This window comes from Jaculus jaculus, chromosome X (assembly GCF_020740685.1).
Source record: "Jaculus jaculus isolate mJacJac1 chromosome X, mJacJac1.mat.Y.cur, whole genome shotgun sequence".
Lineage (NCBI taxonomy): Eukaryota > Metazoa > Chordata > Mammalia > Rodentia > Dipodidae > Jaculus > Jaculus jaculus.
The window spans coordinates 50,285,573-50,353,523 of record NC_059125.1 but is presented as its reverse complement, the minus strand read 5'-3'; the positions used below and the strand labels follow the sequence as shown (position 1 = coordinate 50,353,523).

The window sequence follows — 67,951 nt, the reverse complement described above, 5'->3', positions numbered from 1 at the left end:
TTGTACACGCCGTTAATCCCAGCACCTTGGAAGCAAAAATAGGAGGATCACAGTGAGAGGCCACCATAAGACTCCATAGTGAATTCCAGGTCAGCCTGGGCTACAGCAAGACCCTCCCTTGGAAAACAAAAAAATAGATAGATAAATAAATATATATATATATAGAGAGAGAGAATCTTCCACTCCTTAAACCCCTCTTATATACTTCATTAAGTAATTTATCCAAAAAAGGAGACACATTATCATTACTGGAGGTCCTCTCTTTTTTTGTTTTTTTCTTTTTGAGGTGGGGGGGTCTCACATTTTTAGCGCAGGCTGACCTGAAACTTATTCCTTAACTCCAGTCTGGGCTTGAGCTCTCTTACCTGTAATTCTCCAGGTGTTGGGATTAAGGGCATGTGCCACATGCAGACTGCCCCCCCCCGCCTGTTTTTTAGTCCAAAAGTTTCTCTTTTATTATTATTATTGTTATTTTCAAGGTAGGGTCTCGACCTAGCCCAGGCTGACCTGGAATACACTATGTAGTCTCAGGGTGGCCTGGAACTCACAGCGATCCTCCTTCTTCTATCTCTTTATTTTTTATTTTTTTTATTAATTTTTTTGTTCATTTTTTATTTATTTGAGAGCGACAGACATAGAGAGAAAGACAGAGAGAGAGAGAGAGAGAGAGAATGGGCGCGCCAGGGCTTCCAGCCTCTGCAAATGAACTCCAGACGCGTGCGCCCCCTTGTGCATCTGGCTAACGTGGGACCTGGGGAACTGAGCCTCGAACCGGGGTCCTTAGGTTTCACAGGCAAGCGCTTAACCGCTAAGCCATCTCTCCAGCCCCTTCTTCTATCTCCTGAGTGCTGGATTAAAGGCGTGCACCACCATGTGGGGCTACAAAGCCAATAGGTATGCCAGGGCCTCTAGCTGCTTTAAAGGAACTCCAGATGCATGCACTACTTTGTGCATCTGGCATCACGTGGGTAATGGGGAATCCAACTCAGGTCTTTAGGCTTTCCAGGTAAGTGCCTTAACTGCTGAGCCATCTCTCTAGCCCTCTCTTTTATTCTTTTTTTTTCTTTTTTTGAGGTAGGGTCTCACTCTGGTACAGGCTGACCTGGAGTTCACTATGTAGTCTCAGGGTGGCCTCTAACTCAGGGCGATCCTCCTACCTCTGCCTCTCAAGTGCTGGGATTAAAGGCGTGCACCATCACACCCAGCTTCTCTCTTTTATTCTTGACTCAAGTTTTCATATAGTTGAGGCTGGCTTTGAACTGGATAAAAGTAGCTAAGGATGACCATGATTTCCTGATCCTCTTGCCTCACCTCCCAAATGCTGACATTACAGGCATGAACAACCATGCCCAGCATTGACTTTATTTTATTTAATCTTCACAACATGTTGAGGTTAACCCTGTGGTGTTTGTCAGGCTTGAGTTCAGCTCAGTGGTAGAACCTGTATAATACATTTAAGATCCATGGCACTTGAAAAACAACAAAAAACAATGTGTGCCCATTAAATATGGGTTGCATGGTTGAACACATCTTAGGCTCTTTTGAGAAAATGTATGTATGACAAAGGCTGAAAGGTATTCTCCCGTTTCACTGCACAAAATCCACACAATCAGGACAAAATATAGACTGATCTTACAAATGTTATTTCTGACAAAAGTCTAGTAAGATGCCTGGTCTTTAACTAGGACAGTATCATATGAATGCTACCTTTAAGGGTAATTATTTTTGGGGGGGGTTGAGGTAGGGTCTCACTTTAGCCCAGGCTGACCTGGAATTCACTATGTAATCTCAGGTTGCCTCAAACTCAAGGTGATTCTCCTACCACTGCCTCCTGAGTGCTGGGTTTAAAGGTGGGTGCCACCATGCCTGGCTAAGGCTAACTTAAAAAAATTATTTGACAGAGAGGAAGAGAGAGAATGGGCACACTAGGGCCTCCAGCCCCTGCAAATGAACTCCAGACACATGCGCCCCTTTGTGCATCTGGCTTACATGGGTCCTGGGGAATTGAACTGAGGTCCTTTGGCTTTGCAGGCAAAGGCCTTAACCGCTAAGTCATCTCTCCAGCCCCTAACTATTTTTTTGTTTTGTTTTTGGTTTTTTTTTTCGAGGTAGGGTCTCACTCTGGCTCAGGCTGACCTGGAATTAACTCCGTAGTCTCAGGGTGGCCTCGAACTCACAGCGATCCTCCTATCTCTACCTCCTGAGTGCTGGAACTAACGGTGTTTGCCATCACGCCTGGCCTAACTTTTTTTTAATTAAATACTGGGAAATGATCCCAGGGCCTCACATAGGCTGGGTAAATACCACTGAGGTATATTCTCAGCCCAAGGTCAACTTTTCTAGGTGGGCCTGCAATTCTATTTTGATATATTTAAAAATAATCTGGGCTAGGGAGATGGTTTAGTGGTTAAGGTACTTGTTTGCAAAGCTAAAAGACCCATATAAGCCAGATGCACAAGGGGGCACATGCATTTGGAGTTTGTTTGCAATGGCTGGAGGCCCTGGCACGCCCATTCTCTTCCCCCACTGCCTCTCTCTCTCTCAAATAAATAAAATAAATTAAAACAAATAGAGCTGGGTATAGTGGCACATGTCTTTAATCCCAGCACTCAGGAGGCTGAGGTAGGAGGATCACTGAGTTCGAAGCCTATAGATATATAATTAAGCCCTTTGCTTTTTTTTTTTTTTTTATTTTGAAGTAGGGTCACACTGTAGCCAAGGCTGACCTGGAATTCACTATGTAGTCTCAGGCTGGCCTTGAACTCATTGCAATTCACCTACCTCTGCCTTCTGAGTGCTGGGATTAAAGGTGTGCGCCACCATGCCCAGCTTCCTTTGTTTAAAAAAATCCATTGCTTTGATGTTAATATTGAGAATATAAATACTGGGGGCTGGAGAGATGGCTTAGCTGTTAAGGTATTGCCTGCAAAACCAAAAGACCCAGGTTTAATTCCCCATGACACATGTAAGCCAGATGCACGAGGTGGCACATACATCTGGAGTTTATTTACCCTGGCACACCCATTCTCTCTCTCACTGCCTCTTTTTTATATTATTTTCATTTTTTGGTTTTTTGAGGTAGGGTCCTGCTCTAGCCTAGGCTGACCTGGAATTTACTATGTAGTCTCAGGGTGGCCTCAAACTATCAGCTATCCTCCTACCTCTGCCTCCTGTCTCTGCCTCTTTCTATCTCTCTGTCAAATAAATAAAATCAAATAAAAATATAGACACTGGGCTGGAAAGATGGCTTAGCAGTTAAGGTGCTTGCCTGCAAAGCCTAAGGATCCAGGTTCTATTCCCCAGTATCCATGTAAGCAAGGTGAACAATGTGGCACATGCATCTGGAGTTCATTTGCAGTGGCTAGAGGCCCTGTCATGCCCATTCTCTCCCTCCCCTCCCCTCCTCAAATAAATAAACAAATATGTTTTAATATCTAGAAAAAAATAATATACACACTTAGCCAGGTATGGTAGTACACACCTTTAATACCTGCACTTGGGAGGCAGAGGTAGGAGGAGTGCTGTGAGTTCAAGGCCAGCCCAAGAGTACATAGTGAATTCCAGGTCAGCCTGGGCTAGAGCAAGAACCTTCCTTGAAAAAACAAAACAGAAAATAAAAGTACACACACACTTTAAGAAGGTATAAATAATGAGGCTTTTTTTTTTTTGAAAGTTGCAAATAGGTTACTGGTATGTCTCCTGTTCCACATAAATTGGACTTTCTGCTGGGAAAGCTTGGACAGTTTGTTTCTCATTTCAGTTGTCACAGATTGGACAAGCAAACCATTAGCCTTGGAGTTTATCCTGAGGGCAAAGATGCACAAATTAACAGGGATATGGTGTAGTTAGATGCTCCTGCCTTGACTGTGCCGAGGAATTTGGAGGGAGAGATACAAGAAGCAAGATCAAAATGGAGGCCCTTGCCATTATCCTGGGGAGAGCATTCCCTTTGTTTGTTTATTCATTCTTTTATTCAACAAGTACAAATTATATATTATATATATAATATTATATATGCTAGATAGTCTCTATGTATTAATTCATTTAATCTGCATTCAAAATCCTCTGAGGTAGATAGTATTATAGTAGTAGTAGTGGTCATAGTAGTGTTTTACAGATTTCACTCACCCTGGCGAGGTAAATAACAGTATTGAAGGCCAAGGAAAAACTAGTTCTCCTTGTCAAAGAATAGTAAGTGGCGCAGAGAGTGGGTTGTGCTGGGGACAGAATGTGTATGTGTATGTGAGGAAGAGCAAGGTCAACATGCCTTTAAATAGAGAAAACAATTGAGTGACAGCATATTAAATAAAAGAATTAAGTAGGATTATGCAGGGCTTTGGATAAGCCTTTGGATAATAAGGTACTCTTATTACTGCCCATCCTGTTGCCCCTTCCACTGTGCTCAGTAAACCTGCTTTCTTTCTTTCTTTTTTTTTTTTTTAAGAAAAAGAACATTTCTTCAAAGCTACAGTGTAAACCTGAGAACGACCAGGATTTGAACCGAAGTCCTGCTGTATATAGATCACCTAAAGCCAGTTTCAGATATCTTCTACCTTATCTGTTGCCACCTTTTTTCAAAATTCCTCAAGTACCACTTATATAATGATATAGACTACGGAGTAAGGGATGGTAAACTTTAAGGTGAGTAATGAGGATCCCTGTATGGTGGGTGGCATCTGGGGAGAGGTGAAAAAAAGTCTATAGGATAAGCAGGGAAAATAAGGGAATCTGTGGGGGGATGTGATAGGTGGTCTGTAGGGTGACTGATCGCATTTGTGGGTGATTTATCATGTGTATACCATGAATAGTGGAAGGGTGCAAAATTTGAGAGATGGAATGCTAAATAGGGTAAGTGAAGAGAGGTCTGTAGAGTGACAGATGGAATCTGTGGGTTGAATGATGGAAGGAGTCTGTGATGTGAGTTATAAGTTCTGTGAGTTATGGGGAGTCTGTAAGGTTAGTGGTAATGAAATCTGTGGTGTGATTGGTTCCTCTGTGGGACCAGTGATCAGGGCCAGTAGAGTGAATGGTGGGCTGTAGGACAAAATAGAGGGTTTGAGGGGTAAATTAAGGTAACTTGGGTAAGTGGCAGAGATTTGGTGTGTTATAGGAACCTGTGAGGTGACTGAAAGGGACTAGTGATGGGGGTGGTATATGATGTGAAGGATGGAGGTCAGTAGGGGATCAGTTGAGTACGTAGGGTGAGTGGTGGGGGATGGGCTGTGAAGTGCGTGGTATCTATTTGGTGACTTATCAGGAGCAAGAGGTTAAGTGATTGGTAGGGGTGTGTTGTGGTGAACTATTAGGTATCTTGTGAGGTTTAGGATCTGACATCTATTGGGTGAATGATGAGGTGTGGTGAGTGGTGAGGAATGTTATAGACTTAATTGTGCCCTCTCCCCAGTTTATGTTGAAGCTGCAACCTCCAAGGTGATTATATTTGACACCCAGTCTTTAAGGAGGCGATTAAGATTAAATGAGGTTGGCTGGACATGGTGGCAAACACCTTTAATCCCAGCACTTGAGAGGCAGAAGTAGGACAATCGCTGAGAGTTCGAGGCCACCCTGAGACTAGCCTGGGCTAGAGCGATGTCTTGCCTTACCTTGGAAAAAAAAAAAAAAGATTAAATGAGGTGACAATGGTGGGACATTAATTCAATTGGACTAGTGGTCTTTTTTTTTTTGTTTTTGGAGGTAGGGTCTCACTCTAGCCCAGGATGACCTGAAATTCACTATGTAGTCTCAGGATAGCCTCAAACTCACAGTGATCCTCCTACCTCTGTTGGGACTAAAGGTGTGCACAAGACTAGTGTTCTTTTTTTTTTTTTAAATTTTATTTATTTATTTATTTGAGAGCGACAGACACACAGAGAAAGACAGATAGAGGGAGAGAGAGAGAATGGGCGCGCCAGGGCTTCCAGCCTCTGCAAACGAACTCCAGACGCGTGCGCCCCCTTGTGCATCTGGCTAACGTGGGACCTGGGGAACCGAGCCTTGAACCGGGGTCCTTAGGCTTCACAGGCAAGCGCTTAACCGCTAAGCCATCTCTCCAGCCCAAGACTAGTGTTCTTATAAGAGTAGGAAGGGATACTAGGGGTGTGAGCACACAGAGGAAAGATCATGTGAGGACATAGCAAGAAGGGAGACATTTATAAGGGGTGGGGAGAGGCCTCAGGAGAAACTAAACCTGCTGACACCTTGATCTCAGACCTTTAAGCCTCCAGAACTGTGAGAAAAATAAATCTGTGTTAAGATACCTAGTCTCTGGTATTTTGTCTGGGAAACACAGAGATAGGGCATAATGAGAGTCTATATGTGTCTGATGGATGTGATCAGGAGACAGGCTGAGTGATGGGGATTTGTGGGGTAGAGGTGGGTTCCATGGGACTGATGAAGACCCATGTTAGGCAGTAGTGTCTGTGGGGTAAATCATAGAGTACTGAAAGGTGACGCTGAGAGTCTCTATGGTTAATGATAGGGCCAATGGGACAAGTAATGGGGTCTGTAGAGGAGTCAAGTTGGCCTTTGGAATAAGTGACTAGGGATCTGCGGGTGAATGATGAGGTGGTGTGGGCTGAGTGGCAGGTGGTATCAAGGCGACAGGGATCTATAGAGGATTGTTGTGCTGGCCTGTAAGGTGAATTATGGGATTTGTGGTGGGAGAGATGGGGCTGTGAGGTGAGTCATGAGGTACCTAAGGAAATTGTGATGGGGAGTCTGGGAGGTGCATGAAGCTCTGTGGGATGATAGAGATTTGCCACTGATAGGTGAGTCTGTGGAATGAATGTTAGGGGCCAATAAGTTCAGTGATGTAGGGGGTGTATTTTTGAGGTGAATAGTGTGTAGTCTGTGGGGTAATATGACTATGTAGGCTAAATGGTGAGGCCTGTGTGGTGATAGGGTCTGTAATATGAGTGAGAGACATATCTGCAGAGTTAGAGATAGGAGATCTTTAGAGTTTGTGATGAGGGGTTCCTACACTAAATATTGGGGGGGTGGTCTGTAGAGTGAATAATGTGGGTCTATGTGGTAGTGAAGGGGGAAATCTGTGGGGTGAGTAATCAGGGTATGGAATGTGGGTCTATGGGAAGTGACTAGTTATAGATTGAGGGATGACAGGTTTGTAAGCATTAGAGTGAGTACATAGGGGGTATGATGGATTAACTCTCAAAATATTCACACTGAAGTCTTAATTCCCAGTACTTCTATATGTGACTATATTTGAAGATAGGGCCTTTAAAAGAGATGGTAGTTTTGGCTCTGATATTATGACATCTTAGAAGGTGTCCTTATAAGAATTTAGGGACGCATACATGACAGTGTACAGAGGAAAGTGAAGACACAGTGATATGTGGTCATCTGCAAGCCAAGGAGAGGGGTTTTATGACAAATTGAACTTGAACTTTCAGCCTTTAGAATTGTGAGAAAATAAATTTTTCTTTTTCTTATTTATTTATTTAGTTAGTTTTTCTAGGAAGGGTCTCACTCTAGCCCAGGCTGGCCTGGGATTCACTGTGTAGTTTCAGGCTGGCCTCGAACTCACAGAAATCTTCCTACCTTGGCCTGAGTGCTCGGATCAAAGGGCTGTACCACCATGCCTGGCCCAGAAAATATTTTTCTGTATGTGTATACATGTTCATGTGTGTGTTTTGTGATACTAAGGACTGAACAGAGTCTTGCACATGCTAGGCATGTGCTCTACCATTAAGCAATATTTCCAACCCTCTTCTTACTTTATTTTTTATTTTTTATTTTTTTTAATGTATTTATTTATTTGAGAGCGACAGACACATAGAGAAAGACAGATAGAGGGAGAGAGAGAGAGAATGGCGCGCCAGGGCTTCCAGCCTCTGCAAATGAACTCCAGACGCGTGCGCCCCCTTGTGCATCTGGCTAACGTGGGACCTGGGGAACCGAGCCTCGAACCGGGGTCCTTAGGCTTCACAGGCAAGCGCTTAACCGCTAAGCCATCTCTCCAGCCCCTCTTCTTACTTTACTTTAACACAGGGTTTCACTAACTTTCTCAGGCTGGCCTTGAACTTACAATTCTCCTGTCTCAGCCTCCAAGGTAGCTGGAATTATAGGCCTATACCTCCAGGCCCAGCAAATTTCTATTGGTTAAGTCATATCGAAGCCAGGCATAGTGATGAAGGCTTGTAATCCCAGTACTTGGGAGGTGAAGGCCATATGAGACCCTGTCCCAAACTATACACATACACAGTCACCTGCTCTGTGGCATATTGTTATAGCAGCCCTAGCAAACTCATACTGATTTTGGTATTAGAAAGTAGATGCTGCTATAACAAATACCTAAAAATACAAAAGTAGTCTTGGAAATGGATAATAGATACAGGCAACAGTTTTGAGGTCCATGTTAGTAAAAGTCTACATTGTTATGGTCTCAACATTTGTGTTTCCTCAGACCTATGTTGAAATCTAGTCCTCAGTGTGATAGCAGCAGGAGGCGGAGCTATGTGAGTTAACTAGGTCATGAGAGTAGTTGACTGTATAAAGTGATGAAGAGATCAGAGTTCCATCCTTCAACTATGTGAGGATACAGTGAAAAGGTATGTCATCACCTGGCGCCTAAATGGCCAGTGCTAGAACTGTGCTAAATAAATGTCTAATGTTTATAATCCATCCAGTTTATGCTATTTTGTTATAGCAGCCCAAACAGACAAAACCAATTGCTTTGAAGAGACTGTTGGTAAAAATATGGATGTTAAGGAGCTGGAGAGATAGCTCAGTTGGTAAAGTGTTTGCTGAAGACCTGAGTTTAGATGCCGAGTAGCCATGAAAAAGCCAGATGTGGTGGACCTGTAATCCTAGTACTGGGGAAGAGGATCCCTGGGATCTGCTGCTGGCCAATTAGTCTAGCTGAATTGGTGAGCTCAAGGTTCAGTGAGAGACTGTTCCTCAAAAACAAGGTGGGGGTGGAGAGATGGCTCAGTGGGTATAGCTGTTGCTCAAGCTGGAAGTCCAGAGTTTGATACCCAGTCCCTACATAAAACCGTGGAAGCTATTATGAGCTTCTAAAATCCCACCACACTTACGGTGAGATGGAAGTAAGAAAGAGGAAAATTTCCCAGAAGCCTGTGGCAAGCCTCACAAACAATAGTAGAATGAGGATTCAGAGCGAGAAACCAGAAAGTATCCTCTGACTTCCACATGCATGCCATGTATGTGCATACTCACAACATGAACATATGCACACACAGAGATAAATAATGAAACAATTAAAAAATATAAGGTAGACAGCAATCAAGACACAAAGCATCAGTTGAGTGTGGTGGCACATGCCTTTAATCCCAGCACTCGGGAGGCAGAGGTAGGAGGTTCACCATTTGAGCCCACCCTGAGACTACAGAGTGAATTCCAGGTCAGCTTGGCCTACAGCAATATCCTACCTCGAAAAACCAAAAAAGCAAAGCAAAACAAACACCAGAAACCTAGCATTAACCTCTGGATTCCCCAAACGTGCATGCACAGACATACACATGCAAAAAATGTTAAGTTTGGATGTTGAGGTTTCATATGGAAATAAGAATTGTGTTATTGGAAACTGTCAGGAAGGCAAAGAACTTAATTAGATTTCTTTGATTGCTCTGTAGAAGGCAGAACTTGTGAGTGATATACTTGAAATTTTAGCTGAGATTTCTAGGAAAAGAGTTGAATATTTCTGGGTATAGTTGGTCATGTCTATAATCTTAGCATTCAAGAGCCTACCATGAGTTCAAGGCCAGCCTGGACTACTGAATGAGAACCCATCTTAAAAACAAAACAGGGCTGGAGAGATGGCTTAGCAGTTAAGGTGCTTGCCCATGGACCTAGGTTTGATTCCCCAGTACCTACATAAGCCAGATATACAAGGTGGCCCATGCACCTGGGGTTCATTGGCAGTGGCTAGAGTCCCTGACACATGCATTCTCTCTCTCTCTTTCAATTAAATAAATAAAATAAAATAAATGTGTTGAAGATGTATCCTGACTCAGAAAGAGTCACAACATGTTCTTTCTCATATGCGTATCCTAACTTTGAATTTTTTTAGATTTGCACGCAAGAGTCAGTAGTAAAGGGCAAGAAGCTAGAAAAAGAGGCCAGTAGGGAGGAAGGTTTAGGGGAGGGGAATATATATGAAAGTAGGACAGGGAGGAAGACTGAGAAGAGGATGAAATAAGGGTAGAGTGTCCCAAAATGATTGACATTATGAGTAAGCCATATGGAATCATACTTCTTCATTAGCTAATTAAAACTTTAACTTAAGGACTGAGGAGATTGCTCAGTGGTTACGGCACTTGCCTGTAAAGCCTAATGACATTTAATTTCTCACTTCCCACGTAAAGCCAGATGCACAAAGTGGCACATGCATCTGGAGTTCGTTTGCAGTGGTTAGAGGCTGTGGTGTGCCCACTCTTTCTCTCTGCTGGGTATGGTGGCACATATCTTTAATCCCAGCACTCAGGAGGCCACAGTAGGAGGATCACTGTGAGTTCAAGACCAGCTTGAGACTACATAGTAAATTCCAGGTCATCCTGGGCTAGAGGGAGACCCCACCTTGAAAAACATATATATTCTTTTTAAAATATTTTTTTTGTTTATTTTATTTATTTATTTGTGAGTGACACAGAGAGAAACAGGCAGATATGGTGAGAGACAGAGAGAGAATGGGCTTGCCAGGGCTTCCAGCCACTGCAAACGAACTCCAGACACATGCACACACCCCCCGTGCATCTGGCTAATGTGGGTCCTGGAGAATTGAGCCTTGAACCGGGGTCCTTAGGCTTCACAGGCAAGTGCTTAGCCACTAAGCCATCCCTCCAGCCCAAAATCTTTTTTTTTTTAATTCTAGGTAGAGAAAGAGAGAGAGAATTGGTGTGCCAGAGTCTCAGCCATTGCAATTGAACTCCAGACGCTTGTGCCACTTAGTGGGCATGTACGGCCTTGAGCTTGCCTCACCTTTGTGTGTCTGGCTTTTGTGGGATCTGGAGAGAGATGGAACATAGGTCCTTAGGCTTCGCAGGCAAGGACCTTAACCACTAAGCTATCTCTTCAGCCTTACATATATATTCTTAAAAAAGAGAGTTTGAGCAGAAGTTCCCTGTTTGGGTAGAGAATGCTATGCCCAGAAGCAATAGATTGTTACGGAAAACTCCAAGTGTCAAGGGTGGGAGGGTAAGGTATCCCCCAATGAGTTGCTGGCCATGAAATAAAAACCTACAGGCTATTACTAATACTTTTGGTTACTAACCAATATTAAAATGGTAAAGCCTTATTGCTGAAGACACCAAAATATCTAGCTGGAACTGGGGTAGAAGCCTCCTCCTTGCTGGCTAGCTGTCACAGTGCTGCAAAGTGCAATGTGGGCTGCTGGGGAGAACAGTCATCAACAGTCTGAACAGCAGTGGATCTTGCAAGTTACACAACCAACCAACCAACCAGGGAAGATGTGCCCATGGGTGCAATAGTGGCACCTAAGTTAAGTTCTAATTGATTTTGAGGCCCACTCCATGGGATAAAATTCATGCCTAGTACTGAAAACTCAGTCAAGAGCCTAAAGTTTGCAGTGACCTTGGGACGACACAGAAGGCATCATGGTGATGGAAAGAAATGACCGCAGTGCTCAGTACTGCAATATCTCTATCACACCTTCCAAGGCTCAGGGTCTAATGCAGAAGAGGTGGTGGAAAGAATGTGAGAGTCAAAGGAAGGGCAGGACTCCATACAACATGCTCCTTAGACACAAAATGGCCTGGATATCCATGACCTCACAGTGCCTGCTACTACCTGCATAAGACCATCATAATAGGAGGAAAAGATGATGACATCAAAATAAAAGAGAGACTGATTGAGATGGGGTGGGGGTATGATGGAGAATGGAGTTTCAAAGGTGAAAGTGGGGGGAGGGAGGGTATTACCATGGAGTATTTTTTAAAATCATGGAAGTTGTTAATAAAAAAAAGAAAAAGCCTAAGGTTTGGAAGATCATAAGCCTAGGAGGGAGCTACCACTATTCTTTGGATAAAGGGATACACCATGCCCATCAAATTGCCTTCTAAATGATTATGCCCTTATATCAGTGTTGTCTTGCTTTTGGTTAGAGAAGCACCCCCCCTTTTAATCTTATTTGCAAGGGGGGAGGGGAAGAGAGGATGGGAGGGAATGGGCACACGAGGGCCTCCAGCCCCTGCAAACAAACTCCAGACGCTTATGCCACCTTGTGCATCTGGCTTTATGTGGATACTAGGAAACTAAATCTGGGTCCTTAGGCTTTGCAGGCAAATGCCTTAACTGCTAAGCCATCTCTCCAGCCCTCCTTTTTTTTCAGATGGCAGTGACAACTTGAGAGACCCAAGACTGGTCAAGGGAATGAAAAGTGTCTTGAGAGCTCAGCACTGTATTAGATGTCTCTACCACACCTTCCAGGGCTTGCAGAGGAGGTGGCAGAATATTAGTGCTGCTCTCAGTGCTAGCCAAAGAAGCTGTTATTTGGAGATGAGTACAGATTCTGGGGAGACTGAAAACTCATCAATGTGCTATAAACAAGAGGCTCTTGAAAGCTCAGTGTGACATGAGACATCTCTATCACACCTTCAAAAGCTCTGGGAACATCAGAAGAGGGGATGGAAAGAATGTAAGAGCAAGGTGGTGGGAAGGAGTACTTTGGGATACTATCCTCTGGACATGAAGTGATTGCTGCATCCATGACCTCACAGTAGGTGTCTCTGCCTTCACAGACTTGCACAGTATTGACCCCATCAACATTTTGACACAGATATGGAGGAGGGGAAAAAAAGAATGAGACATCAAAATAAAAGAGGGACTCCTTGGAAAGAGGAGTGGGTTCAGTGGAATGATGATGTTGAACAGGGGACAACAAAGGGTAAATGAGGGGATTCTGATCAAATGGAAGTATGTTCATGTATTTAAAAAATCATGAAAAAGTTTTTTAAAAATTTCAATAATGGGGATGGCATGATGGCTCAGCAGTTAAAAGCATTTGCCTGCAAAGCATGCTGGCCCAGGTCCAATTCTCATGTAAAGCCAGGTGGGATGGGTGATTGCAGTAGCAATGGACGGGGACACACACAGAAACACACACCCACCCTCTAAGGGTTCCTCCTTACTGCTTAGAGAAAAATGTGAGAGGGGAACAGATCAATTGAAAAAAGCATTGGGTAGAAAGAACCAAGAAGATTAAGAAACTTTTCAGTCTGTCCCATATTGTTAAAACCAAGAGCATTCTGAACAAAATACCAAAGGCATGACTAGACAGTCAATAAAAATCAATGCTGGGTGTGCTGCATTATCTAATGGGCCATGTCAACAGAATCCAGGAATAAAGGAGAATCAGCACAAACACTGCCAGCTGGGCGTATAGAGGCAGGACAAAATGAAGGAAGTATCCAGCTTCTGTGATTCCATAGAACAGAACAGCAGAGCTCTCGGGCAGTGGACAGGTATTATCCTTTAAAAAAACACAGAATGGGCTGGAGAGATGGCTTAGCGGTTAAGCGCTTGCCTGTGAAGCCTAAGGACCCTGGTTCGAGGCTCGGTTCCCCAGGTCCCACGTTAGCCAGATGCACAAGGGGGGCGCACGCGTCTGGAGTTCGTTTGCAGAGGCTGGAAGCCCTGGCGCGCCCATTCTCTCTCTCTCCCTCTACCTGTCTTTCTCTCTGTGTCTGTCGCTCTCAAATAAATAAATTTAAAAAAAAACACAGAATGATTCTAATGGTGTGACTTCTTGGTTCTCAAGGGCAGGTCCATTCCTTTGATTTAGTGGATCAGGCTGTCACTTAGGGCTGAGAAAGCAACACTGCTACCCTAGTGGGCCCAGAATTAGAATCCTTCACCTGGTGTACTTGAAGGACAGAACATCTTGCCACGGAGATGAGCCTCAGCCTTAAAACTGAATGGAATGTCGGCTTGCTTGGTATCTGCAATCCCTTTCTTCTTTCAAAATTCTCCATTTTGAAATGAGAATCTTGTACCTGTCCTGTAACTGCATTTTGTAAGCAAAAAACTGATCTGGCTTCACATGTTCACAGCAAAATGGGAATGTTTGCCTCTGGATGAATTATGCCCCCAGCCTCATCTCATCCATGCTTGATTTATGTGACATTTAGATGAGACTAGGGATTTAAAATTCATGCAGAGAGCCAGGTGTGGTAGCCCATAGCTGCAATCCAACCAGGAGTGTCACGTGGATAGACAGTTTGAGTTCCGGGGTTGAGTATTTAGCTCAGTGGCAGAACACTTGCCTAGTAAGCATGAGTCCCTGGCACCAGAAGAAAAAAAAAATTGTTCAATCTGGACTACAAAGCCATCTTGGAATACATAGCTAGACCTTGTCTTAAAAAAGAAGATCTGAAAAGCTAAGCATGGTGCACATACCTATAATCCCAGCACTTGGGAGGCCAAGACAGAAAGATCATAAATTAAAGATCAGCCTGGGCTAAACAGCAAGTTCCAGGTCAGCCCGGGTTATATAATGAAACCCTGCTCAAGAAAACTATAAAAGGAGCCAGGCGTGGTGGCGCATGCCTTTAATCCCAGCACTTGGGAGGCAGAGGTAAGAGGATTGCCATGAGTTTGAGGCCACCCTGAGACTCCATAGTGAATTCCAGGTCAGCCTGGGCTAGAGTGAGACCCTACCTCGAAAAAAAAAAAAAAAGAAAACTGAAAAAGGGCTGGAGAGACAGCTTAGCAGTTAAGGTGCTTTCCTGTGAAGCCTAAGGACCAAGGTTTGATTTTCCCGGTCCCATGTAAGCCAGATGCACATGGTGACACATGCGTCTGGAGTTCCTTTGCAGTGGCTAGAGGCCTTGGTGCACTCTCTGTCTGTCTCTAATAAATAAAGAAAAAGAAATAAAAAAAAGAAACTAAGAAAGGGCTTAGTGGTTAAGGCACTTGCTTACAAAGCCAAAGGACCCAGGTATGATTACCCAGGATCCACATAAGACAGATGTACAAGGTGGTACATGCATCTGGAGTTCATTTGCAGTGGCTATTGGCCCTGGTGTGTTCATTCTCTCTCTCCCTTTCTCTCTCTCTCTCAAATAATTAAATTAATTTAAAAAAAAAAACAGGCTTGGTGGCATACATCTTTAATCCCAGCATTTGAAACTAAATACATAAAGCCAGACACACACCTTTAAACCCAACACTTGGGAGGCTGAGGTAGAAGGATCACTGTGAGTTTGAGTCTAGCCCAGGATTACAAAGTGAGTTCCAGGTCAGCCTTGGCTAGAGTGAGACTACCTTGAAAATACCAAAAATAAAATAAAATAAAAATAAAGGGGCTAGAGAGATGGCTCAGTGGTTAAAGGTGCTTGCTTGCAAAAGCCTGATGGCCTGGGATTTGATTCCCCAGTACCCACATAAAGCCACATACATAAAGTGGTACATACATCTGGAATTCATTTGCAGTGGCAAGAGGTCCTTGTGAATTCATTCCCTTCCCCCTTTCTCTGTTTGCATATAAATAAATAAAAGTATTAACAAAAACTACAATAAAATAAAGGCTGGGCATGGTGATATATGCCTTTGATCCCAGCACTGTGAGACAGAGGTAGGAGGATCACTGAATTCAAAGCCACCCTGGAGCTAGAGTTCCAGGTCAGTCTGGGTTAAAGTGAGACCCTATCTTAAAAAAAAAAAAAAAAGAAAAAAAAAGAAAAAGAAAAGAAAAGAAAGAAAGAAAGAAAACATAAAAAATAAAAAGTCAGGCATGGTGGTACATGCCTCTAATCCCAGCACTTGGGAGGCAGAGGTAGGAGGATCGCTGTGAATTTGAGGCCACCCTGAGACTGACTACTTAGTGAATTCCAGGTCATCCTGGGCTAGAGTGAGGCCCTACCTCGGAAAACTAAAATAAATAAATAAAATAAAATAAAGTTCATGAGGGGTTGTGAGTGTGGATCAATGGTAAAGTCCTTATGTAAGGTTCTAGGTTTGGTTTTCAATCTCCAGCACCCCCCCCAAAAAAAAAAAAACAATTCCAGAACAGGTGAAAAGTTTGGGGATGCTATGATGGGAATAAATATAATATGTATAATACAAGATAGATATGAATTTAAAGGGATCAGAGGACAGACTGTTATGGATTGAATTATGTCCCCCTTAAGTTCATATACTGAAATGTTAACTCCCCACACCTCAGAATGTGACTGCTGGGGAGACAGAGCCTGTAAAAAGGGGTGATTAAGTTAAAAGGAGGCTGGCAGGGTAGACCTAATCCAATCTGACTGGTATACCAGGAGGAAAGATGAACACATTCAAACAGCAGGAGCCTGAGTACACAGAGAAAAGGTCATGTGAGGACAGGAATGCAGCGACCTGCAAGCAAAGGAAGGAGGCCTCAGAAAAAAAATTGCTGACACCTGGACTAGGTCCAGGACTGAGACTTGTATGTCTGTTGTTTGAGCCATTCAGTCTGTACCATTTTGTTACAGCAACCCAAGCTAACACAAGGAGACTATGTGGGGGTGATCTTGAAGGGGGAGTCTGTATGCTAAGTTCTAGGGTCTATATAGGGTGAATTATGGAGGCATGTGGGGTCAGTGCTGAGGGTTTGTATAGTCAGACCTGAGTGGTATATGTGATGACAGTGAAAGTCTATGGATGAGTGAGTGATGAGGGAGTCTGTGGGGTTAGTTACAGGGCATTTTTGGATTTAGTAATTGAATTTCTCTCAGTGTTAAGAGTTAACATATTTTATTTCCTATTTTTTGAAAACTGCCACCATCACAGACCTCCTGCCTTCTCTTCTATCTTTCCCCCAATGGTTCCTGGCAATAGCTCCATATATCCCATACCTTTCCTGTCCCTGGATGTTTTATGTGCCCACTCATTAACCTGAGTGTGACAGATCAGTTAGCTTTGACCCTCCAACCTGTGGGAACAGGATTAGACTCTTCTGGCCGGCGGAGAGTGCCTAATCAGCAGCATTCCAACCCACTCCACTGCTCCTTAGTTATTCTTGCTCTTGGTCTTCATGACCTTGGTGTCCAACATGCTCTGGGCATGAGTGAGCTGCTTTATGGAATCAAACACGAGGACTCCGGGCAGCACCAGCCATAAGCCATTCATGAAGACAAAGTAAAACCAGAAATAGATGGGGTGACCCAGCTCCCCATGCTGGAACCCGTTGTGGTGCTCCGTCAGGAAGTACAGCACATCCCCGTATATCTGGCCTGTGGGAGGCAGGAGGGGAAGGAGAAGCCTTGGTGAGGAAGAGGAAGCCACCCAGACTCTTTATTCCAGGGCACTTCCCAAGTCACCAGTTGAAGTCTCAAAGCTCAGGATCCCAAACTCTGTCTCTCAAATTCTGAAGTCAGAGCTGAAAATCTGAGCTATCAAGAAAGTACAAAGTTTAGAAGTCAGCGTGTGGAGAATTTTTATTTTCTTTCTTTAAAATATTTTATTTATGGGCTGGAGAGATGGCTTAGCGGTTAAGCGCTTGCCTGTGAAGCCTAAGGACCCCGGTTCGAGGCTCGGTTCCCCAGGTCCCACGTTAGCCAGAGGCACAAGGGGGCGCACGCGTCTGGAGTTCGTTTGCAGAGGCTGGAAGCCCTGGCGCGCCCATTCTCTCTCTCTCTCTCTCTATCTGTCTTTCTCTCTGTGTCTGTCGCTCTCAAATAAATAAATAAATAATGAACAAAAAAAATTAAAAAAAATATATATTTTTTATTTATTTATTTGAGAGAGAAACAGAGATATTGGGAACACCAGGGCCTCGGGCCACTGTAAATGAACTCTAGATGCTTGTGCTACCTTGTGCATCTGACTGATGTGGGTCCTGGGGAAATGAACCTGGTCCTTAGGCTTTTCAGGCAAGTGCCTTAACCACTGAGCCATCTTTCCAGCCCTCTTTCTTTTTGTTTGTTTGTTTTTGAGGCAGGGTTTCAATCTAGACAAGACTTACCTGGAACTCAACTTTGCAGGCCAGCCTGGCCTTGAACTCATGGCCACCACACCCAGCTTTCTTTAAAAAATATCTATGGGGGGACGTGAGGGGAAGGGGCGCACACCTTTAATCCCACCACTCTGGAGGCAAACATAGAAGGATCAGGATCACTATGAGTTCAAGGTCAGCCTGAAACTACACAGTGTCAATTCCAGGTCAGCCTGGGCTAGTGTGAGACCCTACCTTGAAAAACCAAAAAAAAAAAATATATATATATATGTATATATATATATATATTTTTTCATATGCATGAATGCATGTGTGTTAGAGTATGAACATGCCAAGGTCTCTTGCCATTGCAAGTGAATACCAGATGTTTGAACCACTTTTTTTTTTTTTTTTTTGGTTTTTCGAGGTAGGGTCTCACTCTGGTCCAGGCTGACCTGGAATTAACTCTGTAGTCTCAGGGTGGCCTTGAACTCACGGTGATCCTCCTACCTCTGCCTCCCAAGTGCTGGGATTAAAGGCATGCGCCACCACGCCCGGCTTGTTTTGTTTTTAAGGTAGTATCTTGCTGTAGCCCAGGCTGACCTGGAATTCACTGTCACCTCAGCATGGCCTCAAATTCATGGCAATCTTCCTACCTCAGCCTCCTGAGTGCTGGGATTAAAGATGTGTGCCACCACATCCAGCTTGAACCACTTATGGTATCTTGGCTTTAGGTGGGTGATGGGAAATTGAACCCAGGCTGTCAGGCTTAGTATGCAAACGCCTTTAACTGCTGAGACATCACCCCAGGGCCTTTCTTTTTATGAAATGAGGTCTTACTAAGTAGCCCAGACAGGTATACCACTCACAATCCTGCTGAAGCCTTGTGAGTGTTGGGATTATAAGTGTATGCCACTATGCCTGGAGAATCTTTCAGCTCAGGAGAACCCAGAGATCCAGAATTGAAGGAAGTTTAAAATCATACAATTGTGACAGCGTGGGATTGCAGAACTGAAGAGAACTCAGATATCTACAACCAAAGAAAACTACCCCTTTAAGAAAATATGAAGACTGGATCTCAAATAAGGGAGCTCACAATCTGGTCTTGGAGGATCATGTAACCTTCACAGGAGACTTTGTGATGGAGAAAGAGAAATGTACCCTTTCTGCTGGAGAGGCAAGCTCTGGGAGGGGGATCGTTTCTTCAGAACTTCAGGGACTTTCTATTCAATCTGGCTTGCCCCTGAATTGATGCAATTCAGTGATTCCACCCACAGAGATGCACCTGTCAGTGGACTGCCTCCCATTAACACCTTCAGTCCCCAGTATAAGCCTTCTCACCTGCAGAGACCACGAGCTGTAGGACAAAGCGGAGAGGTTGCTGGCGGAGAAAGGCAATCACCACCCACAGGCTGAGTGGTCCCCACAGGCAAGCTGTGATAGTCTCCATAAAGATGATGAAGGTGTCATTACTGCAAGAGAAAGGAGGGGGAGACACTGGCATTACTGTGGTCTGCTCACAGAGAATCCCATTATTGCCCGCTGACTGTCCCAAACCAACGTGTGGTCTCTGCTGAAAGAAGCAAATACTCACATGATGTATCGGCTGTCTCCCTTGGCATACTCTTTCCCTGAAGGAAACAGAGAAATACATGAAAAATAAAGTCAGGAAAAAGAACTCACATTTATGAGAGCCCCTGTAAAAAGACAGACTTCATAAGATCCTCATGGCTGGGCGTGGTGGCACACTCCTTTAATCCCAGCACTTGGGAGGCAGAGGTAGGAGGATCACTGTGAGTGTGAGACCAGCCTGAGACTACATAGTGAATTCCAGGTCAGCCTGGGCTAGAGTAAGACCCTACCTCAAAAAAACAAACGAGGCGGGCATGGTGGTACGTGCCTTTAATCCCAACACTTGGGAGGCAAAGGTAGGAGGATCACCATGAATTCAAAGCCACCCTGAGACTACCTAGTGAGTTCCAGATCAGCATGGACTACAGCAAGACCCTACCTTGAAAAACCAAAAAAAAAAAAAAAAATCATAGTAACATCCTCATGTCTCAGTTTCCTCATCTGCAATGGGGTATAGCAGTTTGGATAATTTTTCTTTTCTTTTTCTTTTTTTAAATTTTTTATTTATTTATTTGAGAGCGACAGACACAGAGAAAGACAGATAGAGGGAGAGAATGGGCGCGCCAGGGCTACCAGCCTCTGCAAACGAACTCCAGACGCGTGCGCCCCCTTGTGCATCTGGCTGACGTGGGACCTGGGGAACCGAGCCTCGAACCAGGGTTCTTAGGCTTCACAGGCAAGCGCTTAACTGCTAAGCCATCTCTCCAGCCCTCTTTCTTTCTTTCTTTCTTTCTTTTTTTTTTTTTTTTTTTTGAGGTAGGGTCTCACTCGAGGCCAGGCTGACCTGGAATTCACTCAGTAGTCTCAGGATGGCCTCAAACTCACAGTGATCTTCCTCCCTCTGCCTCCCACATACTAGGATTAAAGGCATGCACTACCATGCCCAGCTTCCTGCTATAATTTCTTGATACATAAGAAATACAGATAGCAAAAATGGTGGCAAGTATAGATAAAATATGGGAGAGTAGAAACCAGTTGTAGTGTCTCAAGCCTATAATCTCAACATTCCAGTGCTGAGGTAGGAGATTCACCATGAGTTTGAGGCCAGCCTAGGCTACACAGTGAGTTTCAATAAGCCTGGGCTAGAGTGAGACCCTGCCTCAAAACCAGGAGCAACAAAGTTGGATAGTGGGAGAGCCAGCATGATGGCATGTGCCTTTAATCGCAGCAGTCTTGGAGGTGGAAGTAGCAGGATCAAGAGTTTAAGTCATCCTTGGCTGTTACATAGAGTGGCGAGAGACTGAGGCTAGCCTCGGCTACATGAGACCCTGTCTCAAAACAAAACAAAATAGAAAATGGAGAATGATATAAACAATGGAGAGACTGAATGCAGATGAATATATAAGTGAATAAAAGAGTAAACAGAGAAAAATGTGTGGCCTTGGGTTCTATCCCCAACATTCTACTCCCCACAAACAAAACAAAATACCAAATACAAAACTAGGCAGGATTGGGCTGGAGAGATGGCTTAGCGGTTAAGCGCTTGCCTGTGAAGCCTAAGGACCCCGGTTCGAGGCTCGGTTCCCCAGGTCCCACGTTAGCCAGATGCACAAGGGGGCGCACGCGTCTGGAGTTTGTTTGCAGAGGCTGGAAGCCCTGGCGTGCCCATTCTCTCTCTCCCTCTATCTGTCTTTCTCTCTGTGTCTGTCACTCTCAAATAAATAAATAAAAATTAAAAAAAAATAGGCAGGATTCCCAAATGGCCAATAAATACATGGAAGGTGTTCAAATTTTCATTTGTCTTTGAGGAAAAGCAAATCAAAACCTCAATGAGCTAGGCTTGGTGGCACATGCTTTTAATCCCAACACTCAGGAGGCAGAGGTAGGAGGATCACTGAGAGATAAGGCTACCCTGAAACCTGAGACTACATAGTGAATTCCAGGTCAACCTGGGCCAGAGTGAGACCCAACCTCAAAAAAACAAAACAAAAACAAAATACCTCAATGAATTATGTATCAGAATGACTAAAATTTAGGAAACACATGAGCAGACTAAGTCTGGGTGAGGATGTAGAGGAACCAAAACCCTCCTATTCTGCTGGTGGGATGCAATATGGCACAATTATTAGTATCATCATTACTATTATTATTGTTTTTTGAAAGATTTTATTTATTTAGTAGAGACAGAGGGAGAGAGGATGGGTACGCCAGGGCCTCTAAGCCACTGCAAACAAACCCCAGATGCATGTGCCACCATGTGCATATGGCTTACATGGGACCTGGAGAATCAAACCTGGGTCCTTAGGCTTTGCAGGCAAGCTCCTTAACCACTAATCCATCTCTCCAGCCCTTTTATTGATTTTTTTTTGGGGGGGGTTTCGAGTTAGGGTCTCACTCCAGCTCAGGCTGACCTGGAATTCACTATGTAGTCTCAGGGTGACCTCAAACTCACCATAATCCTCCTACCTCTGCCTCCCCAGTGCTAGGATTAAAGGTGTGTGCCACCACACCCAGCTTGTTTTCTTTTCTTTTCTTTTTTTTTTTTTTTTTTTGAGATAGTGTCTCACTTTAGCCCAGGCTGACCTGGAATTCACTATGGAGTCTCAGGGTGGCCTTGAACTCACAGAGATCCTCCTACCTCTGCCTCCTGAGTGCTGGGATTAAAGGCGTACGCCACCATGCCCGGCTATTGTTTTCTTTTTAAAAATATATTTTGGGCTGGAGAGATGGCTTAGTGGTTAAGCGCTTGCCTGTGAAGCCTAAGGACCCCGGTTCGAGGCTCGACTCCCCAGGACCCACATTAGCCAGATGCACAAGGGGGCGCATGCATCTGGCGTTCATTTGCAGTGGCTGGAGGCCCTGGTGTGCCCATTCTCTCTCCCTCTCTCTATCTGCCTCTTTCTGTCCCTCTATGTCTCTCTCAAATAAATAAAAACAAAAATAACAAAAAAATTAAATATATATATATAAAATTTATTTCCAAGGAGAGAGAGAGAACATGGCCCCAGCAGGGCTTTCAGCTGCTATAAACAAACTCCGGGTGCATACACCACTTTGTGCATCTGGCTTTTATGTGGGTACTGCAAAATTGAACCTAGGCGATTAGGCTTTGCAGGCAAGCATCTTAACCACTAAGCCCTTTCTCCAGGCCCTTGTTTTCTTTTTGGTGTTTCAAGGTGGGGTTTTGCTCCTTTCAGGCTGACCTGGAATTCACTATGTAGTCTCAGAATGGCCTTGAACTCAGGAGCAATCCTACTACCTCTGCCTCCTGAATGCTGGGATTAAAGGCATATGCCACCACGCCTGGCCAGAGGTAAGAGGATCACGGCCAACCTGGACTACATAGTGAATTCCAGGTCAGCCTGAGCTAGAGTGAGACCCTACATAAAAAAAAAAAAAATACAGAAAATTTGGGGAAAATACTCTTCAGTTATATACAAGTCAACTAGTTTATAACATTTATATTTTGAAAGATCTTGTTTTTTTTGTTTTGTTTTTTAAAAACAGGCTGACCTGCAATTCACTATGTAGTCTCAAGGTGGCCTCAAATTTACAACGATCTTCCTACCTCTGCCTCCCAAGTGCTGGGTGGGGTTAAAGATGTGCCACCATGCTTGGTTCTTATTTTGAAGATCTTAATGAAATGAAATGATGAATGACCACACTTAAATCCAGGGCTGGAGAGATGGCTTAACAGTTAAAGCATTCACCTACAAAGCCAAAGGATCCCGGTTTGATTCTCCAGGACCCACTAAGCCAGATGCACAAGTGTCTGGAATTCATTTGCAGTGGCTGGAGGCCCCTGGTGTACCCGTTCTTTTTCCCTCTCTCTCTCTCTCATATAAATAAATAAAATATATTTTAAAAATCCAGCCAGGGCTGGAGAGATGGCTTAGCGGTTAAGCGCTTGCCTGTGAAGCCTAAGGACCCCGGTTCGAGGCTCGGTTCCCCAGGTCCCACGTTAGCCAGATGCACAAGGGGGCGCACGCGTCTGGAGTTCGTTTGCAGAGGCTGGAAGCCCTGGCGCGCCCATTCTCTCTCTCCCTCTATCTGTCTTTCTCTCTGTCTGTCACTCTCAAATAAATAAATAAAAAATGAACAAAAAATATTTAAAAAAAAAAAAAATCCAGCCAGGCGTGGTGGCACATGCCTTTAATTCCAGCACTCAGGAGGCAGAGGTATAAGACCAGCATGGAGCTATCAAGTTAGTTCCAGGTCAACCTGGCTAGAGTGACACCCTACCTCAAAAAAAAAAAAATCATTTTATTTATTTATTTATTTGAGAACGACACAGAGAGAAAGAGGCAGATAGAGAGAGAGAATGGGCGCGCCAGGGCCTCCAGCCACTGCAAACGAACTCCAGATGGGTGCGCCCCCTTGTGCATCTGGCTAACGTGGGTCCTGGGGAAGAGCCTCGAACCGGGGTCCTTAGGCTTCACAGGCAAGCACTTAACCGCTAAGCCAGCACCCCCCCAAAAAAATCATTTTTTTTTGTTTTTTTGAGGTAGGGTCTCACTCTAGCCCAGGCTGACCTGGAATTCACTATGGAGTCTCAGGGTGGCCTTGAACTCACGGCGATCCTCCTACCTCTGCCTCCCGAGTGCTGGGATTAAAGGCGTGCGCCAGGGCTGGAGAAATGGCTTAGCAGTTAGGCGCTTGCCTGTGAAGCCTAAGGACTCCGGTTCGAGGCTCGGTTCCCCAGGTCCCATGTTAGCCAGATGCACAAGGGAGCGCACGCGTCTGGAGTTCGTTTGCAGAGGCTGAAAGCCCTGGCGCGCCCATTCTCTCTCTCCCTCTATCTGTCTTTCTCTCTGTGTCTGTCGCTCTCAAATAAATAAATAAATAAATAATTTAAAGGCGTGCGCCACCACGCCCGGCTCAAAAAATCATTTTTTATAATCATGGAAAATGTTAATAAAAATTGAAAAAAATAAAATAAAATAAATTGAGGAGAAAAATCCAAGTTCAGAAGTGTATTATAGAATGGTGCCATTTATGTAGAAGGGAGAAATAAAAATAATGATAATAAAAACAAAAACCTGGGCTGGAGAGATGGCTTAGCAGTTAAGCGCTTGCCTGTGAAGCCTAAGGACCCCGGTTCGAGGCTCGGTTCCCCAGGTCCCACGTTAGCCAGATGCACAAGGGGGTGCACGCGTCTGGAGTTCGTTTACAGAGGCTGGAAGCCCTGGCACGCCCATTCTCTCTCTTTCCCTCTATCTGTCTTTCTCTCTGTGTCTGTCGCTCTCAAATAAATAAAAAAAAATAAATAAATTAAAAAAATAAATAAATAAAAAACAACAACAACAAAAAAAAACCCAAAAACCTACTGCTCACTACTGTTCTAAGTGTATTGCATATACTTGGGTATTATCCCCTTCTACAAATGAATAAATAATTTCTAGAACGAGTCTTTAATCCCAGTACTTGGGAGACAGAGGTAGGATGATGTGAGTTTGAGGCCATCCTGAAACTACATAGTGAATTCCAGGCCAGCCTGGACTAGAGTGAAAACCTACCTCAAAAAACAAAAAAACAAAAATAAAACAAAACAAAATTCTAGAAAGAAACAAACCATTTTTGGTGTCAAGGATGAAACTCAGGGCCTTGTGCATGCTAAGTACAAACTGTACCACTGAGCCCCAGAAATAGTCCCAGCCCCAGAAACAGTTAACAAAGTTTGGGGAAAGCTGGTGGATAGAAGGCTGATTTTCACTGTATATTTCCTTAAATGGTTTGCTTTTTTAAAATTTATTTTTATATTGTTATTTGAGAGGAGAGAGGGAGAGTGAGAATGGGTGCACCATGGCCTCCAGCCACTGCAAATGAACTCCAGATGTATGTGCCACCATGTGCAGCTAATGTGGGACCTGGAGAATCGAGCCTGGATCCTTAGCTCCTTAACTGCTAAGCCATCTCTCCAGTCCTTGTTTGCTTTTTGACCCATGTGAATGCATGTACACTCAAAAAGTTAACAAAAGCTGGGTGTGGCGGTGCATGCCTTTAATGTCAGCACTCTGGAGGCAGAGGTAGGAGGATCATTGTAAGTTTAAGGCCACCCTGAGACTACATAGTGAATTCCAGGTCAGCCTGAACTACAGCGAAACCCTATCTCAAAAAAACAAAAACAGAAAGTTAAAAGAATTTTTTTCAAAGTTTTTTTTCATATTTTATTTTTATTTATTTGAGATAGAGAGGATAGAGAAAGAGACAGAGAATAGACACACCAGGGCTTCTAGCCACTGCAAAGTCCAGACGTATGTGTCCCCTTGTGCATCTCACTTATGAGGGTCTTGGGGAGTTGAACCTAGGTCCTAAGGCTTTACAGGCAAATGCCTTAACTGCTAAACTATCTTTCCAGCCCAGTTAACAGAATTTTAAAAATCAATGAAGGGCTGGGGCTAGAGACCCTAGCATGCCTATTCTCTCTTTCCCTCTATCTGTCTTTCTCTCTTTCAAATAGGTATTTATCTATAAATATATGAAATATTAAAAAAGAAACACAATGTCAACAGAAGTTATAGAATCAACTATTACAAAATGAGCTGTGTAAACCGGGCGTGGTGGCGTATACCTTTAATCCCAGCACTTGGGAGGCAGAGGTAGGAGGATTGTTGTGAGTTCGAGGCCACCCTGAGACTCCATAGTGAATTCCAGGTCAGCCTGGGCTAGAGTGAGACCCTACCTCGAAAAACCAAAAATAAGGAAAAAAAACAAAAACAAACAAACAAAAAACAACAAAATGAGCTGTGTAAAAAATGGAAAAGGCAAATGTTTTTTACAGATGTATGCAAAACTAGTAAAATTATTTATTAGAAGAAAAAAAAATCAATGAAACAATTAGCAGGTGAGTAAATATCAAAACCAACCCCTAGCCAGACGTGGTGGTGCATGCCTTTAATCCCACACTCAGAAAGCAGAGGTAGGAGGATCTCTGTGAGTTCGAGGCTACCATGAGACTACATTTTGAATTCCAGGTCAGCCAGAGCTAGAGCAAGACCCTACCTTAAAAAAAAAAAAAAAAAGCCAGGCGTGGTGGCACACGCCTTTAATCCCAGCCCTTGGGAGGCAGAGGTAGGAGGATCGCCGTGAGTTCGAGTCTACCCTGAGACTCCATAGTGAATCCCAGGTCAGCCTGGGCTACAGTGAGACCCTACTTTGAAAAACAAAACAAAACAAAACAAAAATAATAATAAATAAATAAAAAAGCCAATCCCGGCCCAGAAAATTCCCTCCCACATACAAGAACTCAGAACTCACAGAGCTGGGATAGGAAGGCTTGGTCTCCAAGAAGTACCTCGTGGTAGAGACAGAACCAGCCCTCAATCACCATGTGAATGAACGCACACACTGCAAACCAGCACAGGGACAGTCGTCGCCAAGTACCCAGTGGGACAACAGAAGCTCGACTTGACAACAGCCATGTGATCGCAACTAAGACCCCAGAGATGGAGAAGAGTCCAACCAGGATATGCCAGGTGGGGCGGTCATTAGGCACAAAGTTGTCCAGCTTCAAGTGCCGGGGCCAGTATGGGTGCAAAGGGCCTGCGTTGGTGGTCATGTCTTGATGGGCTGGTGGCTGCATGTGAAAACAGAGAAGAAAAAAGAAACAGAAAAACCTGTGCAAATAGAAAGCACAGTGAGATCACTAAACTAAATTGTTTATTGCTACCAGAAATGTAAATTAACTGAGTTTACTACTCGACAGACTACCTGTATGGCTGGATTAAAGATAGTTTAAAAAGTAAAAATAAAAAAATCTAATTATATACTGTTTCAAGATTATGACTAAAATAAAAGGCTACAGAAAGACTGAAAAGTCTGTTCTAGCCCTCTAGGAGAAGTAACAGGAAATGGAGCTTGCTTCAGGCAGATAGCTCGCTAGTTAGGAAACAGAGTGGGCATGAGAAGTGAGTCTTACTCTTCTCATTGTGATTTCTGTCTGCCTCTGGCTGATATTCAGGAATTTTGACATAATAAATTGGGCTACAGGTAAAAGACTTGTACTTCCTTTCCTGGGAAACAGCACCAAACAGAACTGTTAATCTTGGCTAGTGAATGAACCTTAAGTCCAACCTCCTTGTGACAATGATCAAGTAGCACGCCCTTTACACCTACAAGTCTAAACAATATACCTAAAGCTCTCCTCTTTAATGATAGAATTCTGTGGATTGTACAACTAAATAAACCGTTGTCCCTAATATTTAAACTTAGTTCCAGCAAGGCATGGCGGCACATGTTTGCAATCAACCCTCTGGAGGTTGAAGCAAACCGATTATGGCAAGTTCCAGGCCAGCCTGGGGTACATAGTGAGCTCCATGCGAGCCAAGGCTATAAAGCAAGTAAACAATGTTACAGGTAATGTAACTTTAAAGCCCCAAACTCACAAAAATAGCTACTGCTGGGAGTTTGTCTCTTTCCTCTCCTAATGCCCACATTGAACTCTCTTCAAATGCGTCTTGCCTTTCTACTTAATAAATAAAATCATGAGCTTTGCTTCGATGTGGCGCACCCTGACATTCTTTTCTGTGGCAAGTTTCAAGGACTCCTGTGCACCTTAGCAGAGGCTCCAGGGTGGGAGAAAGACATCCCGATCTGCACTATGAGCAACTGAAATCTATTTCCTGCTGCTCTTTGTACGGGGACAGGGAGGGGGGAGGGGGTAGAGAGGGGGCGGTCTCCACACTTTAGAGAGGGACACACAGAAACAAGGCCCAGTTCTTCATTGATTAAGTCCGGTGCAGGTGACAAAAACAGTAGTCTGATCTCAGCCTTCAGGAGTCACAATCTGGTGAGGGACACACCAGTCCTGGTCCCAGCCCTTATAGGTCACAGTCTGATGGAAGAATCATTGTCACCAAGCCAGGTTTCACCATTTAGGGCTTGCAGTTTGGAGGAAAGAACATTGCCGGGGCCAATGTCTCGCACCGTTCACTTGAAAGCTATTCCCAACCCTGGAATCCTGGAAACCGCAGCCGGGGCACCGCGAGGAAAACTAATCAGGGCGACATATAGCCTGGGGCACCGCGTTCCAAAAGTCAGAGGTCGCGGGCAGTAGCATTCCACACCGCCAGCCTCAAGGAAAGAGTAGGAAACGCTAGCAGGTGGCGCGCTAATACGGAAGAAGGGAAGCCAAGCCCAGAGACTACCATTCTCAACTAGAACCTTCCCAGTCCAGCAGCCCAACGAGAGCGGGAGTCTTCGGTCGTCGGGACAACAGCTTAGGGGTCTGCGGGCTGGGGAGGGAAGCGGCGCAGGCGCACGGGGAGGGCTCCAGGAGGCCGGCCTACAGCGGGCCGGCAGGTCGGAGCGGGGCTCCGCGTGCCACTACCGAGCGGAGGGTACTCACCTAAAGCTGCGCGATTGCGGCGCCGTTTCCCAGGAGCTCCCTACTCTACAGGCACAGAAGCTGGCTCCCTAACATCCCTAACCCGGCCCATCCCTGCGGGTTCCCCGCCTAATGGAGCTGACCAATAAAGAGGTGGGGGAAGGCGCCCTCCACCAATAGGAGATCTCCGTGGGCCGCCAGCCCTGTCCTAGCGCGTGGTGCCATTTTCGCTGTTGGCTGAGACCAAGTCAGGAGTGGGGTGGAGACTGGGACCCGCCAAGGTTGGTGGGTGTTTTCTACCCGTACCAAATCTTGCAGCGATTTTTAGCTTCGATTTCCCGTCCCCTTAGCAATTACGGGAAAGGGTAATGATTTACTTGTCAATCCTCGTTTGTTGGTAAACCAGCGTTGCGCTATTCTCTCATCTGTCTGTCTTCCCAGACCCAACCTCAGTCCTAATGCCTAGGGAACTGTGACGGGCAGGTCATATGTTGCATATGCAAAACCCTCTCACCCGCTTGAAGCCCTCCAGAACTCAGAATTTCTCAGATCTAATAAGCTCCATGCATCCTCACCTCTCCTGACTGCAAATTCGAATTCATTACAGCCCAGGCCCTCAGTCCTAATGACCAGTTGGCATAGGAACCTTCAACCATACCAATTCTTAAGAGCCAGCCAGAATGGTATAACGCTAAACCAGTGGGCACCCAGATCCCTAATTCAAAATCCTTTGTCCTAAAGATAAATAAGCATCAATCTTTTATCTGTTCCCTCCTGTCTGACCCGGTCAGAGCGACCAATAAGAGTAAGAATTCCGGACTGTCTTGAGATGGCTTAGCGGTTAAGGCACTTGCCTGCAAAACCATAAGGCCTAGGTTTTATTCCTCAGGACCCATGTAAGCCACATGCATAAGATGGCACATACGTCTGGGGTTCGTTTGCAGTGGCTGGATGCCCTGGAGCGTCCATTATCTCGCCTTCTTTTTCCCTCTGTCTGACTCTGTCTCTCTCAAATAAATAAATATTTATTTTAAAAAGAGTAAGAATCTGGGCCGGGCGTGGTGGTGCATGCCTTTAATCCCAGCACTTGGGCGGCAGAGGTGGGAGGATTGCCGTGAGTTCGAGGCCACCCTGAGACTCCATAGTGAATTCCAGGTCAGCCTGGGCTAGAGTGAGACCCTATCTCAAAAGTCAAAAAAAAAAAAAAAAAAAAAAAAAACAAGAGTAAGAATCACTAAGCTTTCTGTCAGCTTACTATCCAGCCTTGCCTGGGAAATCTATTCCTGTTCCATTCAAACCAGGCAGGACCAGGACTCGGCCAGCCTTGGTCTCATTAAAACAATCACAAAAAGCCGGGGAGGCGTGATGACACTCAGGAGGCAAAGGTAGGAGGATGGTCATTATTTCGAGGCCACCCTAAGACTACATAGTGAATTCTAGGTCAGCGAGACCCTACTTTGAAAAGCCAAAAAAGGAAAAATCACAAATATAAATTAACCATGGATCAATCACAATCTGCTTCCTTATCATGATTTTCAGTTTCCAAACCCTTATTTGTGCTGCACCCCCTCCTTCACTCAATCCTAATGCCCTCTGATTAGTGAAGAGAGAGCTTATTGTATATTTCTACTTTTATTTGACAATAACAAACTCTATATAAAAAGGGAGAAGGCAGGTAGGGAGGCCTTGGATCTGCCCCTCTCTGCTTCCTCAAATATCCTCCACTCCTAGACCCCAGCAGGGACCACCCCTTTCCCGCCTGGTGGTGGGATGGAAATTGATGGGCATGGAAATGCTGTGTGTGTATGTGTGTATAGGGATGTTGGGGGTCAAGGATAGAGGGGGTCAAGGAATAGAGACGACCTTTCTCATCCCCCATCAGAGATGGAGGAGTCTTGAGAGGGCTATGAGGGTCATATGCCTCAGCCTATGAGTCGGTAGAAGATCCAGCATCCAAAAGTGACCCAGTGACTGGCCCAGCCGAGCTCTGACCACTTGTGGACAGTGTGTGCCATGCCGTAGCCCTGTGGGAGAAAAAGAAGTCATGGTTCTACTCAGCAAGAGGAGTCTTAGGAAAGCCCGTCTTTTGCCCAGGGATATTTGTTATTCCATGGTATCCCTAAGTGACAGAAATGTCCAGGTACATATGAAAAGTAAGCAGATACAGTTTGCTTTTTCTTCCTTAAAAAATGGTTTTAAGACCGGGCGCTGTGGCGCACGTCTTTAATCCCAGCACTTGGGAGGCAGAGGTAGGAGGATTGTCATGAGTTCAAGGCCACCCTGAAAATACAGATGAATTCCAGGTCAGCCTGGGCTACAGTGAAACCCTACCTCGAAAATAAAAAAAATAAATAAATAAAAATAAAAAGTTTTAAAGGGCCGAAGGTGGAGCTTAGGGGAAGGGTGTGTGTTTAGCATGCAAAAGTGCAAGATACCATGAATTTTTTTTTTTTACCTCCAGAAACGCTAAAAAAAAATAATTTTAAATACAAGAAAATGGGCCAGGTGTGGTGACACATGCCTTTAATCCCAATACTCAGGAGGCAGAGGTAGGAGGATCACTGTAAATTTGGGGCCAGCCTGGGACTACAGTGTGAGTTCCAGGCCAGTCTGGACTAGAGTGAGACCCTACCTTCTTGAAAAGCAAAACTAAACAAAAAGCAAGAAAATGTACTAGATGTGGTGGCTCATACTTGTAGTGTCAGCTGAGGCAGGAGTTTAAGGCCAGACTGGGCTAAAGAATGGGTTCCTGTCTCAAAAAGCCAAAAGGCGGAGTGGGGTGGCGGGGGAGAAAGAGAAAGAAAAAGAAAAACCAAAGCAATACACTCCTCAAATCCCAATACAGTGGAATCCAACTCTCTGATCTATAAATTCCTTAACCCTTTAAAGAGATGGTAGAAATAAATTTTTTAGACAAAAAAAAATGCCTTAGAAGTTGAGTAGTTAATTCTCAGCAAAGGAAAAAAAAAAAACAAGTATCTCTATGGTGTATGAAGAAATGCTGACTCTCACTCATAATCTTACAGCTATCTAATTGGCAAACATATCCAAGGAGTTCAGGAGGCACTTGGCACTGATGAGGCAACAGGTATACTCACACATTGCTGGTGGGCGGACAAAAAAGGTAACTTGCCCATTAGAGCTCTCATGAATAGGTCTGACAGATCTGTATGCCCCTGTGTAACTCTACATGGCCACAAGAACTTGTTTCCTATTGTGTCATTTATAATGGAAAGCCCTAGAAATCACCAGAGTGTCACCAATAAGGAGCAAATTACATTGTTTCATGTCTTCACAATTGAAAAAAGTAAATGGGGACACAGCATTGCAGGATAGTGTCATTTGTGTATTATCTTTATGGTGAAAAGTCGGAGAAGGAAAATATATTGTGTGTGTGGCTTTATATGCTTAAATTTTTGAAGAATATTTTAATAAAATGAAAAAGTGATTGTAAATTTGTAAGAGATAGAGCATGAGAATGAGACTTTTTGCTATGAATATTGACCATACTGAGATTTGGTTTTATTTTTTCAGTGCTAGAGAACACACTCCACTAATCGTGGTAGGCAAGGACTCTGTTTTAATAAAAATAAAACAAGCCAGGCATGGTGGCACATGCCTTTAATTCCAGAACTTGTGAGGCAGAGGTAGGGGGATCGCTCTGAGTTCAAAGCTACCCTGAGACTCAGGCTAGAGTGAAACCCTACCTCAAAAAACCACACACACACACACACACACACACACACACATTATATATATATATATATATATACCCATCCATCCATATATATATATATATATATATATATATATATATATATATATATATATATATATAAAACAAAGCCTGGCATGGTGGTACACTGTTGTAATTCCAACTACTTGGGAGGCTGGAGTAAGGAAGAAAATGAATTAGTGGTCAGCCTGGGTAATGCAGTGAAACAATGTCTCCAAAAGTAAAAAAAAAAAAAAGATAAAATGAAACAAAAGCTTTATCTAAAAAATAAAATAAAATAAAATAACAAATTGGGCAAGTGGCTCCCAGCTGTAATCCTAGCACTAAAGAAGCTGGGACTGGAGAATCATGGGTTTGAGGCTCACTTGGACTACATAGTGAGACATTTCCTGGAAAAAAAAAACTCAGATTTCATACACTTAATTTTTCAATTAAAATTTAAATTGTTTTAATAAGGCAAACACAATTATTTTCAATTAAAAATTTAAAACTATTGAATAAACTAACACAGGAAGATATGGAATTTGAGGCTAGCCTGGACAACACAGCAATACACTGTCTCAAAAAAAGGAAGGAAAGAAAGGAAGGAAGGAAGGAAGGAAGGAAGGAAGGAAGGAAGGAAGGAAGGAAGGGAAAGGAAAGGAAATCTTAAATAGAAACAAAATTAGTGACCATGGTGGCACATGCCTTTAATCCCAGCACACTTGAGATGCAGAGATAGGAGGACTGCTGTGAGTTTGAGGCCACCCTGAGAGTACATAGTGAATTCCAGATCAGCCTGGGCTAGAAGCGAGACCCAACTTCAAATAAAACAAAGAGAGAGAGAGAGCAAAATTAGGTCTGTAAGAGCCATGGGAATAAATGTTTCTCATATTCTTCTCAATTTACTTATTTATTTTGTTTTTTCAAGATAGGGTCTTGCTCTAGCCCAGGCTGACCTGGAATTCACTGTGTAGTCTCAGGGTGGCTTTGAACTCACAGCAACCCTCCTACTTCTTGGTAGGCAGAGGTAGGAGGCCCCATGGGTTCCAGGTCAGCCTGGGCTAGAGTGAGACTCTACCTTAAAAAAATAATAATAATAAGGGGAGTAAAATCTGGAATTTGGGCTGGAGAGATGGCTTAGCTGTTAAGTGCTTGCCTGTGAAGCCTAAGGACCCCGGTTCGAGGCTCGGTTCTCCAGGTCCCACGTTAGCCAGATGCGCAAGGGGGCGCACGCGTCTGGAGTTCATTTGCAGAGGCTGGAAGCCCTGGCGCGCCCATTCTGTCTCTCTCCCTCTATCTGTCTTTCTCTCGTCTCTGTTGCTCTCAAATAAATAAATTAATTAATTAAAAAATCTGGAATTTGCATATATGACATGAACTAAAATAGTATGCAAATTTTAAGGTAATTTTTTTTTTTTTTAGTTTTGCAAGGCAGGGTCTCACTCTAGCCCAGACTGACCTGGAACTCACTATGTAGTCTCAGAATGGCCTCAATACACAGCAATCCTCCTACCTCTGCTTCCCGAGTGCTGGGACTAAAGGCATGTGCCACCACAGCCAGCTAAGGTAATTAAATTTTTTTTTTTAAAAATATCTTATTTGAGCCGGGCGTGGTGGTGCATGCCTTTAATCCCAGCACTCAGGATGCAGAGGTAGGAGAACTGTCATGAGTTCAAAGCCAGCCTGAGACTGCATAGTAAATTCCAGGTAAATTCTAGGCTAGAGCGAGACCCTACCTCAAAAAAACAAAACCAAAAAAAAATTATTTGAGAGAGAGAAAGAGGCAAAGAAAGAAAGAGAAAATGGGTGCACCAGGGCCTCAACCATTGCAAAAAAACTAACTTCAAGCCAGGCGTGGTAGTGTACACCTTTAATCCCAGCACTCTGGAGGCAGAGGTAGGAGGATCGCTGTGAGTTCAAGACCACCCTGAGACTACATGTGAATTTCAGGTCTGCTGGGCTAGAGTGAGACTATACCTCAAAACAACAACAACAACAAGAAAAAGCTGGGCGTGGTGGCGCACGCCTTTGATCCCAGCACTTGGGAGGCTGAGCTAGGAGGATCACCGTGAGTTCAAGGCCACCCTGAGACTCCATAGTGAATTCCAGGCCAGCCTGGGCTAGAGTGAGACCCCACCTTGAAAAAAACAAAAATAAAGAGAACTAACTCCAGACACATGCACTACCTTGTGGCTACTGGGAAATCGAAGCTGGGTCCTTTCTCTTTGCCAGCAAGTACTTTAACCAGGTAGAATCTCAATTATGTTACTCAGGCCGGCTTTAAATTCCTAAACTATTGTCATGATCCTGCCTTAGCTGCCCAAGTAACTGTGACATGTAAGTATGTACCATTATTCCAAGAAACATACAGTTTTACAGAGACAGAATCCCGGGTCAGGAATGTAGCTAAATTGGTAAAGTGTTTGCTTAGCATGCACAAAGCCCTGGGTTGGATCACCAACACCAGATAAACCAGAGGTGATGGAGCATGCCCTGTAATCCCAGCACTCAGGAAGTGGAGACAGGAGGATTAAAATTCAAGTTTAAACCAGGCGTGGTGGCACATGTCTTTAATCCCAGCACTCTGGAGGCAGAGGTAGGAGGATCGCCATGAGTTCAAGGCTACCCTGAGACTTCATAGTGAATTCCAGGTCAGCCTGACCTAGAGTGAGACCCTACCTTGGCAAAAAAAAAGTTCAAGGTTATCCTTAGCTACATAGTGAGTTTGAGGCTAACCTGGGATACATGACTGTCTCAACAGCTGGACACAGTGGTGAACCCTTTTAATCCCAACACTCAGGAGTCTGAAGTAGGAGGATCACTGTGAGTTCGAGGCCAACTTGGGGCTACAGAGTAACAAATGAGTTTCAGATCAGCCTGAGTTAGAGTGAGATCTTGCCTCAAAAACAAAAACAAGAAAACAAAAAGACCTTGTCTTAAAAGAAAAAAAAAAAAGTTAAAACTTGGGGCTGGGGGCATATAGCTCAGTGGTACAGCAAGTATATAATGTGAGGGAGGACCTAGGTTTGGTCCTCAAGTGTGCAAAAACATCTCTATAGAGTGAATTTTGTCGAGAAAAGAAGTAAACAGATTGTGCACTTGGGTAAATCGAAAGATGAGTGTGACTCAGCTGGAGGAACAATGGAAAGGTAGAGTGAGGCACTTGTGCACATGAAGGGCCTCAGTTGGGCCTCACTGCCTTGGTCCTCAACATTCCCACAAACAGGAAGTACCATCCCTGGTTCACCCCCCAGCCCAGGGCCCCGCCTCACCTGCTCCTCTGTGGTGTCATCCACATCGACATCAAACAGGGAGCCCAGGTAGGCCAGGTGGAAGATGGCTAGGGCCCCAAAGAGCAAGTTTAAGGCTCGTACCCCCAGGCCCTGTGGGGGACAGATGGATATGCTTGGCAGCTGGACCTGTTCACTGTCCCCCACCTCCACCTGTGCAGGGAAGCCCAGGGGGACACAAGGCACTGTGGGTCCCGGAAATGAGGATACCCAGGGTACCCCGAGATAGGAAAGAGATGTTTCAGGGAGCCTCTTATGGGAGTTCAGAGGTATCCAAGGACGAGGGTGCTGGTAACCACGAGGGCGTCCAGGTTGGGGGAGATGCGAGCGTTCAGGCAGAGGAGCAAGAATGGTGAGGCTTTGAGCCGGGGGTTATGGTGATGAGCATCGTTGCCAGGTGGGAAACAAATGTGAGGTCTGGATTTCTTATGGCAAACAGAATGAAAACATCAACAAAATAAAAACGAATCCCGCCATGACCTAGAGAGAGGGCCCACCTCTCCCCGCTTTCCCCCTTGCTCCTTCTGCTCAAGCCACACTGGCCTCACTGTTGCTCAAAAATGTTCCTGTCAGAGTCTTCACACTGAATGTTCCCCTTGCCTTTGATGCTTCCCTCCCTCACCTCCTTCACCTAAAGAACTCAAAAATCCCAGTACCCATGGAGACTTCCCTGACCTTGCTATGGAAAACCATAACCGCCATGCTTCCCATCCCCTTTCCCTGACAAACTACCATCAGCCTTCACTGACTTCACTTTGCTGTCTCCCTTGTTAAAATGTTTGTCCCACAGAGCCAGGACTTTGGCCCCCTTTGTTCACCACTTTGTCTCCAGCACCTAGAATCAGCAGGTGCTCAATAAATGTTCATTGGGGGAACGAATGCCAGGTGTGTATACAGCAGGTGCTCAATAAATGCCTGTTAGAGAAACAGATGCTGGTGAATTGGAGCAAGGTTATGGAGATGGCTTAGGTACCAGAAGAGGAGGCTGGGCACCCTGAGACAGGTACAAGATGGAGACAGAAATGACATTTTGAGGGGCGGGTAGTGCTGGATACAACATTGTCTGGGGTAAATCCTCACCAAGCGATGTCTGTGTGAACAGTCTGGCAGACAGCGCTTTGACAAGACACAGGCGCTGAAGATCCGAGCCAGGCGCTTCCGGAGGACTGGGAAGTGTGGGGAGGTAAGAAAGGGGTCAGGTTAGCCTCAGGGGACAGTGGATCCAGCTTCCCATGAACCTTCCTCCAGTTTGCTGGGCTGGGCCCTTTACTCACCGTGCTCCACGTATGTGATAAATGCCAGGGACAGCAGTACAGCAGCCAGGTGGAAGCTGAAGCCCTGGGAGTGGGGGTGAGGACAAGGGATGAGTGAGGAGGAGGCCTAGCTACCCTACCCAGCTTCCCCTCTGATCCCTTTCTGCCTTGCTCACATGCAGGAGGGCACTGGCTGCATAGGTGACTAGCACAGCTGAGAAGGTTCCCAGACGGAGAGCATTCTTAAAAACATCTGGAGGAGAGAAATACAGGTCAAGATTCTCTGAAACGTCCACTGGCCTTTCTGAAGAGCCGCGGGCCGGATGAAGATGTGCACACTCTGTTGGGACCCCAGGATGAAGAAGTCCTTAGGATGGCCTCAAAACATCACAAGCTCGGAAGCCTAGCACCCAATCCACCCCCAACTTGTTCCTCTTGGACATCTCAAGGTTAGTCAATGCCAACTCCACCCTTCCAGGTTCTCAGGGCAAAATCCTCAGCAGGTAAGAACCTTTACTGCATGAGCATGAGATGCTGAGTTTGAACCCCAGCACCCATGTAAAATGAAAGACCATGCATGGCTATGCATGATGCCTGTAACCCCAGTGTTGAGGGTATGAGTGGAGACAGGAGGATTTCTGGGGCTTACTGGTCAGCCAGTCTAACCGAAAAATGGGGAGCTCCAAGTTCAGTGAGTGACTACTTCTCAGAGGAATAAGGTGGAAGACACTTGACACCTTCCTCTGTCTGGCCTCCACAAGCATGCACACATGACATGCCCATCTGCATGTACACACACACGTGTGCACACACCAAACTTTTCAGACTTATCCTTCATCTGTCCTCTCCCATTAGCAAATCCTGCCAGTTACTTAATCAGAATGTACCCAAATCCCACGTCTCCCCACCTGCTCTGCTGCTATCAGCCACCACTGTCACTAGCCTGGACTGTTACAGTAGCCTCTGCACTGGCTACCATCATTCCCTCCCTCGCCTTTTCAAAGGGATCCTATTATAACTCCAATGACCCACAGCCCTCCTCTACCCAGAACCCTTCCCCGAGTAATTCTGCCTCTCTCACAGAAAAAGCCAAAGTTCTCTTCATGGTTTACAAGGCCCTTCAGAACTTCTCTGACCGCATGTCCTACCTCTACCCATATGCTCACTCTAAGCTTGCTCCAATGACCCTTACTCCCCAGTGCTGGGATGGAACTCAGGTTTGCATGCGCTCTACCATGGAATCACATCTATAGCTCCCCAGTGACCTTCTTGCAGTCCCTCACAACCAGGCAAACTCCCACATCATGGCCTTTGCACCTGCTGTTCCCTCCATCTGTCACACTCCTCCCACACATCTATGCAGTTCTTCCTCCTTCACTTTCATTAGTCTTTGTCAAACGTCACATCTTCAATAAAACTTCCCCTGGATAACTTATTTAAAAATTTCACACCACCCTCTATTCCTGCCTGTACTGTTTGATCATCACCATCATTTACTGTCGTATTTATCACCACCTGAACTATTGCATATTTTTCCTCTTACTTATTATCCATCCTCCCAATTGCCAGTTTGACCAGGCCAGCAAATTGTGATATATATATTTTTTGGTCCCTGATGTATCTTCAGTGCTCAAAACACTGTAGAAGCCGGGCGTGGTGGCACACGCCTTTAATCCCAGCACTTGGAAGGCAGAGGTAGGAGAAGCACCAAGAGTTCAAGCCCGCCCTGAGACTACACAGTGAATTCCAGATTAGCCTGGGCTAGCCAACTATGAAAGACAAAAAAAGAAAAAAAAAAACAAAAACAAAAACCACACAGTAGTTGTTCAATAAATGTTTGCTGTATGAATGTGTGAAAGGTTCTGGGTTGCTAATTCCCCTGGAGTGGTGACATCATGAGACTCACAGTTATTTAACCAATAAGACATGGGCAGGTTCCAGCTTGTGACAACTTCAACCATTGACCGAGGCATCTCCACATTCAATGGCCTGGAGACAGTTAGGTCCCTGTGGGCAAAAGGCATGGAAATGTGGTTGGGATCTGAAGCCATCTGGCTGTTCCCTTTCCCTCATTTCTGCAGCACCCTGTAGGAGAGGAAACCCCAAGCCCTCCTCACCATTCCAGGTGGTCCTTTTCCTCAGTGAAGCCAGCCCCCGCCAATGTGGCTGTGGCCTCAGACAGAAAGCCCACAAAATAGTTACTGAAGTGGAAGGAGACAGCGCTCTCATAGGCTCGCAGCCACCTGGAGGAAAAGGGGCAGAAAGAGAGGCATCATGCCCAGGTCCTATCATGACACCCCCCATGTGTCAGCATCCCGGCTTTGCTCTGCAAACTCACCTTACCATGATGCCCCTAGGGCCCCCAGGGGTCAGGAAGGCAGCAGAGAAGAAATAAAAGAGAGTCAGAGAGGCCCTGGGTGCTGGCCCGAGTTCTTCATAGACAAGACAGAAACATAGTGGCAAAAGAGGTGGACTATGAAAGTCACACACAGACATACACTGTCACATAGTTAGTTTCATGTGGCTGAAACAAATGCATGTACTGGGCATATGACATGGCCTTGTACCCTCAAATGGTCACAAAACCAAACAAAAGTGTTCTCAGACTCCCAGCCTCAAAGCTCTCTTAACCAGACTCGGTGACCTTATAAAATAGTTGAAAAAACCCTTAGTGAGACTCAGAAACAGTCAAACTCCCATTCTGCAATACACTGTTAGTTTTACAATCAGACACTGTCAAAACTAACCAGCATCCTGCATTGCAAAATGCACAGGTGCTGCAATTAGGCCTGGGATTTGTGTCTGGTTGCTTCACACAGGGACACTGGTCAAGCCACTTGATTTTTGTTGTTGTTGTTGTTGCTTTTGGAGACTCATTCAGCATCAGACATAACCAGCAGCCAAGGAGTTGGGGTGGGATTCATATAATCAAACCACGAGATTCCATTCTAGTGTCCAACCAGAGGCAGACAGGCATAGGCTCATAGCTGGTCACAATCCCTTAGTCAGACAGCACCAAGTGGTCAAAGAAGGCAGATCTACTGGCAAGGTCAATCACACACAGGCACATGGCATGCTACAGGCAGACCAGAGTTACAGACAAGCTAATCACCAACCCCGATTTACCCTGGCCAATGGACAGCCACACACCCCACCACTGACAATGGCACAGCCAGCTAGCTGGGATTCTCATGTTTACATTCAAAAAGTCAGTTAAAAAAAAAAATCCTTCCTTGCTAGCTGGAATTATAGACAGGTTAGAGTCACAAACTAACATAAACTTGTTACTTTCTATTTGAGTCACATAACTTGTTTCTAATGGTAAAAACAGCTGAACAGATGGACAACCAGACACATAATAGTGTCAGAGCATCACTCATTCACGGAGACAGAGGGCCAATCTTGGTCAAACAGACAGCCACAAACAGACACCCAGTCCCTGTGTAGTAATGGGGTGGATGGTCAGATAGATTCAAACTTCTGGAACCAATTGGTCCAATGCTCAGGCCCAGCCCTGGTCAGCGCACTCGCCCTCAGCACCTGCCCTCATTTACCTGGCTTTGCGTTTCTTGCTGTAGTAACAGAAGACAGACAGAAGCATTAAGAGATAGGCTGAGTTGGGGAGACCCCAGACCCCTACCCAACCCCCTCACTTCTGGGAAGGGCCCTTGAAGGCTGTGCTCACTTTCGAAGGAGGCGGTCACCATCGAGGGGGATGAAGTAGGGGAAGAGGTAGGGCCCCACGCAAGTGGACAGTACAAGGCACAGCAGGGCCAGCACCAAGCTCCGGGTCACCTTCTTCAGCCATTGGGGGCTCTGTGGGGATCAAGGTTCCATGAACACTGCCCTGTGGCAGCTCCCATAGCCCCTGCCCATCTGGCTACCCAAGAGCTCACCAGTTGGCGACCTTGGACAGCCTGTAGGTAGCTGTGGAAGGATATCCAGGGCCCAAAGACGATGGTGCCCACAAAGTAGAGGTAGCCCATGAACTCCACAGGTGAGGGCACTGCACCCACCTCGCCCCGGTCCAAGTCGAAGCCCAGAGACACCGCCTTCATGGCCACGATCATCTGGGCCCCTATGTGTGGGGCCCATGGTCAAGTGGATGGATAGGAGAACAAGTCAGCATGAGGAATAGAGTGTATAGAATGAGAGGTAAGAGGAAAAGGGAGATATAAGAATGCATATGCAGAAAAAGACAGAGCTAGGGGAAAGGGAGGCCTACACTGTGGGGTGGTTTACAAGGGAGAAAAGTGGGGGAGGAGAGAGTCAGGGCGGAGGCAGTTAGGGGACGTGGAGGGGACAGGAGGGCTGGGGCAGGGCTACCTACCTCGCATCTTGTGCCATGTCACAGTGTCCACCATGTGCATTTCACTGAGGGGAAAAAGGTGCTTGTCTTGGCTCTATGGCCCCCAGTGCCTCAAAGATCACAGAAGGGGAGATCATCAAGGGGCTGATGGGATTCTGCCTTCCCTTGTTCTGCACAACTCAAGGAGAAAAATTCTCCCAGGCTCCCTTCCGCCAGGGAAAGCCCATACCCAACATGTCCCGTATAACCTTACGAAAGGACAAGTAACCCAGGTCCCCTTCTTCAGGAACACTCCACACCCTCCCTGTTTGGTGCCTCCTCCTCCTCCTCCTCATACAAAGATTCTCCCAGACTCCTTTCTTCTTAGAATCTCATGCAGTCCCTGTCTTGTACCACCGCATCAGGGGCCCGGGATCTGCCTGCCTTCTGCCAATAGGGTGAGGATGAGGATGCACACCCATACCCCATGAGTAGGTAGATGAGGATGGTGACTGAGAGGAAGACGCCTCGGTGGGAGGAGTGTCGGCAGAGGAACAGCACGAGGTAGCACAGGAGGCTGAGCAGCACAACCCAAACCATGTGCAGCTGGAAGAAGTGGTACAGGCTGAAGAAGCCGCCTGCCACGGTGCTTGCATGCTTCAGGTAGGACGGTAACCCTTCGGGTGAGAGGGAGAGAGAAGCAGAGAAAGGGAGAAAAGAAGGGAGGGAAGGAGGGAAGGAGGGAGGGAGGGAGGGAGGGAGGGGAGGGGAGGGAAGGGAGGGAGGGGACAAGAAAGAAGAGAGGGAGGGAAAGATAACGAGAAAGGGGAGGTTGGTGGGCTGCTAGGAAAGGGAGGAGGACCTAGGCAAGAGGGCACAGCCTAGGCAAAGGCCTAGAATGTGACAGGACTAAAAGGGGGGGGGGCTCAAAACTGGTACTGGGGAGCTGGCAAGGGTGGCATGGCCTGGATTCAAAGAAAAGTAACATCTATTAGGGACATTTTGTGAACCCTGAAAGAAGAAAATCTATCAATGTATGTGATATTGCATCCAGATGAAAATTTTCAGGGGGCTGTGGCTGGGGGTTGTTTTTGTTCTCACTGGCCATACACTAAAGGACCTGGGGTGAAGTGTCATATTGGTAGGCTATTCAAATGACTAAGGAAGATGGCAGGTGGATGGACAGATAGAAAGATAGCATAAGCTAGTGTGGAAAAATGTTAACCGTTAGAGAATCTGGTGACCCATATATGAGTGTTCATTGTACTGTTCCTTAAACTTTTCAGTAGCTTTGAAATATGTCCAAACAGTAAATATGAGGAAAAACAAAAGGAAAAAGAGAAGAAGTTTTGTCTGATTTCCAGAAATATCTGGGCTGGAGAGATGGCTCAGTAGTTAAAGCCTGATGACTCAAGTTCAATTCCCCAGTACCCATATAATGCCAGATGCACAAAGTGGTGCAAGCATCTGGAGTTCCTTTTCAGTGGCTGGAGGCCCTGGCATGCCCATTCTCTGTCTGTTTGTCTCTCTCCTCTCTGTTTCTCTCTGCTTGCAAACAAATACATAAATAAATAGATAAAAATCTCTGAATCCTATAGGAACCCTGGGGATTTTGAATCTTATAATTTTGATACAGACCTGCTATGATTTTAGAAACATTATAGAACTCTAGAATCCAGAAATTTCATCATGCCTTGATTATAGAAATCCAGCATGCCAACACTTTGGAGCCCAGAATGTGAGACTTTCAACTTATCAGACTCTTCATACCCTAGAAACTATACTTTGGGATTTCATAACCCTGTGACATCAGCTTTCCAAAATCTTACAACTGGCATATGAACATTTTAAGATCCCAGAACACAGGAATACTGAAGGCTATTACTTGGTTTAACAAGGTGTGTGACTTGGCACAGTGTGGCATGAGGTGGCTGGATGTAGTGTGGTGGAATGGGACTTGATGTGGTGATTTGTTGGGGCTGGGACTGTTGGGACCTGGCTTGGCATGACAAGATGTAGCAGGATAAGATATGGCTTGATATGGATGAACGTGACAGATAAGATAAAATCTGATGTAGTGGAACAGTGTGGCAGGCACTTACCAAACCTCCAAAGGAGGCGGCAGGCAAGACAGATGGCAAGTAGCATCCAGATCTGGTCAATGCCCTGTTGGACAGTAGGCAGGAGACAGCCCTGCAGGAGCTGCTGGAAAAATTCCTGACGGCTGAAGGTGGCCATTGTGGACCCCCCAGATGTACTGACAGAAGGATCTGCAAAAGAAGGGACACAGAGGGAGCCGAATGTCTATGGGGCCGCCCACGCTCACGGATTGGACTTGAGCATTCAACTTCAGCTGGGGGTTGCTCAACCCCCAGCTGGTACAGGGAGGATGTGAACATCAGGTACATCGGACTGAGCCATCAACTGTGGTATTGGCGGGTGTTGTGGATAGATGTATTGCGACCCACCCGCAGTGAACGAAGGACCTGTGCGCCCTGAATGCTGTGAACCAGTCCAACGATGACAGAAAGATGTGCATTCTAGGCCCATATGTCAAGTGGGGCAGGAGGAGGGGGCTCGTTGGTTACCAAGGTAGAGTCTGTAGGGGCCGTGTGCATCTCTCCTTGTATGGATTGAAGGATGTTCCTGTATCCTCTGTGTGCCCCATCTCACCCCCACTTGGTGAAAATCCGCCAACAAGGCCATGCCCTGGTCTAGGGATTGCAGGGAAGTGGAAGTGTTGGCAGGGAACATAGCAGAACAGGGGGTCAGAAAGGTGATGCGGTTGGGGGTCCCAGGACAAGAGCTACAGATCTATGTCAGGAGGCGAGCTGAAGGATGGGAATAAGGGAGCCGACCGGATACTGTTGGCGACGTACCTGGCGGGAAGGGAGCCTTGGTCCTGGTGGCCCGGGACGCGCCGCTGCTGCCACCGCCGCCGGCTCCTCGGGGCAGCCTCCCCCACAGGCCGCAAGGCCGGGACCAGCAGCGGCTCCCAGAGCGGCGCGGCTGAGCGGGCCCTTTAAATCCCGGGGCGGGCCAGCGGCCGGCCTCATCCAATGGGAGAGCGGGAACAGGGCGGGGACCCGGAGGAGCGAGCAAGAGCATCGGGAGGAGGAGCGGCTGGGTTGAGGGGCGCGGGGCGCGGGAGGACGTCGGCGGGCGCGCAGAATGTTCGCGCGCGCACTTTTCCGGCCTGTTGCCGTGCCAGCCCTGGCACGTTCGCGGCGGCGGGTTTTCTGGTCTCTCCAGAAGAAACTTCCTAAGGGTTATTTTGTAATCCTTAGGAGCTGAGACGGGACAGATGAGGACAAGCCCCGGTGTCCCAAATGCTCGGCCATGCACGTCCTCTAGACGCTGTTGTGACCCCGTGTCATAAATGAGAAAGTCAACCGAGGTCCCTCCTTTCCCATCTTTTGAGGAATCCGAAGGAATTTCCAGTCCTCCCCACCCCCAAGGACCGGCCAGAAGCATTTAGAGGTAAAGACTGTGTCCTCTAGGAGCTCACACTAGGCGCCTATCCGTCCCCTAAGGGCTAGCTGGGGGCGCTTAGTTTATCATTAACTGATTTGCCGGCTTAATTCCCCACCAGACTCGCCCGTACAAAGAAGGTTATCCCAGCGGCTGGTACGTGTTCCTGTGAACTAGAAGAAGGCCGGGACTGAGCTTTTATTAAGGGAGCATTCGTAAAGCACGCACAGTGACCCCGACAAAGATCAGTATTGACCCCAATGGGCTCTAACCCTAAGGATTTAAGCAGCACCTGCTTTCTGCTCTCTAGCAACCCTGAAGCTTCAGGGCATTCCACTCTATTCCAAGGCTGATAAAGCCTCCACCTCCCCAAAAGGTCTTATTTTCCCAAAGGAGCATTACTGATTGGACACTAAGGGGGCTTAGTTCCAAATGTGGAGGGAAAAGCATGCTCAGGTCAAGCTGGACCTCATCCTGACCCCAAGGAACTCAGGAAAACAGGTTCTAATAAGATTAAAGCCTGCCTGTATGGAATTAAGGAAGTCATGCCCATTCACCCTGGGCGGTGTCCCTTTCTATTAAACAAAAGGGTGGGATTAGCAGTTCTTGGCTCTCAAACACCAATGGCAATTGAAAAAAATCCCCCCTCCTGTTCTGGGGCTGGACTTCAAAGCCAGTGCAAACTAGAGAAATGCACTACCACTGAGTTCCCCCCACACCCCCCCAGCGTCTTGCTCTAGCCCTGGCTGACATGGAATTCACTTCTGTAGTCTCAGGCTGGTCTGAACTCACAGTGATTCTCTTACCTCTGACTCCAGAGTGCTGGGATTAAAGGCACGCACCACCATGCCCAGCCCCCAAAACAAATACTTGGAGATATTATTTCTATACCATAAGATTCACCCATGTTAGGGAGGCAATGCAATGGTGGTATATTTGTAGGCACGTGTAGAATTTATTACCACAATGTGGCCAGACCTGGTGGCACAAATTTGTTATCAAAGCTACTCTGGAGGCTGAAGAAGGAAGAGGACGCAGTCAAGGCCTGCTTGTGCTACAGAGCAAGTACAAAGCCAACCCCGGGGCAATTTAGTGAGACCCTGCCTGAAGAGAAAAGGTAGAAAAGAGCTGGAGAGATGGCTTAGCAGTTAAGGCGCTTGCTTGCAAAGCCAAAGCACCAAGGTTTGATTCCCCAAGGACCCACATAAGCACAAGGTGGCACGTGTGTCTGGAGCTCGTTTGCAGTGGCTGGAAGCCCTGGTGAGGCTATTCTCTCTCTATTTGCCTTTCTCTAGGCTTCTTTCTCTTCCTCTCAATTTAATAAATAAAAATACATTATTTTTTTTTAAAGAAAAGGGCTGGGTGTGGTGGCACATGCCTTTAATCCCAGTACTCTGGAGGCAGAGATTGGAGGATCTCCGTGAGTTCCAGGTTACCCTGAGACTACACAGTGAATTCCACATCATCCTGAACTAGAATGAGAATCGAACTCAGAAAAGAGTGGGGCGGGGAGGGAAAGAAAGAAAGAAAGGGCAGGAAAAAAAAAAAAAAAAGATGGGATGTAGCACAGTGGTAGGGCACTTGCCTAGTATGTGCGAGACCCTAGGTTTGATTGTATGGACAACAAAAAATCATCACAATCTAATTTTAGGTCATTCCGCTTATCCCCAAAGAAACTCTGTGCTTATTAAGGGTAGATTCTCACTTTCCCTTGCAACCCACTAATTGTCCACCATTTTGCCTCTTCTTGATATTTTATATAAAGGAGTCATGCAATATGTGATATTTTATGTATTTTTTTCTTTTACTAAGCACACTGCTTTTATCTTTGCAGTGCTGGAGATGGAACCCAGGGCTTTATTTTTGTTTATTTATTCATTTGTTGTTGAGGTAGGGTCTCGCTATAGCCCACACTGACTTGGAACTCACTCTATACTACCAGGCTGGCCTCAAACTCATGGTGATCTTTCCTATTTTTGCCTCCCGATTGCTGGGATAAAAGGCATGCACCACCATGCCCAGTTGGAACCCAGGGCTTTATATGCTATATGCCAGTGTTCTAACACTGAGCTACATGTCCAGCCTCATTGAACATGTTTTTATGATGCAGAGTCTTGCTGTATAGCTCAGGCCAGGCTTAAACTCATGATCCTCCTGCCTCAGCTTCCTCAGTGCTAGGATTACAGGAGCACAGCACCATGCCTGGCCATACTTTTTTTTAAGAATAAATATTATATTTATAAAATTACATATATAGTGGGATAAACTGAATTCCATTTAGAATCCCTTTGTTTTTCAAGGTAGGGTCTCTCTCTATCTCAGGCTGACCTGGAATTCAGTATGTAGTCTCAGGTTGGCCTCAAACTCACAGTGATCTTCCTGCGTAGGTCCATCCCTAGTGCTGGGGTTAAAGGTGTGTGCCACCATACCCAGACTCCCATACTTTTTTTATTGCAGTAAAATATACAATATGATCTTAATTTCTTATTTATTTGAGAGAGAGAAAAAAATGTGGGCATACCAGGGCCTTCTGCCACTGCAAACAAACTCTAGATGCATATACCACTTTGTGCATCTGGCTTTCATCTGTACCAGGGAATTGAACCTGCACCATCAAGCTTTGTAAGCAAGTGCTTTTAACAGCTGAGCCATCTCTCCAGCCCACCATCTAACATTTATGTATTTTCTTTTTTTGTGTGTGTTTTGTTTTGTTTTTGAGGTAGAGTCTCACTCTTTCTCTGGCTAACCTGAAATTCACTATGTAGTCTCAGGGTGGCCTCTAACTCACGACAGTCCTCCTACCTCTGCCTCCCCAGTGCTGGGATTAAAGGCGTGTGCTACCATGTCCAGCCTATAGATGATAGATAGATAGATAGATAGATAGATAGATAGATAGATAGATAGATAGATAGATAGATAGATAGGTAGATAGATAGACAGATGGATAGATAGATAGGGAGAGAAAAGAAAAAAAGAGAGAAAGATAGAAAGAAGCAGATAGAGAATGGGTATGCCAGGGCCGCTAGCCACTGCAAATTCCAGATGCATGCATTATCTCATACATCTGGCTTTACTTGGGTACTGGGAAATCAGACCTGGGTCCTTTGGCCTTGCCCAAATGCCCAACCACTAAGCCATTTCTCTAGCCCATGTCTTTTCTTTCCAAAGCCAGTTGGTACCCCATCATACATGTACACCTTATTTTGCTTACTCATTCAGCCATCCATGGACACTTGGGTTGCTTCCATTTTTTTGAGCATTGTAAACAGATGAATTTGCAAGTATCTCTTGGAGTCCTGGCTCTCAGTTATTTTGAATATGTATCCAGTAGTGGAATTGCTGGATCATATGGTAATTCTATTTTTAATTTTTTGAGGAATCTCCATACTGTTTTCCACAGTGGCTGCACCATTTCATGTTCTCATTAACAGTAACTTCCTTTCATCCTTGTTAATTTTATTTAATTTTAAAGTATATGAAACGTTCAGATGATTTCAAAAGGCAGAACTAGAATAAAAAGGAAGTGGGCCCACTTTCTTTTCATTTATTGTTTTTAATGTTTTTTTTTTTAAATCTTTTTATTTATTTGAGAGAGAAAGAGAAGCAGGTAGAGAAAAGAGGCAGGCTAGGGCCTCCAGCCATTGCAAATGAACTCCAGATGCAATTACCACTTTGTGCATCTGGCTTACATGGATCATGGCGAATTGAACCTGGGTCCTTTGGCTTTGCAGGCAGGCTTCTTAATTGCTAAGCCATCTACCCAGCCCATCTCTCTTGTTTGTTTGTTTGTTTGTTTGTTTGTTTGTTTGTTTATTTATTTATTTATTTATTTATTTATTTATTTATTTATTTATTGTGGTTATTAGAGGTAGGGTCTCACTCTAGCCCAGGCTGACCTGGAATTCACTATGGAGTCCCAGAGTGGCCTTGAACTCACGGCAATCCTCCTACCTCTGCCTCCTGAGTGCTGGGATTAAAGGCGTGTGCCACCACTCCCGGCTTCTCTTCATTTTTTGAGACAGGGATTCATGTGGTACAGGATGGCCTGTAACTCACTGTGTAGCTGAAAATGACTTGAACTCCTGATCCTCTTACCTTTACCCTCCAAGTACTGGGATTACAGGACAGAACCACAATGCCTAATTTTTTATAGGGGGACTTATTACATACATACATACATACATATATATATATATTTTTTTGATTTATTTATTTATTTAGAGAATACTTTATTAGTTTCTGTAATCAAACCCATGTAGATAAGACCTTATATATTTAATACAGTGCGTTACCCCTGTACAAATGGAAAAAAAATAAGTTTAACATTTCTAGACCAATATGGCTGTTAATTTCTGTACAATGCCAACTCAACATGTTAAACATATATTATTTTTATTAACAACTTCCATAATTGTAAATGATATCCCATGGTAATTACCCCTCCCCCTTTGTATTGGTTTTTCAAGGTAGGTCTCACTCTAGCTCAGGCTGACCTGAAATTCACTATGTAGTCTCAGGGTAGCCTTGAACTCACAGCGATCCACTTACCTCTGCCTCCTGAGTACTCGGATTAAAGGCATGCGCCATTATGCCTGGCTCACTTTCCCCTTTGAAACTCTACTCTCCAATCTATCCCCTCCACCTCTTAATCAGTCTCTCTATTATTTTGATGTTATCATCTTTTCTTCCTATTATGATGGTCTTGTGTAGGTAGTGTCAGGCACTGTGAGGTCATGGATTTCCAGGCCATTTTGTGTCTGGAGGAGCACATTGTAAGGAGTCCTACCCTTCCTTTGGCTCTTACATTCTTTCCGCCAACTCTTCTGCAATGGACCCTGAGCCATGGAAGGTGTGAAGGTGTGATTGAGATATTTCAGTGCTGAACAATCCGCTGTCACTTCTCAGCACCATGATGCCTTCTGAGTCATCCCAAGGTCACTGCCATATGAAAAGAGAAGCTTCCCTAGCCAAAAGTGAGAGTAGCATTAATATATGTGTATGAATGTTAAGAGAAGTGCTTACTGGGCAGTTTGGTAGCATAGTATATACTTTTAGTCAGACAGCAGCAGATGTTACACTCCTAGGGCTCATGACTACCCCTGTTGTAGGTTGTTAGTATCAGGGATATATTCCCTCCCATGGAGTGGGCCTCCAGTCAAATTAGAGGGTGGTTGTTTTCCCCCATAACAGACATGCCACTATTGTACCAGTTGGCTCATTTGGCCTGGCTGGCCAAATATAAGGATTGCAGTGTCCACTGTTGAGTATCTTCACTGGTCATTTCTCTCTCTCCCATTGAACTGCATGCAGCATGGCTTTTTCCAACTTTCTGTCAACTGGTCTCCATGGAGGAGGTTTTCAACTCAGTTCCAGCAGGGTTTCTCAGTGACCTTGTAGCCCAAGTATGTGGAGTCTTCAGCAATAGGGTCTTTCCACCTATTCCTGGTGGGAAACCAAGGGCCTCGGCAATGGCCTTTAATGTTTTGGGGGCATCAGGGACCTCCCTTGTCAAAAACTCACTGGAAGATATCCCATCTCTGGCACTGAAAGTTGTCTACTAACAATCTATGGCTCCTGTGTGTTCCATTAGGGGGACTTATTTTTGAGATAAAGTCTTGCTATGTTGCCTTGACTGACCTGGAACTTACTATGTTGATCAGGCTGGCCCAGAATTTGTGGCAATCCTCCTGTCTCTTGAGTTCTCGAATTACTGGTGTGTGCCATCACTGGGCATTCTGCCCATTTTCTTCAATCTCATTCTCTCCTACTCTCTAGAGGAACTACCTCAAGAGTTTCTGTTTTGTCTTTTTCTTTCTGTGTTCCTTTCAGTAAAGATAAGCAAAAGTGTGCATATTTTCTTAGATCACCTTATTTCTTACACAAAAGATTACATACTGTGCACATTTAAAGACCTTTTATTTTGCAAAAACACATTTCATTATGTTGCCCAGAATGGCCTTGAACTCTTGGATTCAGGAGAACTTTGGATAGATAAATAAAAATTTAAACAAGTATTCACATTAAGCCAGATGCACAAGTTGGCGCAAGCGACCAGAGTTCATTTGCAGTGGCTACAGGCCCTGGCACACCCAATCACTCTCTTCCTCTCTGTCTCTTTCTCTCTCTCAAATATATATATGCTTTTTGAGGTAGAGTCTCACATTTGCCAGGCTGACCTGGAATTCACTGTTTAGTCTCAGGGTGACCTCGAACTCAAAGTGATCCTCCTACCTCTACCTCCCAAGTGGTGGGATTAAAGACGTGTGCCACCATGTCCAGCTAATATTTTTTTAATACAAATAGAACCTGGCTGAAGACTCCACATACTTGGGCTGCGAGGCCACTGAGAAATCCTGCTGGAACTGAGCTGATAACCTCCTCCATGTACACCAGATGACAGAAAGATGGAAGAAGCCATTCTACATGCAGTTCAATGGGAGAAGGAGAAATGACCAGTGAAGATACTCAACAGTGGACACTGCAAGCCTTATAATTGGCCAGCCAGGCCAAATGAGCCAACGGGTGCAATAGTGGCACGTCTGTCATGCTGGAAACCAACCACCCTCTAATTTGACTGGAGGCCTGCTCCATGGGAGGGAATACATCCCTGATACTAAAAACTTAAAACAGGGGTAGTCATGAGCCCTAGGAGTGTAATGTCTGCTGTTGTCTGGCTAAATGTATATACTGTGCTTATCAAACTGCCCAGTAAGCACTTTTGTTAATGTTCATGTCCTTATATTAATGATACTCTCACTTTTGGTAAAGAACCTTCTCTTTTCAGATGGCAGTGACCTTGGGATGACTCAGAAGGTATCATGGTGCTGGAAAGAAGTGACCACAGTGCTCAGTACTGCAATGTCTCTATCACACCTTCCAAGGCTCACGATCTAATGTGGAAGAGGTGGCAGAAAGAATGTAAGAGCCTGAATAAGAAACCACAAAAGCATTTCTTACCCATACTCTTTGGCTTAAAAATGTTCAGCAGAATGGATCTAGGAAGTGCTTTTGGTTAAATCCTATTTATATGCAGTATACTGAATCTTTAGAAATCTTTTTATTTTCTTTAAAAGGGCCCTGGTGTGCTCATACTCACTCTCTTTCTGTCTGCCTTTTTCTATCTCTCAAATAAATAAATAATAAATAAACAATCATCGCCAGGTGTGGTGGTGCACGCCTTTAATCCCAGCACTTGGGAGGCAGAGGTAGGAGGATCGCCATGAGTTTGAGGACACCCTGAGACTACAGAGTGAATTCTAGGTCAGCCTGGGCTAGAGTGAGACCCTGCCTCAAGAAAAAAAAAAATCCTGGCCTGGAGAGATGGCTTAGTGGTTAAGTGTTTGCCTGTGAAACCGAAGGACCCTGGTTCAAAGCTTGATTCTCCAGGATCCACATAAACCAGATGCACAAGGGGGTGCATGCATCTGGAGTTCTTTTGCAGTGGCTGGAGGCCCTGGTGTGTCCATTCTTTCTCTCTCTCTGCATCTTTCTCTCTCTGTCTCTCATTCTCAAATAAATAAATACAAATTTAAGAAAAAAAGAAATCCTGGGCTGGAGAGATTGCCTAATGGTTAAGGCACTTGCCTACAAAGCCAAAAGACCCAGGTTCAATTCCCCGGGACCCATGTATGCCAGATGCAGAAGGTGGTGCACGTGTCTGGAATTTGCAGTATCTAAGGCCTTGACACACCCATTCTCTCTCTCTCTCTCTCTCTCTCTTTCTCTGTCTCAAATAAATAAAAATAACATTTCAAAAAGAAATCCTCCTGCCTTAACTTTCCAAGTAGCTGATCACAGATGTATATTACTACACCTAGTTTCTATTGTACATATATATGTATGTATGTATATGTGTGTGTATGTGTGTGTGTGTGTATATGTATATATATATATACACACACATATATATGTATATATATATATATATATATGGAGAGAGAGACATATATATATAGTTTTTATGAGACAATTGGTGTGGCAGGGCCTCCAGCCACTGCAATCAAACTCCAGATGTGTGCGCCATCTTGTACACTTGAGCTGTCTTGTGCATCTGACTTATGAATTGAACAGGGGTCCTAGGGCTTCGCAGGCAAGCACCCTAACTGCTAAGCTATCTCTCCAGCCCTAGTATATATATTTTTTTTATTTAAACATTTATTTATTTGAGAGAAACATACAGAGAGACACAGAGAATGGCTGCACCAGAACCTCCTGCCACTACAAATGAACTTCAGACATATATACCATTTTGTGCTTCTGACTTTACATAGGTACTGGGGAACTGAACCTAGGCCATCAGGCTTTTAAGCAAGAGCCTTTAACTGGGCTGGAGAGATGGCTTAGCAGTTAAGGCACATGCCTGTGAAGCCTAAGGACCCTGGTTTGATTCTCCAGGTCCCACATAAGCCAGATGCACATGGTGGTGCATGCATCTAGAGTTTGTTTGCAGTGGCTGGAGGCCCTGGCATGCCTAATCTCACTCTTTCTCTCCCTCTCTCTGTCTCCAATAAATAAACAAAAACAAAATATTTAAAATAAAAAAAGAGCCTTTAACTACTGGATCAATTCCCTAGCCCTATACATACCTCTGCCTCCCGAGTGCTGGGATTAAAGGCGTGCACCACCATGCCCGGCTCTTATTCTTTAAAAACAAATTTAAAAACAAACAAACAAACAAATAGGGTTTCACTCTAGCACAGACTGACCTGGAACTCACTCTGTAGCACAGGATGGCCTGAACCTCACAGCAATCCTCCTACCTCCTCTTGAGTTCTGGAATTAAACGCATGTACCACCATTCCTGGCTGCCTTGGGTTTCTTCAGACAAGGTCTTGCTATGTAGTCTAGGCTGGTCTTGAAGTTGAGATTATTTTGCCTTTGCCTGCTGAGTTGGGATTACATGCATGCACTCCCATGCCTAGGAAAAACCAGTCTTTCTTGCTGTAATTTAGTAGTCCATGTTGGTTTTAGGTTGAGGGATTTAATTTCACAGACTGCAGTTTTTATACAGTGATTGTCACATTATTGAAATTTTGGCTGTTAGCTCCACCATCCTCCCACATATGTTGCATAGGAGATACTCAGATAGGCAGCATCTGATGCTCTGATGTAATCAACCCAACCTACGAGGCCAGATATAAACAGATAAATGTGATTCAAAGCCTATCTAGGAGCTGAGGTTATAGTTCAGTTTTAGAGCACTTGTCCAACTTGCCTGGGTTCCAAATAAATGCTCCCAGCTACAGTCAGCTCTAGAGATTATGTATTTCTCTGCAGGATCCTAGATTTCCCAAGGCTAATTTAGGACTATGATGGGTCCAAATAAAAGCAACGGCTGGGGCTGGAGGGATGGTTTAGTGGTTAAGGTGCTTGCCTGAAAAGCCCAAGGACCCAGGTTCAATTCTTCAGATCCCACATAAGCCAGATGCACATGGTGGCTCATGCATCCAGAGTTCATTTGCAGTGGCTTGAGGCCCTGGCATGCCCATTCTCTATCTTTCTCTCTAATAAATTAATATTTAAAAAGGCAAAGGCTAGAGAGAGATTTCCCAGTGGTTAGGGCACTTGCCTGCAAAGTCTAACAACCAGGGTTTGGCTCCCCAGTATCTGTGTAAAGCTATATGCACAAAATGGTGCATGCATCTGGAGTTCATTCATAGTGGCTAGAGACCCTGGCACAACCATTCTCTCTGTCTTCTGTATCTCTTCTTTCTATCTCTCTCAGCTTGCAGATAAATAAACAAAATCTTTTAAAAGATTAATAAAAAAAAAAAGCAAAATCATCCAGGTGTAAGGTGTGGTGGCTTATGCCACCTAGCACTCTGTAGGCTGAGGTAGAAGGATTACTGTGAGTTCAAGGCCAGCCTGAGACTACATAGTGAATTCCAGGTCTGTCAACCTGGGCTAGAAGGAAGCCCTGCCTCAAAAAACAAAACAAAAATATATCAGTCTGTAATCCTGTCTGAGCAGAGATACATGAATTGTCCAAACAAAACAAATTATTCCCCCAATCCTGCTGTTTGTTTTTTTTTTGTTTGTTTGTTTTGTTTTTCCCCTGCAGTGTTGGGGATGGGACCCAGGCTTATGTATTCTAGGCAAGCGCTCTACCACTGACCTATGCACCAGACGTAACTTGGCTAATATGCAGCTTCATTACCAATTACAGCCTTAGCCTCCCTCTAGTCTTTTTCCTAGATAAGATTTACTGAGATACTTAGCCCCACATTAACCTGTTAGTTCCTATCTACAGCAAATCCTTGCTTCTTTAAACTCCTGCCTGTTGTCAGCTACTTAGGAAGGAGAATCTATCTCTGTATGTCTCTCTCTTTCTCAGATAAGGTTTTGTTATATAGCCCAGAATGGCCTCGAACTCACTATGTAGCACAAATCTAACCTTGAACTCAACAATGATTCACCTGTCTCAGCCTCCCTAGTCCTGAGTTAACAGGCATGCGCACTATACCCAGTGAAGAAGGATCTGTTGAGCTCATGAGTTCAAGACTAGCTTGCATAACAATAGCAAGACCCAGTCTCAAATAACAAACAAACATCTAGGTGTGGCATTGAATGCCAGAATTCTAATATTCAGGGGACTAAGGTAGGGTGGTTGTGAGTTTGAGGCTAGCCTCAGATACATAGTGAGATCCTGTCTCAAAAACAAAAAAAAAAAAAAAATCTTACCAATCAACCTACCGACCATCCAAACAAAACCCCCACAGATCTGGGGATATACCTCCGTAGTAAAGCACTTGATTGGTGTGCATGAATCCCAGGATTCCATCCATAGCAACACACACACTCCCCTAAATCACCTAACACAAGCCTACATTCTATATATACTATTTTTTTTTCATCCTATATATTCTAACACTTTTTACTGAGGTAGGGTCTCACTCTAGCCCAGGTTGACCTGGAATTCACTGTATAGTCTCAGGGTGGCCTCAAACTCATGGTGATCCTCTTACCTGTGCCTCCCCAGTGCTGGGATTAAAGGTGTGCACCACCACACCCGGTTTATACTCTTTAGTTGTTTTAATTTATTTATGAAAGCGAGAGAAAGAGAGAATGAGCACACCAGGGCCTCCAGCCACTGGAAACGAACTTCAGATGCATGCACCACTATGTGCATCTGGCTTATGTGGGTTGTGGGGAATCCAACCTGGATCCTTAGGCTTCACAAGCAAGTGCCTTAACCACTAAGCCATTTCTCCAGCCCCTAATACTTTTTTTGTAAAAAAAAAGATATTTTATTTATTTATTTATTTGAGAGAGAGAAAGAGAGAGATAAACAAAAACGTGTGGACTAGGGCCTCTAGCCACTGCAAATGATCTCTAGATGCATGTGTCACCTTGTGCATTTGGCTTTATGTGGGAACTGGAGAATCAGACCCAGGTTCTTGGGCTTTGTAAGCAAGCACCTTAACTGCTGAGACATCTCTCCAGCCTCCTAAAACGTTTTTGAGGTAGATTCTCACTGCAGCCCAGGCTGACCTGGAACTCACTCTATTAGTCCCCGGCTGGCCTCAAACTCATGGTGATCCTCCTACCTCTGGCTCGTGAATGCTAGGATTAATTAAAGGCATGCACCACCATGTCAGGCCTATTCTAACACTTTCAGTCTTTTTATTTTTTGACAATTTTTTTTAAAATTTTTATTGATTTGAGAGCGTCAGACAGAGAGAAAGACAGATAGAGGGAGAGAGAGAATGGGCGCACCAGGGCCTCCAGCCTCTGCTAACGAACTCCAGACGCGTGTGCCCCCTTGTGCATCTGGCTAACGTGGGACCTGGGGAACCGAGCCTCGAACCGGGGTCCTTAGGCTTCACGGGCAAGCGCTTAACCACTAAGCCATCTCTCCAGCCCATTTTTGACAATTTTATACATGTATATAATGTATTTTAATCATAATTTCCTCCCTCTACCTTCTTTTGTCTCCCGATCACCATGTTCCTCCCACTGAATCCCTTCTTCCCAACTAGTTCCTCTTCTACTTTGGTTGCCTTTTCCGTGTATGTGGGTGTGTGTGTCTGTCTGTCTGTATGCCTGTCCCACTGAGTGGCTACACCACTGTCTCCCTCTCTCCTAGCACCCAATAACTGCCAATAACTCCTCAGGGAGGGATGGGAGCCTCATGCACCTTTCTACTGAGACATTTTGCAATCCCTCCTGAGTGTATTCTTCCTTGTTACAATAAGTAGTAAACCTACCTTGTTTATTGGGGATAGGAATATAGCTCAGTCATAAAGGACTTATCCAGCATGCATGAATTCTTGGGTTCAATCTCTACCAGAAAAGGAGAGAGACAGAGAGAGAGAAGATCAAGAAAGAAAAGAAGCTGGGCATGGTGGTGCACACCTTTAATCCCAGCACTCGGGAGGCCGGCAGAGTAGGAGGATCACCATGAGTTCAATGCTACCCTGAGACTACATAGTGAATTCCAGGTTGGCCTGGGCTAGAGTGAGACCCTACCTCAAAAAAAAAAAAAAAAAAGAGAGAGAGAGAAGAGGGAAAACAACAATAAGCAAACAAAAAAGAAACCCACAGACTAAAATCCCCCACCTAGTTGGACCATAGGTGTGTTCCTGTGCTCCTAAAGCATTTAGACTACAGGTTTTGACAGCACTTAAGAGTTGGCTAACACAGGTTGGGATGCCATGCCCAGGGGCATTGTCCCCTACCAATAACTGACTACTACACTTACAACACATTACTCACAACCCCATGGGGAATACCAGCAACCTGATGGAGGAGGGCCCTCAGTGTAATGGGAACAGGGAGGAGGAAAAAGATGGTACCAATCCATGATGTATCCATACAAAGTATGTTCTTAATAAAAAAAAAAAAAAATTGGAAGTATAAAAAAAAAAAGTTGGCTGAAAATTCAAGGGTTCTTTGGAAAAATCTTACCTATGGATGTCCCTGGTCCATAGACTCATCAATAAGTGGTCTCAAGACTAGAGAATTAATAACACCATGAAACAGGTAGAGAAATTGAAGTTTAAATAGATTAACTGACTTAATGTGAGACAAGGTCTCACTTTGCAAGCAAGCACGTTTAACTGCTGAGTCATCTACCCAGCCCCAAGGTCTCACTCAATATCCCAGGTTGGGCTCAAACTCATAGCAATACTCCTGCTCAGTGCTGGGATTATAGGTGTACATCATCATGCCCAACTCTATTTTTGATATATATATATATAAACACATACATACATATATATACATATATGGAGAGAGAGAGAGAATGGGCATGTCAGGACCTCCAGCTGCTAGAAACAAATTCCAGACACATGCCTCACCTTGTCCTTCTGGCTTATGTGGATCCTGGGGAATTGAACCTGAGTCATTTGGCAACTGCTAAGTCATCTCTGTAGCCACATGTCCAACTCTATTTTATTTTATTTTATTTTGGCTTTTCAAGGTAGGGTCTCACTCTAGCCCAGGCTGACCTGGAATTCACTAGGTAGTCTCAAGGTGGCCTTCACACTCACGACAATCCTCCTACCTCTGCTTCCCAAGTGCTGGGATTAAAGGCGTGTGCCACCATGCCTGGCTCATGTCTAACTCTTGAATGACTTCTTCATAGTCCTGTGAGCTAGTAGTTGTGTGGAAACTGTGGCTGCTAACCCCAAAGTGACCTATATCCAGTAGACATGTGGCCCATCCCCATGCCAATCATGGCCAAGAATGGGCCACAGACCTCCCTGGCAGGACACATTTATGCTTCTTTCTGAAGGATGGCTTTATCTACCTTACCTTATTTTACTTTCTCTGTCCGATGTAACAGTGAGATCCCAGGTGGAGGTGAGAGGTAAGGGAACATTTATATGGGAGTGGCCCTAAAGGAGGCTCAGGCAGAGAAGTCTTGGCTCAAAGGAGTGCTGCCTGCCATGTCCAGCTGTTCTGTCATGAAGTCTGTATGTGTACAGACTCTGGTCACCAGAAGCAGATCTCATTCACTTGCCTCAGTTTTCCTCTGATACCTCTGTGCCTTTGCCTGTATAATGTCCTCTGCTATAAGGCCCCTTCCTCCCTTCTCACCAATAGCTCACACATTTCCCTTCAAGATCCAGTTCCATCTTGCCTCTAAGGCAGAAATCTCCCCCACTTTCTACATGTGTTCTCCTTCACCATGGACAGGGCCCTCTTTCCATAAGCCACTGCAGTGAGAACATCTCCTCTAAGCAGTGCCATGCCTCTGTCTAAGACTCCTAGTGCTTGCACTGGGCTTGGCTCCCAGGTGATACCTGGCCAGTATTGACCACACGACTCCATCAACCAGCTGAATAGCAGAGAGGAGGTCAGGGCAGGTGCTGGTGGCCCCGCCCTGCCTGAAAAGTGCTTGTACGGATGGGTTGCTGTGGCCTCATTGCCCTTAGCTCTCTGCCTCACCCTACCTGCAGGCTGTTGATTCTCTTTCTTCCAAAACCACCTGGGACCTCTGCACTGTGCCCTATTTCCTTTCAGGGTGTCATTCCTAAGACACATTCTCAACTGTCATCCCAGCTCTCGGTCCCTGTGAAACACAATTCCTTCCACTAATGAAAGCAACACTGCCCAGTGCTCCTGACATAGATGTGGCACGAGATGGATTTGATTTGTTTGTGCTTTGTTGTTGTTTAGAGATAGGATCTTTTGTAGCTCAGGCTGGCCTCCAATTCCTTAAGTGACCAATGGTGACCTTAAAATCTTGATCTTAAGCCAGGTATGGTGGTACATGCCTTTGATTCCAGCACTCAGGAGGCAGAGGATAGAGGCCAGCCTGGAATACAGAGTGAATTCCAGGTCAGACTGGGCTAGAGTGAGACCCTACCTCAAAAACAAACAAACAGGGCTGGAGAGATGGCTTAGCGGTTAAGCGCTTGCCTGTGAAGCCTAAGGACCCCGGTTCGAGGCTCGGTTCCCCAGGTCCCATGTTAGCCAGATGCACAGGGGACGCACGCGTCTGGAGTTCGTTTGCAGAGGCTGGAAGCCCTGGCGTGCCCATTCTCTCTCTCTCCCTCTATCTGTCTTTCTCTCTGTGTCTGTCTCTCTCAAACAAATAAGTAAAAGTTAAAAAAAAAACCAGACAAACAAAAATCCTGATCTTCCTGCCTCCATCTTTTAAGTGGTAGGATCACAGGCATGTGCCACCACACCCTGCTTTGGATGGATTTTATTTGGGTGAAAGTGAGAAGAGAGAAAGAGAGAGAGAGAGGTGAGTATGGGCATGCCAGGGCTTCCTGACACTACAAATGAACTCCAGACACTTGGGACATTTTGCTTTACATGGGTACTGGGGAATCGAACCCCTGCCATCAAGGGTTTTCAAGAAAGTGCCTTTACCATGGTGCTGTAAAGTGACAGAGGAGTGCTCAGCACTGCAATATCTTTATCACACTTTCCAAGGCTCGGGATCCATTGCGGAAGAGGTGGAGGAAAGAATTTTTTTTTTTTTTTTGAGGTAGGGTATCAATCTAGCCCAGGCTGACCTGGAATTCACTATGTATTCTCAGGGTGGCCTTGAACTCACTGTGATCCTCCTACCTCTGCCTCCCGAGTGCTGGGATTAGAGGCGTGCGCCACCATGCCCGGCTAGGAGGAAAAAATGTAAGAGCCAAAGGAAGAGTAGGACTCCTTACAACTCCTCCAGACACAAAATGGCCTGGATATCCATGATCCCACAGTGCCTGACACTACCTACACAAGACCATCATAATAGGAGGAAAAGATCAGGACATCAAAATAAAAGAGAGACTTATTGAGAGGGGGAGGGGATATGATGGAGAATTGAATTTCAAAGGGAAAACTGGGGGGAGGGAGGGCATTACCATGGGATATTGTTTACAATTATGGAAGTTGTCAATAAAAGATATAAAAAACAAATAAATTTTTTTTAAGGTGCCTTTAGCTGGGTGTGGTGGTACACATCTTTAATCCCAGCACTCGGGAGGCAGAGGTAGAAGGATCATCATGAGTTCAAGGCCACCTTAAGACCACATAATGAATTCCAGGACAGCTTGGGCTTGAGCAGGACCCTACCTTGAAAAACAACAAGGGCTGGAGAGATGGCTTAGCGGTTAAGTGCTTGCTTGTGAAGCCTAAGGACTCTGGTTTGAGGCTCGATTCCCCAGGAGCCACGTTAGCCAGATGCATAAGGGGGTGCATGCGTCTGGAGTTCACTTGCAGTGGCTGGAGGCCCTGGCATGCCCATTCTCTCTCTCTCTCTCTCTTTCTCTCTCTCTTTGCCTCTGTCTCTCTGTCGCTCTCAAATAAATAAATAATCTTTTTTTTTTTAAAGAAACACAACAACAAAAGGCTGGCCATAGCTCGCTCTCTCTCTCTCTCTCTCTCTCTCTCTCTCTCTCTCTCTCTCTGCCTCTTTCTGTCTCTGTCTGTTGCTCTCAAATAAATAAATAAAAATAAACAAAAAATTTATATATATATATTTTGCTAGTCATGGTGGCGCACACCTTTAATCCCAGCACTCAGGAGGCAGAGGTAGGAGGATCGCAGTGAGATCGAAGCCACCCTGAGACTGCATAGTGACTTCCAGGTCAGCCCAGGCTCGAGTGAAACCCTACCTTGAAAAACAAAAAAAAAAAAAAAAAAAAAAAAAAGGCTGACCATGGTGGTGCACTTCTTTAATCCCAGCATTCAGGAGGCAGATGTAGGAGGAACATTGTGAGTTCAAGGCCACCCTGAGATACATTGTGAATTCCAGGTTAGCCTGAGCTAGAGTGAAAACTTTGAAAACCAAAAAAAATGGGCTGGAGAGATGGCTTAGCGGCTAAGCACTTGCCTGTGAGTCCTAAGGACACTAGTTTGAGGCTCAATTCCCTAGTACCCACATAGGCCAGATGCACAAGGTGGCACATGCATCTGGAATTCGTTTGCAGTGGCTGGAGGCCCTGATGAGCCCATTTTTTCTCTCTCTCTCTCTGCCTCTTTCTCTGCCTGTCTGTCTCTCTCAAATAAATAAATAAACATAAACAAAAAATAAAAAAAGAAAAGAAAACAAACAAACAAAAAATCAAAGTGTTTTTTTTTAACTTTTTTTTTTAATTTTTATTTATTTGAGAGCGACAGACACAGAGAGAAAGACAGATAGAGGGAGAGAGAGAATGGGCGCGCCAGGGCTTCCAGCCTCTGCAAATGAACTCCAGACGCGTGCGCCCCCTTGTGCATCTGGCTAACGTGGGACCTGGGGAACCGAGCCTTGAACCGGGGTCCTTAGGCTTCACAGGCAAGAGCTTAACCGCTAAGCCATCTCTCCAGCCCTCAAAGTGTTTTAACTGCTGATCCATCTCTCAAGTCCCAGGATGGATTTCTTTTTGTTTCATCTTTTTTTAGAGGTAGGGTCTCACTCTCGCCCAGACTGACTTGGAATTCACCCTGTAATCTCAGGGCTGCCTCAATATCATGGCAATCCGCCTACCTCGGCCTCTCAAATGCTGGGATTATAGGCATGTGGGGGCTGGAGAGATGGTTTAGCGGTTAAGGCAGTTGCCTGCAAAGCCTAAGGACGCAGGTTCAATTCTCCAGGATCCACATAAGCCAGATGCACAAGGTGGAGCATGTATCTAGAATTCGTTTGCAGTCAGTAGAGGTCCTGGTACACCCATTTTATTTTTTTTTTTTTCTCTCTCTCTTTCCCTCTTTCTCACAATTTTTTTTTTTTTTTTTTGCCTTTTCGAGGTAGGGTCTCACTCTAGTCCAGGCTGACCTGGAATTCACTCTGTAGTCTCAGGGTGGCCTTGAACTTATTGCGAAGCCTCCTACCTCTGCCTCCCGAGTGCTGGGATTAAAGGTGTGCACCAACACGCCTGGCGAAAATAAATTTAAAAAAAATTAAAAAGTTTACGTGACACCACGCCTGGCCCAGGTAGATATTTAGAATCAAAATTGAGCTGCTCTTGAGAAACTTCGGAAGCTGATGCCCTCAAGGAAATCCTGAGATCACAGCTGGGGGAGTTCCTTTGATGCTTCCCCTCTTCCCTTGACAACATGGTCATGCATACTTGCCAGTCCCCCAAAACCTATGGAGCTGGGCACACTGGGGTGCTCCTGCCCGATGTCTCTGACCATGTTGGGGTCCTGTCATATGTCCCTAGAGTATATGCCGTAGACTAGAGCTCATGTTCACAGTTGTCCACCCGTCCATGTGTCACCTTAGTGTTCATTTGTGCATCTGCCCATTCATCTCAGGGTCAGCTCCTGTGAAGTGTATCCTTGCTGAGGCTCTTCTGTTTGTTTGAGCTACAGGCTGGAGGTTGGTATGTGTTATTTCCTTAGGGCCTGAAGCAAAAGCCCTCTGGCCATCACAAGACTCCAGCTACACTCTGGGTGCTGGCTCTTTTGCTCGAAAACCATTTCTGACTCACTGGGTCAGAAGTTAAAAGTCTCTGCTAGGCTTCTGTCTCGGGACGCTGCCCTCTGGGCATACCTGACCATTGCCTTCTTGAACTGTCAGCAGCTGTTGATGACCTGCAGGCAACCTGTCCAAGATTGGGTCCATTACATTTTCTCATGATGGGAGGGGTTTAGGAGGCCCCATCCCGCCCTAGAAATGCATAGATAGCTAATGATTGGTAGGGGAGGGGTGACTGAGGTCCCATCCCTCCCTGAGGATATATAAATAAGCAGTTAGCAATTGCTAGGGCAAAGTGAGAGACATTTTGTTCACTAGTATAGCTGCTTATAAGCTCCTATAAGTAACCGTTCACATGCGTTTATAAATAACCCTAGTAAGCCGGGCGTGGTGGCGCACGCCTTTAATCCCAACACTCGGGAGGCAGAGGTAGGAGGATTGCCATGAGTTCGAGGCCACCCTGAGACTCCATAGTGAATTCCAGGTCAGCCTGGACTAGAGTGAGACCCTGCCTCGAAAAAAAAAAAAAAAGAAAAAAAATAACCCTAGTTAAACTCATTGGTTCACCAGGTAGACTTGAGCTAACCCATTTCTTTTGTCTCTCCTTGGTGCCCTACCTAGGATGAGTAGATACGTGTTCATCGCCCCCCCGCCCCCCCCAAAATGTTCACACAACAGTGCTCCTCTGTCAAGTTATGCTATGGCTTTTTAGCCAGCCTGTGCTTTAACCCCACTTCCTACTTTCAAAGAATGCTCTTCCTCCTCCTCTCTCTCTTGAGAAGTACCAACAAGCTGGGTGTGGTGGCTCCCACTATATAATCTGAGCACCGGGGCCATGAGTTTGAGTTTGAGTTCACCCTGTGCAACACAATAAACTCCCAGTCAGCTGGCGCACTCCTTTAATCCCAGCACTCGGGAGGCAGAGGTAGGAGGATCACTGTGAGTTCAAGGCCACCCTGAGACTACATAGTGAATTCCAGGTCAACCTGGGCTAGAGTGAGACCCTACCTCAAAAAAAGAAAAAAAAAGAAAAGAAAAGAAAAAGATGGGCTGGATAGATGTCTCAGCAGATAAGGCACTTGCAAAGGCTAATGACCTGGGTTCAATTCTGCAATATCCACATACAGGCAAATGCACAAAGAGGTTGCATGCATCTGGAGTTCGTTTGTAGCTGCTGGAGGCCCTGGTGTGTCCATTTTCTCTGTCATCTCTCTTTGCTTGCAAATATTTTTTTTTGGTTTTGTTGCCTCTGCCTACCGAGTGCTGGGATTAAAGGAGTGTGCCACCACGCCCAGTTTAAAAAAAAAAAATTAATGAAAGAGCCAGGTATACCTTTAATCCCAGCACTCGGGAGGCAGAGGTAGGAGGATTGTCGTGAGTTCGAGGCCACCCTGAGACTCCAGAGGGAATTCCAGGTCAGCCTGGACTAGAGTGAGACCCTACCTCGAAAAACCAAAAAGAAAACAAAACAAAACAACAAAAAAAAGAAAAGTACCAACAATTAGGAAAATGTAAATGTCATAATCAAATGTTCCTTGCATATCTAAATACTGATCTCAGAATCATGTTATGAGATACGTTTGTGGATGTCTCTTTTGTAGACTGGGAAGACTTTAAGAACACGGGCCAGGGCTTGGAGAGATGGCTTAGCAGTTAAGGCACTTGCCTGCGAAGCCTCAGGACACAGGTTTGGTTCTCCAGGTCCCACGTAAGCTAGATGCACATGGTGGCGCATGCGCCTGGAGTTTGTTTGCAGTGGCTAGGGCCTCTGGTGCACCCATTCTCACTCACTCTCTATCTCCCTCTCTTTGTCGCTAATAAATAAATGAAAATAAATTAAAAAAAAAAAAAGAACAGGGGTCAAATAGCATTCACCTGGGTGTTTCCAGTGCACACAAAAGGCTGGATCCCCAGGAGGCCTCAGGTGTTCTGCTCACAGAGGTGGTTCGACAGATGAATGGTGAGTGAGTGACAGGTGGATGAATGGGTTGCAAGGTTAGCCGAGAGGTTGAGTAGATGGAGTGATGAGTTCTTATGTTCTAACCTATTCCATCCATCTCCTGTCCTCCCTTCCAACCTTCTCACACACAAACTCACATTTCACAGTCCAGAAGAACAGACCTCTTTCAAAACATCAGTGTTAGGAATTGGGGGAGCTTAGGGCTTGGGGTGGAGCTCAGTGGCAGAGCACTTGCTTAGTTTGTATAATGCTATGAGTTTGATTCCCAGCATTAAAAAAAAAAATGTTGATAAAGGAAAGCAACTCATGTTTAATGAATATGTACTTACACAACAGCTTTCGAGCAGATCCAAACTGCAAGGCTCACAGGAGGACAGATGAGTCCCTCAGAGGAAGGGAGAGCCAGCGTCTCTGCATGGCGTCATGAGCTGGGAAGGAGGCCACTATCTCCTCCCCTCCTTCGCCGCCTTTGAGCTGCTAGGTCCAATGAGTATTTGGAAATTTCCCTAGAGATCAGCCTATCCTTTTGCTGCACTGTCCTAAATTCTGCCAGAAGACGAAATCCCTTCAAGTGAGGCTTTGCTTTTTTTCAGATATCCTTTGCTGCAAACACGGTTCACTGGTTTGGGGAGTCGTTTTAATATAATTTCCTGGCCATCTGTCACCGAGGGGCGGGGGGCGGGCGCAGAATTTCTGGTCGCTAAGAGACAAGGGGCAACTTTGTGGAATAAAACTGAAGACCTCTGAATGGGGGACTCAGAGGGACCAGGACTGTGAGTGGTTTTCTGGAAGGATTCGGTGGCTTACTGTCACAGGCGCATATTTTCTTTTGCCAACTCAAGTATCCTTCCTTTCCACTAAGCACCACTTAACCTCTCCCCCTCCTCTGCAGTGTTTAGGATGAAGCTCAGATCTCTTGTGATCTACCACTGCAGTTTCAGCCCCTCATTTCCTCCCTCCCTCTCTCCCTCCTTCCTTCCTTTTTCCTTTTCTTTTTCAAGGCAAGCTCTCACTCTAGCCCAGGCTGACCTGGAATGCCCCATGATCCTCCTACTTTAGCCTCCTGAGTGTTAGGATTAAAGGCATGTGCCACCATGCCCGGCTTCCAGCCTCTCGTTTTCTTTGGATGACATGTCTCACCTTGTTCACTGCGTGTAGCTCTTGTGAGGCTAGACCTCTCCAAAGCTCCCACCCAAAGCTCCTGGCCAATCAGAACAATAGGTCATCTTGACCCCAGATCTAGAATAGATGTGTGAGCCAAGCCAAGTCACTCCACCTAAAGCTGGACTGGAAGGAACAAAGCTTTCTCACACACTGGGCTCCTCACTGTTTGAGGATAGGTGAAACTGTACCTCCACTTGCCTTGTACTTCTCTTCTGCCTTAAGCTGGCGTGACTTGGGTTTCTGCCACTAACCACCCACACATTCCCCAAAAGTATGTCTTCTTTCCTGCTTTGTCGGCCCAGGTGTGGCTGTTTCTCCATTTCACAGATTGGTCTTCTGAGGTCAGGGCATGTTAATTCCACAGATAGGTGTATGACTACAGGAGACCCCTCAGGCTATTGAATCCATCCTCTGACTCTCACAACCATCCTAGGAAGGCCTCAGGAATGGCCGAGACCAACATCTCCTCCTTATTGGTGGAGAAACTTGGGCAACTGAGCTTTCTGCTGCTTAACCTGTTAGGCAACTTCCCTGGCTACGAGTGTTTTGGAGTGAGTGTGTTTTCCCCCTTGACTGGTTGGACTTGGTCTTCAAGGGCAGGGCTCAGTTAGCGGAGCTTCAGCCTTTAGCTGTTAGGCTCCTGGGGATCATCTGTTCTTCCCCACAAAAGTCTCAGCAATTCAAAGCCCCAAAGGCCCCACCCATTGTGTAGATATGGACACCAATGTCCTAAGATGACTAACCAGGACACCCTACAATTACCTGTCCTTGTGTGACCTATCCTCCTTTGCCCACCATCTTCCCAGATCCCCCCAGATGGCAACATGTGGTCCAGAGAGAGCAAGCCAGGCATGTTCCTCCAGATTAGGGACATGATCTCCTTCACCTATCACCCAGGGAGAACTCATTGATCCTCATCCAAGGATGAAGCAGCTAGGTCAGCTCTATAAGGGGTCCTAAGAAGTCTTTTAAAAAACTGGAGCTGGAGATATGGCTTAGCAGTTAAGGCACGTGCCTGCAAAGCCAAAGGATGTAGGTTCAATTCCCCAGTACCCACATAAACAAGATGTTCAAGGTGACGCATGTCTAGAGTTTTTTGCAGTGGCTAGAGGCCCTGGGTCTGGGGAAACGGTATGAGGGCCTGAGACCACCTGAGTTTGATCACCAGCACCCATCTAAAAATTCATTTGTGGCCAAGCCTATCAGTAACTCCAGTCCTGTGGAGGGAGTGGCAGAGACAGGAACAGGAAAGTCTCTGGAATTCTCTGGTCAGCAAAAAAGGACCAAAAAAGGACAGCTCTGGGTTCAATGAGAAACTCCATCTTGAATCAATGTGGATGAGGGATAGGGCACACTTCAGGTTCTCCTCTGGCCTCCATACATGTGAGCATAAGGCATACATATTTGCATGCATGCATGCATGCATGCGTGTGTGTGCGTGCGCGTACGCACACACACACACACACGCACACACAAGCAAGAAACAAAAAGTTTTCCTCTATTTTGGGACCAGAAGTGTATGTCCATAGCTGCCAGAAGCTCACTTGAGTCCAGGAATTTAAGACCAGCCTGAGCAACTATTTTTGGTTTGTTTTGTTGTTGTTGTTTTGTTTTTTTTTCCGAGGTAGGGTCTCGCTCTAGTCCAGGCTGACCTGGAATTCACTATGT

The 67,951-nt window shown here is 45.3% G+C and overlaps 2 protein-coding genes across 8 annotated transcripts; both read right to left on the bottom strand.

Moving 5' to 3' along the window:
• Positions 1-16,696: 16,696 nt before the first annotated feature.
• On the bottom strand, positions 16,697-29,106 carry LOC101593595 (EBP cholestenol delta-isomerase). Of its 2 annotated transcripts, none has more exons than XM_045140542.1 (5): positions 28,812-29,106; positions 26,723-27,081; positions 19,488-19,524; positions 19,235-19,365; positions 16,697-17,192 (listed from the first exon to the last, which is right to left on the bottom strand). In XM_045140542.1, exons 2-5 carry the CDS (start codon positions 27,045-27,047, stop codon positions 16,969-16,971), a joined length of 717 nt encoding a protein of 238 aa, XP_044996477.1. In that variant the 5' UTR covers positions 27,048-27,081; positions 28,812-29,106; the 3' UTR covers positions 16,697-16,968. The 2 variants fall into 2 exon arrangements, with proteins under 2 accessions (XP_044996477.1, XP_004672883.2); XM_004672826.2 differs by having other exon boundaries at positions 26,723-27,041; positions 28,812-29,098.
• A 1,303-nt stretch (positions 29,107-30,409) lies between these two features.
• Positions 30,410-44,334, bottom strand: Porcn (porcupine O-acyltransferase). 6 transcript variants are annotated; one of them, XM_004672819.2, is made up of 15 exons: positions 44,219-44,334; positions 43,442-43,609; positions 41,824-42,016; positions 41,382-41,425; positions 40,948-41,129; positions 40,737-40,867; positions 40,606-40,623; positions 39,390-39,404; positions 39,169-39,294; positions 38,958-39,058; positions 37,228-37,304; positions 37,073-37,136; positions 36,879-36,964; positions 35,781-35,891; positions 30,410-30,814 (listed from the first exon to the last, which is right to left on the bottom strand). In XM_004672819.2, the coding sequence occupies exons 2-15, from the start codon at positions 43,575-43,577 to the stop codon at positions 30,713-30,715; spliced, it is 1,386 nt and encodes a 461-aa protein (XP_004672876.1). In that variant the 5' UTR covers positions 43,578-43,609; positions 44,219-44,334; the 3' UTR covers positions 30,410-30,712. The 6 variants fall into 6 exon arrangements, with proteins under 6 accessions (XP_004672876.1, XP_044996872.1, XP_004672878.1 ...); XM_045140937.1 differs by lacking the exon at positions 35,781-35,891; XM_004672821.2 differs by lacking the exon at positions 39,390-39,404.
• Between the last annotated feature and the right edge of the window lie 23,617 nt (positions 44,335-67,951).

Excerpts from the sequence above, each read along its gene's own strand:
- Porcn (XM_004672819.2), bottom strand. The coding sequence starts at position 43,577 with ATGGCCACCTTCAGCCGTCAGGAATTTTTCCAGCAGCTCCTGCAGGGC. Across the intron at positions 40,868-40,947 it reads CTGTCCAAGGTCGCCAACTG|AGCCCCCAATGGCTGAAGAA; the intron begins GTGAGCTCTTGG and ends TGATCCCCACAG. Across the intron at positions 30,815-35,780 it reads ATGACACCACAGAGGAGCAG|GGCTACGGCATGGCACACAC; the intron begins GTGAGGCGGGGC and ends TTTCTCCCACAG.
- LOC101593595 (XM_045140542.1), bottom strand. The coding sequence starts at position 27,047 with ATGCAGCCACCAGCCCATCAAGACATGACCACCAACGCAGGCCCTTTG. Across the intron at positions 19,525-26,722 it reads AGCCTTCCTATCCCAGCTCT|GGAAAGAGTATGCCAAGGGA; the intron begins GTGAGTTCTGAG and ends TGTTTCCTTCAG. Across the intron at positions 17,193-19,234 it reads ACAGCTCGTGGTCTCTGCAG|GCCAGATATACGGGGATGTG; the intron begins GTGAGAAGGCTT and ends TGCCTCCCACAG.